Source organism: Zootoca vivipara, chromosome 8 (assembly GCF_965207765.1).
Source record: "Zootoca vivipara chromosome 8, rZooViv2.hap1.1, whole genome shotgun sequence".
In the NCBI taxonomy this organism is placed as follows: Eukaryota; Metazoa; Chordata; class Lepidosauria; order Squamata; family Lacertidae; genus Zootoca; species Zootoca vivipara.
The window spans coordinates 58,644,700-58,716,788 of NC_142591.1; positions in this window are offsets into that span (position 1 = coordinate 58,644,700).

The following is a 72,089-nucleotide window of genomic DNA, read 5'->3' on the forward strand; positions in this document are numbered from 1 at the left end:
CCCCAAACTGCGGCCCTCCCGATGTTTTGGCCTACAACTCCCATGATCCCTAGCTAAGAGGACCAGTGGTCAGGGATTATGGGAATTGTAGTCCAAAACATCTGGAGGGCCGAAGTTTGGGGATGCCTGCCCTAATATAAGGCAGCTTTATATAGTTGGCTGAGTATTGTTTTTACTGGCTCTCAGTGGCCTTATGAGGAGCGGTTGAGGGAGTTGGTTATGTTTAGCCTGCAAAAGAGGAGACTGAGAGGAGATTTGAAAGACATCATGACAAGGAAGGAAATTCCAACTAAACATCAAGAAGAACTTTCTGACAGTAAGAGCTGGTCGACAGTGAAACAGACTCCCTCATGAGGTAGTGGACTCTCCTTCCTTGGAGATTTCTAAGCAGAGGTTGGATGGCCTTCTGTCATGTATGATCTAGTTGAGATTCCTGCATTGCAGGGGGTTGGACTAGATAGCCCTCAGGTCCCTTCCAAATCTACAATTCTATGGTAGTTTTTATTTTTGGTTGCATTGTTGCCATTTATGTTGGTTTGTTAATGTTGCAAGCCACCTTGAAAGAGTATTAACCAGAAAAGCAACTAGAAATATTTAAAAATAAACAGATATCAATTACATAATATATCCATTTAAGCATTATTTATTCAAGTGGATATTACTCTTTTGGCTGACCAAACTAATGAATTTTCAGCTACAGCAGTGCAAACAATATCTTTGACTGCAGACTTGGCAAGGTTCTGTTCTGCTCCAGTGCTTTAATAAATAGTGTACTACTGTGGAATGTGGTTCAGAGTCTCTACATTGTCATCACCTCTGATGCCTGTTGACAGCTCATAAGATTCCGCTTAAAAGGCCATCTTCTTGGCCATCACCACTCCACCCACTTGCACCATATTGCTCTGCCATGCATTGAAAGCAAGAACAGAAGAACATCAGCAGCTGAGGTTTGGCTCTTGACCCATAGGATCAGGGGCAGAACTAGGCATTTCATTCTACCCTATCTCCACTCCTGGCACATGTACTATTTCAGTGGAGGCCCACAGGAACTGGGTTGGTACATTTTGTACTTTTTCCCTTGTGTAAGAAATATATATCCCTAGCAGATCCTGAATCTTTTTCAGGAAGGATAAGAAAAGAACAAGTGGATTCATTTCAGAGAACCAGGAAGCTATGATGAAGATCCATGTGGCCAACTTCTGTGTTCTAGAAGGCCATTATGTCCTCCAAATTTTATGCACAAGCCACACTATGATGCCAACAGCACCCTAGCAGTTCTTGACCTATTTCTCATTTGGCCTCTAGCAGTGGTGACCTCCAAATATTTTTGACTGCCACTCTCATCGTCCTTGGCCAGTGGTCCTAGTGGCTGAGGCATGGTGCAAGCCATAGCTCAAAATACCTGGAGGGCACTAGACAGCGGGGGGCTCTTCTAGAAGTTTTTCTGGAGTCCAGAAGTATATTTTGCTGCAAAAGCACCCCAAGACCTTTGCCGTCATCGATCACATATACCTGGTCTGGCCATTTCATACAAAATCCAGAGAGGAAATGTCAGGTTAAATTGTGAAATTATTTTATTTTACTTTGAAAAAAATATTTTTTTTCTACCTGAGTGAAACAGAAGATTTTTAATCACACTGTTGCTTTGTGGGTCACGCCTGTCTGTTTCTTCCAGAGCTGCCAAAAACCACAGTACCACCTAGCTTTGTGGGTATGCAGCTATCCATCGCTGAAATCCTCTCACAACAGATTACACTCTTTAAGTGTACAGGACATATAAAGTGGATGCCATCCTGCTTGCACAAATCAATGACAAAATTAACATTAGCGGCAGTCAGATCAAGTTCAGTAAAAGCAGATAAAGTGAATTAAAATATACAGGTTAATGAGTTGATTCTAAAATTAACTTGCGTGTCTCACTAAAGATGGAAATGTCAAGCTTAGAACTAAATAGAGGTCGGTGTTTAAAGACCACACTAATCACAGGAATTAGTGCATCCTGACATTGATTTATTTACAATGAATCTTTCTGGAAAGAAGAAAAAGGCTGCCTCTGCAGTACTAAACTCACAAAATCTCTAGAACAAGATAGCCAGCACGAGGTGCTCCAGATTCATGTACCCTTCATACGAAATGGTGTGCCCGCCAACTCATGTTCACACCAATTCACATGGCTGAAAATTTGCCTCCTATTGAGCATGTGGTATATTTAAAGTGTCATATACAGTTAGACCAGTAGTCTGAGGATGTGGTACAATCTGCCAGTGCAATGCTGCTTCCTCCACAAAACCTCACATTTACTCATTGTAATTTTTTTGTGTATGTACAGCAGTTTCTGTTAGTTGGGGGAGATCAGAGGTCGGCCAATGCATTTGAGGGAGATCACAAGGCCATGAAAGTTAGCCCCACCCCTAGCTAGCAAAATGTGCAGCAACACATCACTAGCATGTGCATTTTGCTGGCATGGGAATACACTCTAGGCAGACATTGACATAATCATCATTATCATTATTTTATTTACACCCCGCCCATCTGGCTGGGTTGCCCCAGTCACTCTGGGTGGTTTCCAGCACATAGAAAAACAAAATAAAATATCAAACATTAAAGAATTCTGGAGAAGAATGGCAGATGAAGTTGATGGAATATGCTGAAATGGCTAAATTGACCAGAAGAATTAGAAATCAGGAAGACCAAAGTTTTAAGAAGGATTGGAGAAAATTTATAACTTATCTTAAAGACCATTGTAAACAGTTTAAATTGTTAGTAGGATTGGAATATCACTTGTAGTTTAAGGGTGAATCTGGAAACAATGGAGATGTAAAAGATTTGGATCATCATTAAAGATGCAGGAGGAAATGATTAATAATAGGACCCACAAAGGGAAGGATGGAAGTCCAGGAGATTCCTTGGAATCTTGGTTTTTTTATGTTTGATATATCTCTGTAAAATTTTAATTTGAAAAACCAAATAAATAAATTTAAAACAAACATAAAAAAAATTCCCAATACATCCCTTCAGATGTCTTCTAAAAGTTGTGTAGTTCTTTATCTTCTTGACATCTGATAGGAGGGCGTTGCACAGGGCAGGTGCCACTGCTGAGAAGGCCCTCTTCCTGGTTCCCTGTAACTTCACTTCTCGCAGTGTGGGAACTGCCAGAAAGCCCTCCGAACTGGATCTCAGTTATTCTGCTTAGATATGTACAGTGGTACCTATGGTTACAAACTTAATCCGTTCCGGAGATCCGTTCTTAACCTGAAACCGTTCTTAACCTGATGTACGACTTTAGCTAATGGGGCTTCCTGCTGCCACCACACCGCCGCTGCACGATTTCTGTTCTCATCCTGAGGTAAAGTTATTAACCTGAGGTACTACTTCTGGGTTAGCGGAGTCTGTAACCCAAAGTGTTTGTAACCCGAGGTGTTTGTAACCCGAGGTATCACTGCATCTGCTTAGATACAGTTGGAGGTCATAATGCTTCTAAATACCAGTTGGTGGAAACCATAAGAGGGGACAATTCTCTTGTAATCTGGTCCTGCTTGATCATTTCTCACAGGCTTCTAGTTCAGATATGTCTTCCAAGCAGGCCAGCCTCTGGCACTCATCTCATTTTAGAAATTAAGCACAGCCTGCACTTGACCCCATAAGATTGACCTTAAAATTAATCAACATGGTGCCCACAGGTGCCAGAATGCCTGCCAATACCTCCTGTGTCATCCTCAAAAGGTCTCAATACATGCATCCTCAGAAATCTTCAGTACATGAGAAATTGTTCTCCCTGTGATTACTGTTCGCACTGGTTCTGATTGAATACAACTCCTGAAACAAACAGACATTTCGTTGGATGCCAGGATTTGATGCCCACTTTTCCATCTCTTCTGAACAGAGGAGAGATGCAAAGATCTTCTCTGTGAGTGAGCATGGCAGTGGCTGACGTAGGTGTCTCCCCACCCCCACCCCCACTTTGATGAGGTGGCTGATGGAGCCCATGCCCACCCCATTTTGTGCTCCTGTCTTTTTTCCTGTTCTTTTAGAAGTGGCAGCCATTATACGACACCCCATGGCAGCCATTTTGTAACTGATATCCACAGCACTTTCCTAAAATTCCAAATACAGTATGCCCACTGACCCTAAAAGGTTGGTGACCATAGCTAAGTCACGCAACCCTTTTGCTTTCTAGACCAGGCATCCCCAAACTTCGGCCCTCCAGATGTTTTGGACTAAATTTCCCATCTTCCCCAACCAATGGTCCTGTTAGCTAGGGATCGTGGGAGTTGTAGGCCAAAACATCCGGAGGGCCGCAGTTTGGGGATGCCTGTTCTAGACTCATCACGTCAGCACTCAAATTGTCCTAAATCCCCAACAGTTGCATTTGTCTGCAGTGCAACCAACAGTTACACGTTTAGGAACACATTTGCCCATAACCACAAGCCGAGATATTGATTATCAGATAGCATTTGACATCATTTTGAGAGAAGCGTTTAGGCCAAAGTTGCTGGTTATCACATCTGTATCGCTATACACTGCTTTGTCGCTAACAGTTGCTTGGAGAAATAGGAGAAAGAAAGAACAAGAAGGCAAGATTTTAATGCAGGCAACAGCTTTGCTTTTTCTCTTTTTTTTAGACTTTTACATAAAGACATAAAACCCATCAAAACATCCTTCATGGAAAATTACTGAGTCCAAAATAATAAATGTCTGCTGGAATGAGTATTATAGGTCGCTTCACTGCATATTCTGAGGCGCTGTTAATGATACCTTTGTTAAAGAATTTTTAACCTGTCAGCAGTATATGTCTTTTATTCTTCAGTCCTTTAGGTTAATAAAATCAAGGCCAGAGATAGTGAAGCTATTAGATATCAGTAAAATTTAATGTACCACAGGGAGTGTGTTAAGGGGTGGGGGAAACTCACTTAATTGAGGGTTCAGGGCCAGAGCCCCCTATCCACTCACCCTCCCTTTGTAAGTGATTCTGGCTATTGAGATGTTATTATGGCCAAGGTCCTACCACAATGGTGTTATAAATGCATTCTTCCTGAAAGAGTTTTCTGAATATGCGAATGAAAAGAGGGCTGCGTGCTGAAAAGCAGCGTAGTGGGTCTTTGTATTTTTGTCATCTTCCAGGTCATTAGAAATCAGATTATCATTAACAGGGATGCATGGGTAACAGAAGCAAATGTACGAGTCACATTAGTGGGATTTTTCAAAATTAGAGGTGTTCTCCATTTTCTGGCATGGATTCGCCCTGTGCATTGATAGCTGTGGCTCTGCCTAGGAATTTAGGTTTGTATTTTCATTTATGCACTCATATCTTGGCAGGGAGGAAATTAATCCCCCAATCTTGTTTGCTCTCCTTTCAATTTGCTCCAACCCACTCTGAACATCTATATTTTTATAGTGCTTAAGGTGGATGAAGTGAGTGAAACAGCCAGTGATGTAACTCCAGGTAATCTCAAGATAATTGAAGCAGTCATATCAGTTGAGTTGATTTTTCTAGAGGCCTCTCTTTGGCCACTGCAGTTAGGCACAAGAGTTGAAAGCTATGATGCTCTCACTGCTCTCACCTCTGGACATTCTCAACCTAATCTTCCTCAAAGGTTTTTTTTTACAGAGTTAAAATGAACAAAGGATATACTGTGATATGAGCTGAGCCCTTAGGAATGAGTCGGGAAGAAATCTAAATCAACTGATCAATAAGAAAAGATAAAACCCATGGCAAGATGTATGTTATGGGAGATGATTATTTTGGATAGCTAAGGATGTGGTTGAAGAAGAAAGAGGATCAGGGGTTCCATGGATGGGGAGCAGTGACAGAAATATTATTGCAGATATTAATATGTATACAGCATGAATAAACTGGACGCATACAAAACTGACTCCTTTTGGAATAAAACTTTGTCCAGATCTATTAGATATTTTTCAAAACTTTACTTGCAGAACTTGCTTCAAAACAGAACAAAAATATCAAAGATATGTCCAAATAATTCCAAACAATATCTTGTGCATGTCCAACACAGGCTCATTTTCTTATAAGAAATAAAAGATAATTCCAAACAGACCAAATATCAAAGGTGCCTCTCTCTGTCTGTCTCTTTGCAGCCTCCATTTTGCTTGGAGCTGTATTTACTCACAAAGAGGCTCCTTTGCACACCCTTACTCACACTAAGCCTGGGAACAATAAGGCAACTCCCTTTCAAAATGGAGATTTGCAACCAAATACAGTACCTTCATCACATGTTCAAAGGAAGCATTCAGTATTAGAGCAGAGAACATGCACAGTTAATTTACAACTAGTTAAAGCTCAGTATGGTACCATGGAAAAACTCCAATGTTTGCAATACACATTTAGACATTCTCCATTTCAGTGTCAATTAAACAATTATACTTAATAGATAGATCTGCTGTTGCTGTTTTTTTAAGCCACCCTTCATAAAAAACCGATCACATGATGGGACACAATACAAGCCCCCAAACCCATCAATCATATTAAAACTATCACAAACCAGGAGTCTATGAACCACAACAGCAGGTAAAAAGAACTGTGATTTTTTTTTATTAAAAAAAAATGTCCTGATAAGCCACAGGTTCTTTAAATTGCACAGTGGACTACATGATACTTTCAGCAATAAACTACCGGCAGAAGAATGCCTTAGTATTGTACTCACTTTGAGCCAAAATGGAAGAAGGGTTGACACGCAATAAATGAGGAAGAAATTTGATTCTGTTCACATTTAAAGGCAAGTCTACTTAATTCACGTTTCCCAAAAAGGTATTAGAATGAAAACACAGTCTTATTCCAAAATTCACACTTATCTGAATATTGCAGTGCAGTTCTGTAGCCAAATAATATGTACAAGAACATATATAATGGGGTAAAATGTGCGTATGTTAGAGGAAATTTCACACTAAAATATATTACATTAGGGGGCGTTGATTTGCAAAATGTGCATGTTAGGCAAAACTGCATTTCTCTTAATATACACATTTTTATATACACACTAAAATCCTGATGAATTTCCAAGAGGACTTAAATTAGGCAAACAGCCTGCGTACATGCTAATGTTAAGTGCAGAATTCAATGTGCTCTTTGGCTAAGGTGCTGCAATGCAGCTCGTAAAACTGATTTTGCCATGCCATGGGTGTCCTGGCGTAAATTAGTCAACTTGCAAATTCTAAGGCTGCAATCCTAGCCAGGTTTCTTTAGAAGTAAGCTCCAGTGAAATCAGTGAGACTTAGTTCTGAGTAGACATGCATAGGATGCACTGTTTGAACCCCAACCACAAAATCAGGACGTTGTTGGTGCATATATCTCTCATACTGATTTTGAGAGAAAGTTCATTAAGTGATGTGAAGAACTGAGAGATTGTGGCAATAGGCACAATAGTTTGTGGGGTGGGAGCCTATAAATAAGAGCCAGGAGAGAAGTGGTATTAGAATTCAAAATAAGGTATGTCAGAATGGGTAGGGGTCAGCGCTGAAATAAATTTTGCTGGAGGCATTTCAATTCCAGGATAAGAGATGGTAAGGTGGTTAAGGGAAACTGATTAGATTAGTCATTTATATTCATTGGTAGAGAATGTTCAAGTGGTTAAGGGGCATCTGCAAGGGGGATGCAGTTAACTCACATGTAACTATTAATAAAAGAAGTGTCCATCATCACTGGGAAGTGAAAACACAGGACTACATTATGTTCTCCCTCACTTTGGAGCTCATGCAATGCTCTTCCATACTTTGCACACACCCCATTTCAAACACAACCTCTCCAAATCATGCTGAGACCACTGAGTCTCCCAATCCCTCTCTTCCTAAGCAAATTTTAATGAAACATCTTTCCAATATTATGCTTCTGTTAGGGCTTGCCCAAAATGCAAGGGTAGAAAATAAAATTAAAATTAACAACAACAACAACAACAACAACAACAACAACAACAACAACAACAACAGAAAACTTATTTTGCTTAGGATGAAATTGCAACATTTACTGGTTCCTGAAGTCACACATTTTCCCCTGAAGCACTAACTGACCATTTTTTTCAAATGGTAGGACACTCACTTGGGACTACGTTGTACACAAACCTTTTTTCTATGTGGTTTATGGAGGATATTTCTGCCCAGCTTTTTTAAAAGTCATTAGCTTTGCTACTAAAATAAAAACAGAATAATTGGTACAGCCCTGCATCAACTGTTGAAGTTGAGACTGAAGGACACAAAAAAGGACTTGCCCTCTTAATGTGGCAAGTACCAGGTCTCTCTTTCTTGTGCTAAATTTTATAAGATAACATGCAGTGCAATCAACTTTGAACTAAGCGCCATTTTCTTCAATAGGGACTTTTACTTTCAGGTTAGTAAGTATAGCTTCATACATATAGTGCACAGGTATGGTGCATTTTTCAGGATGAAATCCATAAGGCTTTCTTTTTGCTAAAGACAACTAAAGTTGGTACTGCTCACCTGTTTTGCTACTACATTAAGAAATATTCTGTTTTACAAGATGCCAAAACTGCTGAAAAAGGAAATATCAAACATGTTTTTTCTTTAAACAAAAGTTTTGCAAATTTTAACGATGGGCAACAAGGCTTACAAAGGTTATCTTAGATGGAAGACTTGTAGCTTTTCAGCTTCCAGAGAACATTTCCTGGTACTTCCTCCAAGTCCAATAGTTTCCTCTTGTTGTTTTAGTTTAGTCTGAAAAATGTGCATCTGAAGAAGTGTGCATGCACATGAAAGCTCATACCTATGACAAACTTAGTTGGTCTCTAAGGTGCTCCTGGAAGGAATTGTGTGTGTGTGTGTGTGTGTGTGTGTGTGTGTGTGTGTGTGTGTTCTGAAAAATGTGATTTGCCAAAAAATTCTCCCATATTTTTTCTATCATTCCCATCAATTAATGAGAAAAGAAATTGCATCCAAAAAGTATCAGAGCAGATACGAAATTTAGGTGCAAGGCTCTTGGCATGTTTACCTTGATTTTGAAGTGCCCAATGTGAGTGTCCTTTCATCCTACAAATCACCTCACTTGGCAGCCTTCACAGGTGCTGGCATTTCAATTAAAGCCTACAGCAGGGGCATAATGAGATAACTCCTCCCACTGGGCTTTTTCAGAACAGGAACTATGGGCAAATAGGAAGCCTGCAGAATGCGGGATAAATTGATAGAAAAACTCAAACACTGCACCCGACTACCTTGCAATGATGAGATCAATCCCCACACCCACTGGAATTCTAAAGAATTTGTAAATGAATTCTCAAATGCCCTAAGAAGGAGGCAGAAAAATTAGGCCAGCTTCACAGAAGAAACAAACCTTTGAGAAATGGGAGGGCAGTTTTCGGCACAGCGTTGGTGACAGGAGCAAGACAGCAATAAATCGCATGGAGCAGGTGAAGCTAACTCTTAATTAGAAGAAACAGGATCTGCTCAGGAGTGCCAGGCCTAATGAGCACAGCAACTCTTCTTTGGTATGTCTTGCCCCTTTGAGGCATTGAGGAGAATAATGGTCCCCACCCTCCCACGGCTATACAAGTCTCCTCCTTTCTTGGGTTTTTCCTAAGCAATCTGAGACTATGCCAGTATGCCTGCCTTTTATCCACCCTTTACATGCCTCTTCTGGTTCTGGGAGACCCAGGGGGAGGGGAGCTTGTTGCAGCAGGAGGGGGAGACCGCTGTGCTTCTTCACCAGCCTGACCCATCTCTGACTCTTGGCCTTCCTTATCCCACTCTTCTGCTTCTGCTCTTCCATCTCCCTTCTCACCAAGTCCTCTTACCTCTTCAGCTTTTGACACCTCCCTCTGACCACTCATGGTCATCCCACCACCAATCCCATGGGATGTGCATCAGATCTCTGTGTGCCAAATAATGAGATGATTCCCCCTCTCCTGAGTCAAAGAGTGATGCCAGTAACCCTCTTTCCAAGTCAAATCAGGGCCCCATAAAGCCTCATGTCACTTGGTTATTTCTACTTTTTATGACCTAAAAGCTCTATTTTTTTCCTATATCTTAATGTGACTCCAGGTCCATGGAGTTACCAATAAGTGAGGCTGTCCAAAATGTTGCCCGACGTATTCTGGATTGATTGATTTGTAATCAAATTACAGTAGCAACAAATTTTGCTTAAGTCAAAAGCTTCTTTAGCTTCTTTTTTTTAAAAAAAAACCCCATACATCAGGCATCCCCAAACTTCGGCCCTCCAGATGTTTTGGACTACAATTCCCTTCACCCCTGAAGTTAGCTAGGGATCATGGGAGTTGTAGGCCAAAACATCTGGAGGGCCGCAGTTTGGGGATGCCTGCCATACATTGTACTACTTTAACAATTTAAATTTAAATTTAAAACAATTTTAAAAATATCTCACACCTCAAAACAGTCTTTCATTTTAAGATCTCTCAGAGGAGACGAGCACCAGAAAGGAAAAGTCAGAGTGAAGCTGCAGTTTAAAAAAATGTACTAGCAAAAATTCACACCACTCAGCCTCCTCTTAATCGTTTTAAGGTAAGGGAAACCAAGAGACAAAACCTTCATAATGGATTATGGAGCCATTTTTAGATTTCCCATTACAGTGAGTCACAAACACAGAGCTTGGTTTTATACAGAGCTCAGTGGAGAGAACACAGAACAACTCAAAACACATTTGAATATATATATATATATATATATATATATATATATATATATATATATAAGCGCAGTTACAAGAGAAATCTCGGGGACTTATGCAGACCCAGGGCTGTTGTGGGGGTGGGCATAATCAAAACTGCTAGGAAGCATTTTGTAAAAATGTAAAAGCATCGTATTAAAAGGCATCATAATGCCAACAGTTATTGATGCAGTGGGGGGATTTAGCATCCATCACCAGAGCAAGGGAATGATGTGTCCCTTTTGTGCCAGTAGTGATACTCTTAATATGTATTCCAGGCATTGCTGCCTCTGAATGTGTCAGCATATCATTGGTATAATCTAGGAATTTAAAAATATATGAACTTTCCCATGTACTTCTTAGAGCCATTCTTTTGTCTGACTTGGTTACCCACACACCTGTATGGCTGCAGCGGTCTGCCTTTAAAACTCTGAAAAGTATACTGTACATAGCTTTCATCTAATGGTTAGTGTTTTACCATTTTTAAAATATTTTGAGCCTGCTCAGTAAAGAAGGATTTTAGCCCATTGATATGACAGTCGAGAATTCTCCCCCCCTCCCTTCAGTGTAAGCAAAGAGGTTATGATCACTCCATTTTCTGATTGGTACAGGCACGCTACATTTAAAGTACAGAGGTGTTACAAGGGAATAGGCAGTAGAAATCTTTTTGAACAATGACTTTGTATGCATAATATACACAGCAGTCCCTACACAGCCCCACAGCCCCTTGAATGTTAATGAGAAAACTGTGGCCACATCCAGCGAACAATGTGGGGCAAAAATGAGACTGAAATAAGCTTGTGTAAGGATGTCTGCGAGGAAAAGTCACACAGGTTAAATTTCCTCCGCTGCCTAACAAGTAATATGCATGTGTCTGCATTAGGAATCGAAAGTTCCCTAGGCTAATTTCCCACCCATCCATTTGTTTATTGTCTCCGCTAAAACAAAAATTGAAATAGTGAACATTATCGTCGTTATTAGTACTAATATTAATACAACTAATTTCAGCCAAGCGGAATTCTGGATAAAGATAGGGAGATAGATCGTCTCTTTTGATAATGGCGACATAATTAGTCATGTCTATCTTTTGTCCGCTCCGCACAAATACTCCCCCCTCCTTTTATTCATACACTTAAGGAGAAAGAAAGATTTGGCACTGAACATATTTGCTGCTATCCACACTAATAGCAATTACATGCTTAGCAGTGATGTCCCCCCCCCCCCGCCCCAATACATTGTTAGTGATGGATTTTCTTTTAAAGGTCAGGAAGAATAGTGTTTTAGCCAAAGATGAGCAAACCACAGGGTTTGTTACTTGGAGTAAGCAAGAGGCTAGGTTTATATAGGCTCACAAATTCTCCTATTTGGTTAATGTTAGTGTTGTGTATGTGGGATGTGGCTGCACTTTCAGCAGTCTAAAGCTGGCCATTGGATGCTTCTCAGCGGGAACCCATTCTGTATAGTGGGAGGGGCTCCCCCAATTTCTTGCTTCTCCTTATGACGCCATTCATGCCATTGTTTTAGCACACACCATTCTTGCAGTGGTCTAAATGCCTGTTTAGATCAGTGGTTCCCAACATCCCACCACTGCCACAATGGACCACTTGAAAATTGCTGACAGGCTTGGTGGACCACGTGGCAATTTTTCTGCCAGTTGTAGCAACTGAAATGTGTCATGCTGGAAACCGCTTTTATGTCTTATGTTGCATTTTGTTGTTATTGCCATTTGCATTCCATAAATTATAAACTGAAATACAGTCATACCTCGAGTTGCGTTTGCTTCACGTTGTGTTTTTTCTGGTTACGAACGCACCAATTCGCGCATGTGCAGGAGTGCTCTATCATGCCATGTGCACATGCAGAAGCGGCGCTCTGCTTACAGACTTTTTGGGGTGCGAATGGCACCCCGGAACGGATCGCGTCCATAAGTAGAGATACCACTGTACAGAATAAGAAATAAAATAAACAATATGAATACAATTTTAAATAAATATGGAAATTTTATGTGTTCATGACACAGACCACTTGAATTAAGCTCTCTGGCTCAAATAACAGTTTTCGATTGGGGGGGAACTATATTAACCACATATTGATTAAAAGTGCAGAAGGTCCCACTTTGATTTTTCACAAAAGCTCCCTGAATTAGATCAGCCCTGGCACAATTCCTTCTTTGCAGCCATAGGTATCAAATATCCCTATGCATCCCCATTTGTGGAATGTTCTCTCCAGGGGGGGGGGTTGGCTAGTGCCTTCATTATACACCTTTAGGTGCCAGGCAAAAATGTTTCTTTTCAACCAGGCCTTTTGCTGATTATCATGCTTTTCAATGTGTTTGTGTGTGTGGGAAAAGAGGGTTATTGTTTTGTTCTGCTCTTGTTTTTATTATGTATTTTGTGTTTTTTTGATCTTGTACTTTTGTGTTGTGAACTGCCCTGGGATCTGCAGATGGGGGGTGGTATATAAACAAATAAACATTCCCTCTTGCGTCCAGTAATGCTGTATTATAACACAGCATGGCTCTTCCTCTCAGCTTCTGGTTAATGTGCCAATATTCTTCAGACATTCAGATCATAGTCATTCAGAACCGATTAAGTTCTTATAAAAAAATACACAATGACTCCTGAGTTGGTTAGCTGCATCCACTACTGAGTGCTGCTCTTGGGGCTGTGGGGCAGTGTTGGGGGATAGCACTGGGGGCATGGAGGTTGCAAAATATCATAGGGATTTCCCAGACATATCCTGGCACCAGACATTTCCCAGACATATCCTGGCACCAGCGTCCAGGCGAAAACTGGTAAAATATCTGGTGAAATCCGGACTTTCTGTTCGGATTTTCACTGTTTTAAATATGGCAACCCTATAATATCAGGTGTCAGTCACACATTTTTGGTGTAGCTAACCTTTCAGCAACCCTGCGTTGAGTTAATAATCCCCATGCTTCTTCCGTCACCACAGTCTAAGAGTGTCACGTTCTCTTTCCCAGTAGCAGATGGCATTGTGGGGCACCCCCATTCACCTGACCTCCATTCAGTCACATTGCTACTGCTTACTATGAGGAGAAGGGGAAGGGTGACATGGGTGAGGAGGTCAGCATGGTGCAAACGCAGCCACAGAGCCAATCCTGGGCTCCTGCTGGTGCATTTGCACTACGCCAACCTCTCCACAGCCTTGCCCTTTGCAGCAGTGAAGCAAGCGAATTGAGATCAGGTGAGAGGCAGCGCTCTACCATCCACCACTGCTCTTTCCTCATATGGCAACAGACACTTGCAGTTTTTGGTAAAAGCAACTTATGAATCCCCTCTGTAAGTACACATACTGTATGTTGCGGACATTTTATTTACAAGGCACATGCGTAAGAGAGGAAGGGTTGAGAATGGCACCCATGAAAAGTGCTGGGTAGTGTTCCACAGTCTGTACTAATCTCCAAACTCTGCATTCACAATTCTAATTGCCGGATAGAATTAGTACAACTGATGTTCTGTGTTGGGACTTCGTTTCTTGTGTCATTCAGATATAGAGATCCCTAACTGAGATTTCAGTGTACCTTATTTAGAGAGGGAATCTGTGACTTGCTCACAGCTTTAGTGGAGAAAGTGCTTGAATTTTGTCAGTGATTTATAGTTCCCTTAAAACTGAATCAAAAGATTTAAGCAACTGAGTGTTAAAACAAAAATGGGACTACACATTTTTATATCTCTGACTGTTTCTTAGATTACATCTTTGTTGGTAATATCAAGCTTTCTGTTATGGGTTGATTATATGCAATATGTGTTCTCATAATCAGTACAGTTGGTGTATTTTTTAATCTGTGAACCCTTTGGGGGAAAGGGGTCCATGTATGCTACAACAGCAGTCAGAAATTAATTAACAGGCAAAGAATTTGTTACTGAAAGATTCAAAACCTGAGGCTGATAGTTCCCAAATGTAAGTCTTACAGCAGGCCAACTAAGCTAACCAATTGCAGACTCAAGTCTTTTGAGATGACCTTATTCTCCCCGACAGCTTTGGTATGGAGAGAGCCCCTGGCTCTGCTCCTCATTATAACTGTCTCAGCTTACCAAAGAGTAGGAAAGATGAGGAAGGTGTTAATCCATAGAGCAAAATATAGAAAGATTTACACCAAAGACGAGCAGGAGAGGGGGAATGGATTGTTCTTCTTAAAACACGCAAATCCACAAAATACCTGTAAGTCATTTGCTTAATAAAACACAGTTCATATGAGGAGGAGATGTATGTTCGAAAACCGACTGGATATATACAGAATGAGGCCTCTTTCAGGAGAGCTTCCATGATGTCAAATAGGTTACATCAGCATGTTGCCCAAATTGAAACCACATTATTTTGAAAGGTGTTTTTCTTTTTTGGCTGGACAGTGGGAATGGAAAAGAAAAACACGTAAAGAGAAAAGCAATTAAGTTTTTCAAACACACAAGCAACAAAAAGTCTTTGTGTATGTTCCATATGTATTGGACATGTAGGGGGACTATTGTGCTTAATGATGATTCACATCCAGGATAGCTCAGTTGGTTAGAGTGTGGTGCTGATAATGCCAAGGTTGCAGGTTTGATCCCCATGAGGGACAGCTGCATAGACTAGATGGTCCTCAGGGTCCCTTCAGATTCTATGATTCTTTGATCTCAAATGTGAAAACAGCATTTTATACTAAGAATGCCCATTTGGTTCCGTGGTTTGGGTTTGCGGGTGGGAGGCCTCACTCTGAAGGGTGCCGAGTGATCGCTGTGGCAGTGGGCAAATCATTGTTTCTCACCTTGGGGCATCTCACTGTGTTGCTGTGATAAATGAAGTAAGAATTGTAAAACACTTTGCACATCACTGTGGTCAACAATAGCGTCTATTGTGCGGGCCGCAGAAAGAACGGCGCCAAATCAGGAAAGGGAGGCAAATTCTGCCTTTAACTTTAGAAAGCCCATAAGAGCTTTGGAAAGGCCTCTCAGAACAAACATATCAAGCTGAGGCTTTGTGAAGGGGAAGTGCATGGTCTTAGTGGCACATAAACACACACTCTATATGACAAGGTAGGTATCTTCAGGGTACCTCCACAGAGCACAAAAATGGCTAACCTGGCTTTGAGGAGGAAGCAAATGACAGACTCACTCTCTCTCCTTCTCTCACTCTGGCTTGTATACTTCTGTTGTTAGTGAAAACTGCAAAACAGTATTTACAAGATTCTGCACAGCGTGAAACTATTCTTATGCAGGAGGCCAAAAAAACAAAGGCCTGTTCTCTATACAACAGCACAACCTAGTGGCCACAGAACTGAAACCTTTTCCGGTAAACTCGGGGACTTTTGCTACTTTCCCAGACATTACATTTGAAAACAAGCACCTGTACATTTGCTCCCCTCCCCCTCTTCGTCTTTTTTTTCTTTTAAGTCAATTATCTCATTGAAATTTGTAGAGTGTCGTGTGTGTGTTTTTGCATGAACTCTGAACGGCTCAGCAAAGCTTACGGAATGATAAACATGGCTTGAGGGAGTGTTAGTGTAGGTGGGTGCTGGTTTGAATGATTCCCCTACAGCCTCTTCTCAGGGGGCCAGTTCTTATTTACTTGAGTGGGCTTGGTGAAATCAATAGGACTAATATGAGCAAGAATTACTCTCTTGGACAGGGGTTATAGCACCAGGCCCCCAAAGTCCTCAACAAGCATTTCTCTATCCCTTGGTTTTATTTGCAGCTACCGGCGAGTCTCGCAAATGTCGCAGCAATCATGCAGAAATTTGGTTTTCCAGGCTGGAAATACAGTGTAAAGACTGCAGACAACAAAAGGGATGTGTCAGTTTGGTAGTTGTGTAGCTCGTAATGTCTTGTCCATAATAGGCTGTCAATACAACCTTCCTCTTCAAAATCTTGGTTTACTTCCAGTGGGGGCTGTAGCATCTCTCTCTCTCTCTCTCCCCCACCCACTCCACACCTCTGACCATTAACTATCCCCCTCTTAGATAAGTACGTGGGTGAGGTGTCTTCTACAAACTGATTGTCCATTAGGATGGAGATGAGAACAAAAAGCTCACTTAGTGCTGACACAATGTTTTCCAACTCAAACTAATAGAAAGGAGCAAGCAAGCTGTTTAGCCAGATCATTTGAGTCATTTGGAAAGCATTTAGAATTCTCTTTAAGGGCAATTAGGCCCCGGCTAAAAGCATCAGTGGTTCCTGTGGATGCCATCATCCTTTATTATCATTATTGCTATTAATTATTATTAATATGAAAATGGTATCATGGAGAAGCAGGCTGTGTATGCATATTTGGGGGGAGGGTGTGCGCGGGAAGCATCCATTTCTGCTAAAAGCTGACTGGTGTATTTATTTGAGTGATCTGAAGGATGCGGAGATGGTGAGTGACGTGACAGATCTATGTGCTCCTCGCAGTGGTTCCTTCCTTCCTCTTTCCCTGCACAGGGACGCTCAGGGGAAGAAATCCTTCACTATACTTGTTTATACGTGACGCCATAGTAAGAATTAAATGTAATTTACTGGGACAATAAAATCCTCTCAAGTACTGATATTCAGCACGGCGCTGCTGTGTTTGGGGTGGATTTGGAGATGATTAAATGAGTAAATCACACAGATCTGCTACATTTCCTGCCCACACCCACCCACCTCCTCCTCCTCCGGAGATGGCATCTTGATCGTGCATGCACTGTGGACACCAGCAGCCTATAGGTCAGCGCTGAAATTATAGCTAAACCTTAGCTCCTGAGGTGCATGGGCTGTTTATATCGATGAAAATTTATGATCTCTATACCCTAAATCCCTGGCCTCTCTTTTACATTGACTCCTTTACTATTTGCTGCTTTATTTTATGATGATCCCTTGCCCTCTATAAATATATCACAGTTATTTAACCCTGGATCCAAGCCCTGGTTTCGCCTTATTTCAGAGAGGACCATTCATTGCATATTCAGCTACTTGGGATTTCATAAGGCTCTGCTTCACATGCTATTATTGTGCCAGAGTTAAAAACTTTTCCACTGTTTTCATCTCATCATTTGCTATTTGGTTATGCAGCCAAGGACAAAAAATAAAATAAAATAAAACCCCACTGTTGTTGTTGTTTTTTAATGAAGGTTACAGTGGAGTGGGATTCTTCTTTAATCTCCTGCAGTGATAGAGTTGTTTTCTATTAAATATTTATCTCTGGAAAAAATGAATATATTTCACTTTAATAAATAATAGTTCGGCAGACTTAATTGACAGTTGTTGTTGATGATCTTAAAAGGTCCAGCCTTTTATATATATAAAAATCCTGACCTAATCCAAAAACACACACACACCATTTAGTAATTAAAGTTTTTGGTGGAGATAGACTGCAATAATGATCTTGTTTTGACTGAACTTATTATTTCAGTCTGAAAAATAAAATTGGGAAGAGGAGAAAGGGATATAGATTTGGAGAACCTATTGTCTGAAGTTATAATTATTAAGGGAAATATGAGTCAGGATTATGCAAATTCTGACCTAATCTAAGCAACATACTGGTAGGTAATTGCATTTTTCTTTAAAAGGGGACAGGCCCTACAATAATTATGCCTTGTTAGTGTCCACATTGCTATATCCTTGATTTATGTATTTTAGTGGGAGCTGACAGATAAGCAAGAAAAATTGACATATTATAAACTAATAAAAATAAATAATATTGGAATCTGCCTAGCAGCAGTGCACATTGGGAAACTAAATCAATGCATTAATCACACAGTTTTTTGAGTAAAGTATAGTTTTTGCTAAATGAAAAAAATGACCTATACTAAACAAGAGCTAAATATTAAGAAAAAAAATTACAAAGTGTGCTTCTATATAGGTATTTTTATAGCACCTCAGGCAAAATAATATATAAATTTGACCTATAATATTTCCCTGAATTTGCTGTTCAACATTGCAAGGTTGTCTTCCACAAATCTAATTGTAATAATGCCTTGTCTTTAATCCTGATCCTATTTCTCAGCAGGAAACCAAGATTTAAAATCTTTTCCAATGAAAAATGTTTTCAGGGTTTCATTTTTCATTTTCATTCTTAGCACAGCATTTATTTCGGAGCTCTTGTTTTCTAAAAATGTTCTTCCTTTCGTGTGTAATGGCATTGCCAGTTAAGCGAAGAATAAAAATATATATATGCAATTTTCAGTATATAGTAACATCTAGCGCAGGGAGTTCTGCTCTAGTGCCCCAGTGTTGTGGACAAATTGACAATATAAATATTACAGAAATGAGCTTAGGGTTTGGTGGAATCTAGCAATTGATACTGTCTAACACAAATGGCAGAAACTGATGAACTGTGAATGCCGTACCTTACTTCAAGCTGCTGCACATATAATCTCATTTTGGTGACATGCATGTAGTAGTGCTGAGCCGAAGCACTGATGTCACTGCTCAGAAGTGCAGTTGCTTAGGCAGGGTGCAAACATGCCTGGCCTGGTTTCCTCTGCAGACCCAAACTCCTGGAAACAAATTCTTTTCAGAGTTTTATGCCTTCCACTCCTGCAAGAACTGGATGGTGCACATTGGAATGGTAGGGAGGCAATGACAGGCAGAGACAACTCGTTCTCATTTTGTCCCAGTCTTCCTGCATGCTGAGTTCTCCACGGGCAATACTGAGACTAAGGAAGAGGAAGCTGGCAGGCAATGCAACCCCGTGGATTGGTTCTAAGTAAAAAAGTTGGCTGGGGGCAGGCTGAGGTTGGTGGAGCGGCACCAGTGCCCATTTGCTCTAACGGACCAGCCTGCACTGCTGCCGTACATCACACAAGTTCACGTACCTGCAGAAATCCTTGCTTTTAAGGGTGTTGGGGCTTGTGAGAGTTAAAACTGGGGGTGGGTGGGAAATCTGAGATGGAGTCTGGCAACAGACAGAGGTGGTGGGGCATTTGTCAGGGACAGGCAGTGGTGGGGCAGCAATCTAGCATGAATTGGGACTGAACAGAGATCAGGATCTGGAACCAAGAGTGGAGAACAAGCAGAGAGTCGGGGCCAAAGAGCAGGTAATTTATTTATTTATTGCCAGCATTCAGTTTTTGTTGCTCAGCTAAGCACAACTGTGACAAAGGGCGTCTTAAAGTCCTTCCTGCCGGTGTCCAGGCTGGAGCCAGGATAGATCCAGAAGGTTTTGAAGAGGCTGAAGTGCTTTCCCTAAGGATTCCCTACATGGGTCAGTAGTTCCTAACAGATATGGTGTAGCGGAATGGTGGGAAGGAAGAGCAGCTCATTGAATTATGGCCATTGAATCATAGGGCTAGAAGGACATGATAGCCACCCTCTTCAGGTCCTGCCATAGGCTAAGACTTACCACTCACCAGTCTCCTCCCCCCCACCATCATTTATCCTATATACTAATAATAAACAAATACTTCAAGTGTGAATCTTATTAGGTATGTAGGCAAAATGTAGACAAGCCCATGTATAAGTAGGGGGTATCAGCAGGCTGGGGTGCACCCCAAAGGGAAACACTATCATTTTTAGGGTTCTTGCATTAATTTACAAGGGCCTTAACAACTTGGGTTCAATTTACTAGCATGATGGAACTCCCTTCCATCGGAGATCAAACAGGTCCCTTCCTTATAAAACTACTTTTAGTGAATATTTTCTTGGTTTACACACCTCATCCCATTTTTTTAGGTTGTACAGTCTTTCTTACAAATCAGTTACATTTGTTGTGAGACATTAGTGTTGAGTGCCGTATAAGATTGGGGAAGAAGGGGGTGGAGAGGGTAGTGATGCTTATATTCTTTTGTATAGTGTATGTGTGGGGTTTTGTGTCAGTGTCAATTGGGTAGGTTCTCTTTCTATTTGATTATTACATTTCCTTGGTAGTGAGAGGTATTGGGTGGCAGGGTGTGGTTGGTTGTCTGTGGTTGGCTGCAGTGGGGTTTGTTTGCATTTGTGAGGGGGCGGGGGGACTTGTTTGGTCTGGTAAGACAGATTTATTCATCAATAGATTCTGGTTGTGGTCTTGTTGGGCTGTGTATGTGATAAAGGGGAGCCATACTGGGGTGAAGGAGTCTTCTTCTATTTGTCCCCCTGTCAGTTTCAGTTTATTGGTTAGCTTTTCTAATAAGCCGTTTCCCATACAATTAGATACCATTGGTCCATGTTTTCTCCTTATCTCTCCAGTGTCTGGCCATGAGGCTTCTGGCTGCTGAGAATAAGTGGGTTATAAACTCTGTATAATGTGAGTGGTCAGTTCCCTTCCTTGTTGAACATCTGGCACCCAGTTGAAGGCATTTTTTTATTTCAGCATGAATTTATCTCTGTTGTTTTCGTTGAGCTCGTTGTGCACAGTTTATAGACAAATGCAATTAAGTGGTATAAACGTTGTTGGAATAACATAAAGAATAAAGAATAAAACATAACATAAAAAATAAAACCAGGGATTTTTTTCAGCCGGAACTCACCGGAACCAAGTTCTGGCACTTCTTTGTTGCCTTCCAGCACCTAGGGTTGTCCATCCCCCAAAAGTGGGAGTTCCTGCACCTCTTTTTCTAGGGGGGGAAACCTGAATGAAACTGGCAGATTTGAAGAAGTGCAAAAACATTTAGAGGATAACCCTATGAGGAGGTGGAGAACCTAAGAAAACATGGGCGTAACCCAGGATCAAAACTAGGGGGGGCAGGCAAGCCACACACCCACACCCAGCCACCCAATTGGCTGGCTGGGGATGATGTAGCTGGGATCCTCCCAGGAGGCGTGGTCAATGCCCACGCCCCCCCGGAGGGGAGGGGGCGGTCACACGGTTCTCCAAAACTCCTCCCCACCGGTCTCTGCTCTTTTTACCCTGGAAAAAAACAGTGTGCACCGATGGTAGGCTGGTGTGCGCCCGCTCTCTCTTTCCCTCACGCCCTCTTCCTCCTCCTGCTCGCTTCTGCAGCATTACAAGCCTTGCCACAGACGCAGCTTTCCAGCCTTTTCCAGGCAGCCGGGGGCAACTCCCGCCGCTGCCTTCCACTGGGGTCTGTCTGCTGGGGTCTGTCTGCCTTCCGCTGGGGTCTTACGCTGTGCCCGCTGCAGCAAGCTCATGTGCCCGACCGAGAAGGACAAAAGCGTGCGCCGCGAGCTGTCTTTTTTTTCCTTTTTAGCTTCTGGGGGGGGGGCAGCTGCCCCTCCCTGGGTATGCCCATGAAAGCAAACCAGTGAGAACTGAGCATGCTCACTCGGCACAGAATGCTGAGTGCGTGGTTGGGGAAAAATACAGAAATTCGGGAGGGGGCATGGGGGAGTGAATGAAATGGTGTATCATGGGAAAGGGCATGGCTGGCTTGATCCCTGTACAGGAGCACCCTACACTGCAACATTTTGTTACAGCCCCCCCCCTTGTTCCACAAAGTAATCACCCTTCCTATGTGGAGCAATGTACTCCCAGGACTGACTAAGACTCAGCCATCCAGGAGTCAGTGTAACTGGCACACTATGCCAGTACTTATTGTTGCAGGCATGTGGTTGCAGTTCAAAAATGTCCTGACAACAGCTATGAGAAGCTTGGCCTAAGCTTTTTAATAAATCATCTTCCAGTTTTATGAGCAACACAACGAACTAATTATACTTTTTCACATTATTGTCCTGGACGAAGCTTGAGCCAGCAACTCGGGGGAGGGAGAGAATGGGAATGGAAGAAAGCCCCTGTATCATTTTTCCAACCCCTTAATCCTCCCAGTCCCCTGATGTATCATTTTAATTACAATTTTCTGTGAGGTTGTGAGGTGGGAGCAAGTAAATTGCTTGGAATGATCTTTTCACTTTTAATAATCTAGCAACGGATGAAACAAATGACTTTGGAATATTATCAACATAGTGCAGCCACATTTTATTTCCAAGCATGATAGGGTCATATAAAACACCTGCAAAACATTGCTGAGAGTGCAAATTAGGAGGCAAAGGAGTATCGAAATCACTCACATATCCCATTTAGAAATCTGCTCTCTGATTTTAATGTCCATTTCACGAATCAAGGGTCAAAATCAGTACAAATAGGGAGGATGCCCTTCAAGACAGGAATATGGGGAAAAAATGAAAGCTTTGAACTGCACAGAAAGGGTTAAAACTCTAAAAGAAAGAGGGCTTTGGTGGTATAATAATCATGAGCTGCAAGCATGTCCGGGGGGGGGGGGTAGCCATACCTGTTGTCCTTCAGTAGCAGCCAGTGAGGTGGGGCAGAGCCATAGTGCCTTCCTACCACAAGATGGCCATGACAGCTTACCTGGCTGGCAGTGGGGTGGGACAAAACAGTGGTGGGCTCAGGACTGCAGGGTCAGCTCCAGCCTTGCTCATGGCCTGGTGCTGTCCAAATATGCTGTAGTGACACCAGTGTTGGGAGGTCAGCTCTGCAACTCTGCCCCACCACAGCGGCTGCTACTACCATTTACTTGTTCTATTATACATAGAATTACTGTCAAAGGTCTGCAAGGCAGTGTTTGTTTGTGTTGAGAAGGGAATGTCTGCAGTGGGGAGCCTCTTCTACTGGTCTTGTATTTTTATTGGTTTATTTAGACATTTCCTTACTGAACTTATTTGTCACTCCCCTTCCTTTTTCCCCTTCCCCCCATTTCCCCCCCCCCAAAAGCAACTCAAAGCAACTTCCAAAAAATAGCACACACATCAAAACCAATATAAAACAAAGAGTAAGAGCTGAAAACACATTCAAAATTATAAAAAGGCAGGACTAATACATCTCCCCCCACTGAAGGAGGACACATTCCACCGCCTTGGCACAGAAGACTTTTGAGCATGGAGCCAGAGTATGCAGCTTTGAGAAGATGAAGCTTAAAAGACCACAAAGATCAGGAACACTGGCATAACCATGGAGTGACATGTTTTGGGTTCCTTAAGCATTACTTAGCATTAACGCAAGCGGACTTTGTGGTAGGCGGAGGTGCTGGTTCGTTTTCATTTTCTGCCCGGAGAAACGAAATGAAATCTCACATTGACTAGAATGTATATTAGATTTTTTTTAAAAAAAAAATCTTCATTTTCTATTTTGTACAGTAGTAGTAATGATCACAAGCAGGGGATTTTGGTTTTTTCCAGTTTCTAAATTGTTTTAAGTTTGGTTTGCCATATTAGTATATCAGTTTGTGATTCTTTTTTGTCATAAAAGTTTGTTGGTATTTTCATGCACATTATTTTAAGAGACATATTTTTGCAAGCATATATGCACTTTTTCAGATTTCCCCTGGTTGTATACATTTTATTTTTGAAAGAGAACTACATTGCAAAATTCAGAGAAATGTGAATTTTGAAGGTTCATGTGTTTTGGTTCATGCATGTGAATCAAACTGAATTTCTCTCCCGTCCCCATGAATCATTCCAGACTGGAGGGTATTATCTCTCTGACACACACACACACACACACACACATTTTCTCTCTTTTGGTGATAACTTTCTTATATTGCAAAACTAAATAAATATCCTTACTTGGATTTCAGTTCCATTGAAATCAATGAGATTTCCGTGTAAATATGTTTAGCACTGGGCCTCTGGGCTGCCAATCTGAATTTCCTGGATTTCTTTCTAAATTTTACCAAGATCCTTCCTGCTCTCATTGCTGTTGTTTTCAAGTCTCCCTCAATAATAAGCTCTTAAATTACCTGGAAACCATCTGATATATGTACTTCATTCATGTTCTTGTCCTTTCCCCAGGGGAACCATATGCTCAGAGCAGTGTTTTGTTCAGCAGGGATTTATAAATCTGGGGTTTAATCTAATTGCGATAACCCTTGAATGAATTAGAATGGTTAGATGTTCTCGTTCTTAATTTCATTCTTCTGCTGTTTTTAATTTGAGGTATTAAACACATCTATTCTTCTGTATACGTATCTATTATTTGTGCATGTAAATTCCATAAGAATTGATACCAATGCAGACTCTGTCCCTTGTATACTAGCGGCTACCTAGCCAACTAGGTAAGGAGAGAGAGATTTCCTTACTGGTTGTACATGAAAATTGGCATAATATTATTTCATTCTACAAAATTAGATCTATAAATCCATATTTATTCTCTAAATCTCAGGTGCAATTATTGCCTTCTAAGTACTATTTATATAATGTGAATAAGGATTTTTAAGGAGCTGGCAGAGGGGTTTCCCCCCTCCTGATCAGTGCTCTGTCTCTTCTTTAGAGACGAATGTCTGAAGAGCAGGCAGAGTTCTTGATTGCTCAATCAGCTTGCTTTGTTTGTTTGTTTGTTTGCTTGCTTGCTTGCTTGCTTGCTTGCTTGCTTGCTTGCTTGCTTAGTTATTCAACTATATTCCACCCTTCCTTCCAAAGAAGCAGATTAGGAGATGATGCTGCAGAGACATCCTTCCCATGGCAGCCTGCAGACCACGGTTTAGGTCCTTGAAGGGATGCTGCAGGGCTTTGATGGAACCATGAATTAGAGTTGGTCATCTGTTCAGAGTCCTATTCAAGTGTTCAGACTCGCATACTGTGCTTAATGGCCCCATCCTGCTGCCTCCCTCAGGTCACCCATGAATGGGGGAAAGCTTTCAAGCGGGAAGTTAAAGCTGACTGCCCAGAGTTCAAGGTCATGCAGGGAGCCTACACATTTGGAGGAGGCTGCCCACTTCAGACTTCATGGCCCATGAATACATGGATGAAACGGGGAGGTTCAGCAGGGGATGTAGGTAGTCCCAGTGATGGTAATCATGTGAGTAGGAATAGGGCTGAAGTCAGTGGGCAACATAGTGGGTATTTGTCTAAAGTCAAAAGAGAAGTCTAGGCAATGGGTGTTCTGTTGGGGACAGGCTCCATTTTCTGTCAACAATTGTTTCTCATTGTGTGGTTTTGTTATTGTTATTGTTGAGAGACTCTCTTTCTTCTTTTGCATTCACATTCTAAATTACTTCACCAAAAAACAAAAACAAAAAAATTGATAGGAATTAGAGAGATACTCAGGAGTCAACTGGATTTCATGATATCCTTCTAGAGCCATTTAGGTTCTTTTATCTTCCACAAGCTTTTGTAAAAGCCTTCAGACACAAATTATGTCCTTCCATGAGGTCTACAGAATCATCCCATAACAAAATAGCTGGTGGGCTGAATTTGGCAATCTCTGAAACAAAAATGCATGGAACAGCACTTGGTTATCCTCACCAACATATTCTCATCATCTGTGTAACCTTTCATTTCCTTGGGTTTTCTTTCTTTCATAGTTTTTTTTCCAGAATTATGGGCAAAAATGGAGCCCACTTCATCTATTCAGGAAAATGGGTTGTTCAAAAGCCATTACACCCCCCAAAAAACAGCTATATCGTGAATGCTCCCAGTGGTTTACTGTAGATTACATTATACAGAGCTGTGCATTCAATATGATGTGTTTGTGGACTAATAGTGTATTTTTAAAAAAACAACCCTTCCCAGACGCTTGAGTTCTCTAAAATGGAAACAATAATTTAGATCAGATAATTGCTATCAAACTGCTGTTAGCTCAAGGTCAGTACTAAAAATATATGTTCTCACATACAATGTATGTTCGCGTATATTAGGCTGTATTACATCAGCGTAAAACATGACCCCCATATAAATATGATGATAACACAGAATAATGGCTGCATTTCAAAGAGTAATACACATTATCGAAGATCAGATACCAGGCATCGGGTTGGACAGAAAGTATGTTTTGTGAGCCAGCTATTCATAAAAGAACTAAGAGGGGTTATCCAGTAAATTAATATTATGGAATTATCTTTGATCAGAGACTGTCTTTTTTTCCTGCCTTCAAGACTGGCATCATTTTTCTCAGAACACATTTTAATTCCAAACATGATGCATTTTCACAGTAACAGAGCCTTGTTTTCTCAATCCATGGAACAGGGAAAAGAAAAAGGGTATGTATGAAGGAGTTGCCAGCTGGGACAGAACAATTATCCACTTACAGAGTATTTGTTTCCAGATGTCCAACAAGCGTCTGTTCTAACTTCTGCCCACTTCTTCTCTGAGCAGTGGGACATTCAGGGCAACATCATTGGCGTGATGGAGGCTTTGTTTAGAGGTGAATAAAAGAAGGTCAGGAAACAACAGTAAGGGCTGTGATAATGTCACAGCAGCTGGCAAGTGAATGTTCAGGGGATATGGTATCACTATTGGGTGGGAAATAGGCAAAGTTTTTGAGCCAACAGACCCTGCAGATCTTGTGGGGGAGAGTCTAGAAAACTGTTCTCTTTACCTGCAGGCTTGTAGCAGCCAAGGGGGGTTCTCTCACTGTTCCCCAAGCTGAGTCTGACAGAGACATTGAGGTAAAAGATAGAACATGATGCTCCTCACAACAAATGAAGTCAAGGATGCACAACTCCCAGATGGCATGTGGCAGTGATGAGAGAGAGGGGAGTGGGTGAGCAACAAGAGATGGGATGTTAACCTTCTCAACAAGTCCCTGCTAAAATAGTATGAGGCCACACAAATCAAGACTGAATCCAGTCAAATTCCAGAATTTAGCATGCTCAGCACACTAGCTGCTTTTGCTAACGCTCAGTGTTCAATACCAAACCCCCCTTTGATCAGAACCTCCTGGTTTCTATCAAATACCTCAACAATGCATTTGACTGGGCTCTATCTGCCTCGCTGAGTTCCTCCCCACTGTTCAGTGAACCCTGGCCTGGCAAAGTAGAACTATTCACACCGTACACGAGGCTAGTTAACATCACTTATTTGTTAAGGATATTTTTGTCAGTCGATCCGAGGACGGATTACCCCGTCAACTTACAAAACACCTTGAAACAACGTTCGAAACAACAATCCAAACAAACTAAAGCCAGGCCGCTGCATAACTTGAATAAAGAATAAAATTTCCGCATGCCAATTGCATCAGCAAATTTTAAGAACCCATCAATGCCCCTGCAAACAGTTTAAATATGGCAATGATATTGTGTGGCCACTTAAAATATTTGGTAAAATCTTGGGAGGGAGAAGCTCAATGCAAAATATCATCATTGGCTGCTTTGATCAACTGTGACCTTTCATATTTTAAAGAAATTAGTGGGAGAGGCCCTTGCTAAAGTTTCTCACCTTACACGAAGGAAGACCTGTAGCTTGATGCAGCAGGAACGTCTTGGTCAAGGCGTTGGTAAAGCTTATCTCAAGTCTGTCATTTTTTTTAGTAGTAATGGGATAACCAACCTTGACTCTATTTGAAATTTGCTTAGTATCTATGAACTTGCTCAGCAACCATTCAGAAAAAGCCTAAGTGGAGGGGGGGAATTTTAATATGAGTAGGAAAATGAGAGTACTCCTAAACATTTTTTTTAGAAAAACAACAACACTGTTTACAGCTATCCATGGGTGCAATTATTATCCCAGCTATAAGCTTGAGGTTACAAAAATAGTAGATTAGAGGCTGCATTTTATATGGTCTCTATGGTTTGACATCATCATTAAAGTCATACCTTGGTTGTCGAATGCCTTGGTACGTTTAGGCTTCCGAATGCTGCAAACCTGGATGTGAGTGTTCCAGTTTGCGGACGTTTTTTGGAAGCTCCTGCAGCCGGAAGCTGCGCCTTGGCTTTCAAATGTTTTCAGAAGTTGAATGGACTTCCAGAACGGATTCCATTCAAGAACCAAGGTACGACTGTATTAGCCATACAAAGTGCACTGTGATTGTTAAGGCTCATCATAAATACCATAACATTTTATGCTCTCGGGAAGACATTCAATTGTGAGTATTTGTGTGTTATGTGTATGAAATGCATTAAAATGTAAAACTTGACACAGTATTATACCCAGCAGCAGCAGGCTCACTGTGGATGTTCAACTGTGCTGGGAGAAAATCTTCCATAGACCTAGTATGCTGTTTCCTGAATTAAAGAGAGATCATCAAGATGTACACAGAGAGAGACAGACTTATCATAGGAGCCAACTCCTAGGGGCCGTGGGGGCTTCAACTCTCACAATAAAATATCTGAGGGGGCTAGGCCCCCCAAAATTGATGTGCATTGCCATTCAAATGGTGTACATACACCGTGTCATGTGATCTATTATGTGGGGCGGGGCTTAACATCTGCGATACAACTCTCTCAAGCTCAATAGAGTAACAGCAAAGGAAACATTCGGATGTAGGAAGGATTTAGCTTTCCTTCCCTAAATAAACTTTGAAAGCCAACCACAAAGTTGCTTGTGAGACCCTTAAACCTATATATCACATTGCTAACATAGCAATGTGACAAAAACATAACACATGTTTGCAAGCATGTGGTGACATCTTCTTTCTTGGAGGTCCTTCCATCAGTTCATAGGTGAGGAAGCTTTGTCAGCCCAAGGGCCACGTTCCCTCATGTCTGAGGGCAACATGTTTTTCAGTTGGAGTTTGACTTCTTAAAAACCACTTAAGCCTTTCGAGAGACTTCTCCTCAGAAAAGAAGCCTAGAAATATTTCAAATAAATAACATACTGTGGGAAGCAGAACCAAGAACCTGGGCCACCCTCCATTGCCTCACTGAATGTCATTCCCTCTGCTGAGGGTGTTGAAAATAGAATATATTTACCTTCTTTAAAAAGATGAAAAATCCACACTTCTGAGTAGCTCTTTAGTGCCTTACTATTTGCTTATGTCCATGTCAACACAGCTTCAAAGAATAATGGGGTTAGGAAATCGGTTTTGTAACACTATATCCTCAGATATTTCTGCTTCTGGTAAATTCTATATCCTTCCTAGATAAATCTCACAGGAAATAACCACAATATCCAGGACCAGTACTCATCGTGAAATGGGGGTGGTGGATATGATCAACTGCCTGGCTCAGCTGCTTAGCCTCATTATAATTGCTGTATAGATATATCCTGCCTTACATTATCTGTTGGGTTAGATTGATCATAAGTAGCTGCAAAACCACAGAAATTAGACATGGTAATGACATTCTGTCAGCTGTTATCTGTGTCATAGTGTTTTCTTAAAGAATAACAACCAGAATCTAGAAACATCCATTCTATATTGAATGAACTGAGAGGCATATTGTTAGCAAATTACAGGATTGTGGTTAATCCCATTGTTGTAAATTTAGCCATCTTGATCACAGTGAAATAGTTGTGGATCGCAACTTGGATTAAAAAAAAAAGCTGTTCATGGACTTTGATGAGTGGGAAATGGTTTTCCCTTCTGATGGCCTACTCTCCTTACCTTCAACCCATCTTTTCCTGTCTTTTGTTATCAAAAGCCATTCAAATAAAAACACCTTAACCTGCTTCCAGGAGACACTCAGAATTCACACAAATGACCAATGGCCCAGTTTGAACGCTCTCAGTTAAAGAGAGCTTGGTCACCAGCCAAATTTAAAGGAGATTTCTGCACACATCTGGTGCATTTGTGTTTTATGAACACCTGTGTGCACCCTCAGACACAGACTTTGGGAAATCTCCAGGGAAAGGGTGTTTGCCACTCCGGGGCAGCCACTGACAATGCCTAAGGCTACAATCATAATTCTATCCATGAAATCAAATGTACTCATTCCTGAGTAAATACAGTTAGTATAACAGCAATACATTATAGAAAAGCAGCCACAAAAAACCCCACATATACTGAGCAAAATAGAAACATCGCCACCCGACCCCACCCCCACCTACCTCCCCCTCATCTACCTCTTTTTCCCTTTTCTTCCCAATGTCTCAACAAATGAAACTGATTTGTAAAAACGTTACGAGAGACATTGCATATATTTTTGTAAATCGAGAAAATCTTTAATAAAAAAAGTAAAGGAAAAAAGTAAGGTTTTAGAAGTTTATTTCTGCTTGCCGCCTGTTCGGAATAATTTGGTTTCCCCTCTCATTTATTAATCTCATTTATTGGGGTGCTGTTTCCCTGCCCCCACTTCCTTCCCTTTGTAATGAGGAATCAGAGCTAAGCACTTTTCAGTAATTCTAGCAGCAGCAGCAGCTTTTCTTCATCTTGGCTAGCTTACAACACCTTTTATAATAAGGATCTTGTGGGCAGCAAAACACCGGATATTCAAACTCTCCCAAAGGATCTATTCTGCTATTGCTGTGCGTGCATAATGGAGGATGAAGGATATGTTCCCTTGATCTTTAGCACAGTAAAAAGAAGAAATCAATTATTATGTCTGACTTTCTACCAATGTGCTGCTATTAATTACACTTAACAGTTACAGGACTCACACGCACACGTCCCATGGAAGATATCCTCCCCACACACACCTCCTTTCTTCATATATATATATATATATATATAGCAGAGACTCTGGGAGCCAACATAAGCCTAAATGTTACAGCTGAACGCCGACAAGAAATCCTTTCCTAAAATAGAAGTTTGCGCTAATGAGGGTATGAAAAATATGCTTAATTGACAACAAAGCTTTATTACAGCCCAACCCTCCCTCTTGAGACTCAGAAAGGAAGTGGGTTTCTTCTGTTAGGATTTTACAGTTTGTTTTCTCATTTCGCTAAGTAGTCGTAGACTAATATTAGACAGGGTCTTCTAAATAGCTTACAATGATGAAGTGTTCACTTCCCCCATTGTTTGCTGGGAAGTCATTACGGTATCATATTGTAAGCCATTGGCATTGGCATTAGTACCTAATAATTAAGCACATTCCCAGAATTATTTTAAGAAACATCTCAGCTTAAATTGTTATAAATGTATATACCCAGTTGCTCAGCTGTATGAATGACTAATTATGTCTAAGTCGGGGGGGTTCTCGAATCCTGTCGGAGTGAGCCTGTCCAAATGGAGCCTTCCGAGGTGTTACAGAGATGAAAAGCCAGGCAAGGCTCCTTCTTGTCCCAAGGTGGCAAGAAGCAGGTCCAAAGGGAAGGGGGAGGAAGCAAAACTGCATCATCGGACAAAAGCAAGACAGTAAGGTACAGAAAAGGGCAATCAAAGTGAGCAAGAGGTTGGGAGCCTTCTCCCTGCAAGGGAAAGCTAAAAACATTTGGGCCTATTTATCTTACAGAGGGAGAGACAGCTAAGGGGAACATGTAGGCTTTTGCAAAATTATGCATGGTGTGACATTCTTCTACTTTCCCTCATTGTACTAGAAGTTGTGGTTGGCCATTGAAATGGAGTGGAAGTAGAGTGGAAATCTGAAAGTGAATGGGAACATCTCAGCCATTTTTAACAGGGGGCAGACGAATTCTTCAAACATTTTTGGGAATTGGGGGGGGGGGTGGCTTGCCAGAAAGCATCAGTGGCATTACATGTGTTGCTCCAAAAAAATCTCTCAGCCATGCCACCTTCATAGGACATGAGAGAGGGCCTTCTCAGTGGCTGCTCCCTCTCCACGGGAGGCTAGACTGACCCCTTCTCTGCTTTCCTTTCGCCAGCAGACAAATACTTTTGTTTTGACTGGCGTTTGGCCACTAACTGGGTGTTGTGGCAGGGTCTTCTGACAGTGAATGTTATAGTTTGATCTGTGGTGTGCATGCACATGCTTTTATAGGGTTACTTATTTAATTGATTTTTTAAAATATTTCTATTGCTTGTGTGTTTTTATTTGTGACTCCTGCAATGTATGTCAGGAGGAAGGTGAAATATAAATTTAAAAAATAAAAATCTTCTTTAGCAATTGCCTCAAGCAGTGACAATGGTACAACAGTTATTAGCCAGCTGGGTTGGTCAGTGGAAGCCACCATTTTACACACACACACACACACACACACACACACAATTCCTCTGGAATGATGTTTTGCCCTGACACAGGTATCTTTTCAATATGGCAGGCTACAGGCTGATGATGGTTGTAGTTTTGTGTGACGATACCCCGAACCCTCCCCGGAATAAAGACACAGGACACATTGCATAAGGTTAATGGGCGTAGAAGGCAACAGCTTTATTGATTACGGATGTAGAGAGGTATTGGCTTAGGCATTGGATCTAACCGTCTATATCTGACTCCAGCCCACTCTGCTGGCAGTCTGTGAAGGGTTAACCACCATTGGGTGAGTCCTGCGATGCATATCAACTAGGAACTCACCCCGGGGCCACCACTAGGGGCGTGCCTTAGGCCCTCACCTACCACGGCTTCGGACATGGCCATGCCCCCCCCAACCTGCAACCTTTCAGAGATAATCCAATGCCTACCGCCCAAACCAAAGTTGTGACAAGTTGCTATGAGGTAGGCAAAAACCACCAGGCCAGAGCCAATTTGCCAAGTGGGAAAATTCCTACCAGGCCCCTCAATGGCGACCAACCGAGGTCCATAGCAATGTCGGAAGGAGAGACCTGCCTAAAGGGAGGGTGGGCGGGAAGAAAACAGCAGCTGGGGCTCCTGAAAAAGAGAGGCCGATTCCCTGCCGTGCACTCACTTAAATTAGTGAGCCGCGCCCCCTTGGAGCGTCCTGATTGGATGTGCCAAGGGAGCGCCGCGGCCGGGAACCGACCAATGGGCTGGGGGGGAATGGCAACCATTCCCCCATCACGTGTAGGCTTCATGGTGCCTACAATCTCCCCTCCTCCTACGGCGGAAGAGACTTTGTGGCAGTGGCACAACTAAGCCTGAGGATGAAAACATTTGTTGAGCCTACTGCTTTTAAGATGTTTCTCCCCTCCCTGAGAATTTTGAGAATTTCTTCCCACTTGCCCACCCAAGCCCCTGCTTCTTCTCAGACATAGATAGATAGCATGTCTAGACAACCGGTTTATTGAGCTTTCTCTCTGATTTGCTTGCAGGGAGATTATACAATGTTGGCTAGGTTGAATGACCATTAAATCCTGATTTGTTTGTGGGTGGATGACGTTGCATCAAGCCAGTGTTATCCCACACTTTCCACTGCATTTTCCCATCACCTTCCTTATCGTGAAAAGTCCAATCTTTTGGAGAAGCGAGTTTTTTGCACAAGAGTCTCAATCGACTATAAATGGGAAACCTGAATTTGCTGTTACATGATTATCCCAACCGAAAATAGTGACAGTCTTTAAGTGCTCATATTGATCGATCAATAATCATTCACTATTGAGTCAACATTATAATGATCTGATTCAATTTCCCTAGTTTTTATTAATTTCTTTTTACATAAAACAAGGGCAATGTGAACACCAACCTATATTGTTTTGCAATGCTCTTATTTTTACTTTGCTTTGCATTGCTGTTGCAAAACAGAGCCTAAATTACCCCTTATAACAGTGCTCAGCTCGCAGATGCAAAGTTGGTATTTCACCATTCCACATCGCAAATGTCATTTTTTTATATTTTAAACAAAAGGATGTTCATTTAGATAACCCCATGGAAAAATCAAAACTCTGCATGTAAATTTTCTGTCCTTAACTAAATATCTGGGGATGTTCAGGGAAGAATTAATTGGTAGCAACCAAAAAGAAAAAAGAAGTACTTTCAGTGCCCCTGTGAATAATTTATAGCTGCTTCCTTTTCAACAAAAGAAAATGTTGAATGTTTTTGACAATAGCAGGTACATAATTGTTTTATGCTGGAGGCATTTACAGTAACTCATTCATTATGTCATCTTGCTAGTTTTCATGGCATTTATTCATTCTCTTAGTGGGTGTATTTGAATGACAAGTAAGAGAAATAAGCTCTCGTAAATGGAAGCTGAGAGACAGCCTGCAAAAGTGGACACTCAAGAATATATATATATATATATATATATATATATATATATATATATATGATTCTCATAATCTTCTTTTTCTGAGTGTACACACTTACATACTGTCTCTTGGCTTCCTTTTATAGGAGCTTTTCATTACTTGTCATTTAAGGACACTCACGATGGACGTCTCTACACCTTGGGTTAGGTTATAATCCTCCTCTGTGCAGAAACGATGCCCTTTCGCAGGAGGAAGGGGAGCTGTTCATAGGGCTCCACAATGCCCTGTTTCTCCTCTCATGCACAGGGAAATGCATGCAAGCAACATGTCCAGGCAGCAATGAGTGGTCTGTACATGCCCTCCAGAGCTCAACTCAGGACACTTGGCTGACCAGAAGAAGCTTAGGCTGGAAGAGTTGTGTCTGGCCCCCTCCTCACGCATCTGACCTCTGTAATGGCCCACTGCAGCTCAGGTGTTGCATGAAAAGGTCCCATTTTTCAACCCCAGCCATCTCTAGGTAGGACTGGGAGAGATTCCTGCCTACCAGTCAGTGTAGGCAATACTGAGCGAGAAGGACCAATGGCACGAGGCAGAAGAAACTTATTGGGATCTGCAAGGATCCTTTTGCACGTGACCACTATATCCACATGGGATGGGATTGTACCGGATACTTGTTTGAGGGTAGGGGTGTATGCCTATGGCGTGTATGTGTGTAAAATATACAGTAATGTGTGAATGTGAGAAACAAATGTTTGAAAGTACATTTTTGGAACAGGCGTACATTTGACAAAGAGCTATAATGACCAGGCACCCACTATCAATGGTAAACTTCAGTTTGTTGCTGTGCCATGTAAGGGAATACTTCTTCCTAAAAATGTTACATAGAAATTGCTAACGCATATATCTTTGTGAGGAAGTCAGACGTTGGTTGAGGCTTCCAAAGTTGCTGTGTATTTTTAATGTGTGTGCCTTGCAGGTAATACATCTTCATCAGTGAGATCTGGGGTAGCTCCATTTTCTATTAATATGCGCTCCCGGTGCTTTTAGAAAGCTCAGAGTAGCTTATATTGGGCTCCTGGTGGTCTCCCATTCAGGCACTACTACGGCATCAGGGTTTCCCCCGTTCCTCATTAGAACAGAAAATCATGTTAACTTGGGTTATTACAGGTCTCTTAGGGTTCTAGGGTAATGGCTTTTTGTTCCACATTTGCTGGACCAAAGACTTACACTCTGTGAAGAGTAGACAGCCAGTCTCCATAACACACTGCCTCAGCCTTCATTGTTTTATTTCACGGAGTTCCTTCCCTTTAGTAGTTTTCTTTCTTGCCCTTTTATAAATGGAGAAACATCTTATCTTAACAGCTTAACTCATTAGTTCTGAAGAGTTTGCTGAATGCTGATATTTGACATTAAATTTCCTGTTTCGTTAATAGCTATCAGGCTTTCCACATTTGGACATACATCAGGACAGATTCCAATTATCTCCTATTTCTTTGAATCATAATGTCCTTGTGCCTTGGCCCTTATGCAGGTTGTATTAATCTGATGCTTCTTCAAAGGTACAATCAGTCAAACAGAGTATCTGTTGTGTGCTGTTTTCTCTGATAATGAGTAATTCTGAATAGCATAGTATAAATAAAACAGAAGAATTATCCTAATGTCAACCCAGATATACAACATTCCATTTATCCCACATGCCACTTCCCTTTCTTCTCCCACTCCTAAATTGCATGTTTAGGGTGCATCTGCCCTACATAGCTTTAGAATATTGATCGGCTCATTCCCCCCTGGGCACTGTACTTGGGATAAGACCACTCTTCAGACTGAGCAGGTAGACAGGCTGTTGATCCAAGATACTAGGCGCCACTCTGTACCTTTCTAGTTTCACTGTCTCATTCTTGCACTTCCTGATATATTTTCCAACAGTCCAAACTGGACTCAAGGCAAGTGTGTGGATGCACTTGAAAGATTCAATAGAGTTCCACATGGTGCCAGGCCAGGTGACCAATCTATCAGTGGTGATTATAAGATCTCTGGGTCGGGACTGTATAACTTTTGCATGCTATCTTCTTCTTCTTTTTTATTTGTCAATCACTCATAGCCGAATAAAGGTTGTCTTCCATGAACACGGTCTTAACGGTGAATCCATAAGTGACTGTGGAGGCCAATTCTGGATCCACACGTCCTTCCACAGTGGGGACATAGGTTTCCAGGCGGGAGTTGATCATGGTGAGGGTTTGCCAAATGTGCCTTTCTTTTAGCACGTTTCTCCCTTTCATCATGAGTTTGAGCATCTTCAGAGTCCATGGCACCTTTGGTAAAGGTGTCATTTGGTAACATGCTATACAGCACATAACACATTATTGGTGCTTTGCAAATGCGTGCAAATTTCTGGGCTCAAGACCAAAAAATTACAAATAAAAACCTGCAATCAATACTAATACTAACAGGGGTAGTCAACCTGGTCCCTACTAGTGGGCGTTTCAGGATTCCAGGTGGGTGGTAGGGGGTTCTATGGCACAAACTGAATCCTCCTTCCATTGAGCCCTGGTGGACGGTAAGGAAATTTTACCATCAAGAAAGATGCATTAGTGGGCGGTAGGTATAAAAAGGTTGATTACCCCTGAATACTAAGAAGCATAGGTGCCAACTCCCGGATTGAAAAATCCAGGATCGGAAGTCGCGCTGCGGCCGGAAGTTGCGCTGCGGCCATTTTGGAACTGGGCAGAGCAGCACCGGAAGTCGCTTCTACGCATGCTCTGCCATTTCCAAAATGGCCACACTGCCAGAAATCGCTTCTGCGCATGTCCAGAGACTCCAGACTTGCACAGAAGGAGCCTCCCCGGGCCGGTAAGAATCCGGGTAAGAATCCGGGGAATTTACGGGTTTTTTTAAATCCAGGATGCCAGCGGGAAACGGCTGGGGAAACGGGGGTTTCCCGGGGAATACGGGAGACTTGGCAGCTATGCTAAGAAGTGGCTGGTGGGGTTGCATTGCTTTCCTGTCTTTTCCACATGTTGCTGCTGCTTACCTAGAGGGGTGGGGCAAGGCAGCGGAGCCAATCTGATGCTCCACACCATGCCTGTGTCACATGGAGCTCCGGCTGCCTGTCCTTTCTCCCTCTTGCTATATGGCAGTGTCATTGGGAAGACAGGAGAGCAATGCAGCCTCACCTGCACAGCCATGCCAGCTGCTATTGCTAATATTGCTCCTACTCTTAATAATAATAATAATAATAATAATAATAATAATAATAATAATAAATAAGCTCCATGTTCTCCTCCGTCCCCAGACATTCTTATGTTAGCAGAGCAGCATAGGGCTTGCTGATCAGAAGGTCGGCGGTTCGAATCCCTGCGACGGGGTGAGCTCCCGTTGCTCGGTCCCAGCTCCTGCCAACCTAGCAGTTTGAAAGCATGTCAAAGTGCAAGTAGATAAATAGTTACGGCTACAGCGGGAAGGTAAACGGTGTTTCCGTGTGCTGCTCTAGTTCGCCAGAAGCGGCTTTGTCATGCTGGCCACATGACCTGGAAGCTGTACGCAGGCTCCCTCGGCCAATAACGCAAGAACCCCAGAGTCGGTCACGACTGGACCTAATGGTCAGGGGTCCCTTTACCTTTATCTTTACAGACAAGACACAAGAATTGGCTACAGTTGGTTGTTTTTTGAGGGATGGTAAAAGTGCCGTTTTACTTAATGCACCATTTCTATATCATTTCCTAGCCCTGTAGCCTACCAACAACACTGTGAACTTAAGGCTGCTATCTTTTGCTTTGACTTAGGACTCTGCTTAGGTGTTTTTGGATTTCCATGCTGCTCATTATTTTCCTATTCTCATTCGCTATTTCATAATTATGAACATCCAGTCCTCCCAGCCAACAAAACAACAGACACTCGGGCACATATTAAATGTAATTCGGAAACTAATGTAGTCTGCCCACCTCTGATTATGACAATGTTGTAAGTGCATTCGCTGAAATCCAGGTTTTACCCAGAAATGTTAGTCAGTGGTTCATGGATTCAAAACTAAATATACAATGGGCTAGACAGGGATTGTCAGCCTGTCATTATACTGCTGGCTGTTAACATCCACAATTAAGGAAGAGTACATATCAATTATTATTTGTCTGGAACATGAACTTCCCGGAGCATGAAAGGAAAGGATACAGCCTGTGTTTCTGTCTCCTATCTTCAGCTAATTAGTGCTGTTTTTAATGGCTTCATCTACCCAGGATCAATTGTCTAATGGGGAATGGTTCTCTGCCAGTTAATAAGGTGGGGAACTGTATAATGTGATTATGTCTGGCTCCAAAATAGTGCTTCAAATAACACTAAAACAATCATGTGATGAAATAAATAGACGGTTGCAGCAATGTTGGCTAATTCTGGACAGAAAGGGGGCAGAGAAATGCTAGCACTTCAGTTCTGCTTCTACAGAAGTTTTTTTGTTGTTGTTTTGTTTGTTTTTTTAAAGCTTCTTTATCAGAATTATGAAGCAAGGGAGCAGATGAGGGTTTATATCAGGGATGAGGAACCCTTTTCGGAACCAAGGGTTCATTCATTCCGGTCGGTAAATGCCGGTGCTAGATGGGGCCAGAGGCCAAAATGAATGAAACCATAGGTGCGTCTATTAGCTTTGTATAGTAGATTACATTCCAACTACACATAAATCAGAGATTTCTACAAATATGAACCTCCATCCAGGCAAAGGATAAGCAAGACCACAGTTCAAGGGCACATTCCAGGGTGCAACCCGGTAAGGGGGTATGGTCTAGGCATGGTCTCACAGTTCACTTCAAAAAAGCTGATTGTTCCAGCTCCCATTTGCTCCCTAAGCAAAGGAATGGTATGTATCAGAATGTGCCTCTTCTCTGCCAGCCACGCCTGAACTTCCTTCTTCCTTCTTCAGTTCATTTTTCTTTAAAGTGCTTTCTTCCCTAGCTTTAAACAAAACTTCAATTCGAAAAGCAGGAATGGTGACCCACCCAGGCCCCAAATTTGGTGCGGAGTTGTACACTGAAATGGTACTTAGAATAATGATTAATCCATATCCTCCAACATTTCTCCAATGAAAATAGGGACATTCCAGGATCAAATCAGAAACTGGGATGGCTTCTCTAAATCAGGGATGTCCCTGGAAAATAGGGACACTTGGAGGGTCCGTTAATCCAGCCATGGGTGTTTAACGAACCTTAGCAGGAAGAATGTGCATTGGAAGGGCTGTTCCCCACACCCTTAAAAAATCTTTCTGCAAAAATAAACCAGTTTGTGGTTTCACTGCTCAAGAGCCTGAACATTTCAATTTTCTTTTACAAAATTGCATTTGGTACCAATGTAGAGCTGTGTCTATACAAAACAATGGCATGTATAGTGTGTTTATCTTTTTTTATTGCAAACAAGTATTTTTGCCCATTGTATTCCAATGGCAAAAGAAGAGATAAGCAACCTTTACTTTTTAGCGCGGGAAAGAATGAGTGTAAGATGGGATACAGAACTCTCGTGTGGGATTTCTGGGATACTGAAATATCTGTGGTTTTATTATTGACATTATGAATGGTCCATCAGTTGGCCCACCTGAAGAGGTTGCTGGATAATATTCTATTACAAGGAAATAATGCGGTAATTAAAACCAGGAAGCACAGTATGGGCAACTTCCTTTCAGTGTTTTTAGCCAATGGGTGAGGTAACAGCAATGATTGATTGGCATTACAGAGAAAGATTAGAGCTACACACACAGTAGGGAAGACCTAAATGAACCAGGATGTCTAGACCAGTGGTTCCCAACAGGTGGTCCGGGGACCCCCAGGGGTCCGCGAGCTATGCCAGAGGGGTCCGCAAGATGCTATTAGAATAAAAAATATATTAAATTTATTTCGTATGATAACAGATTTTTTGTTTTGGCCACTTCCTGCATGAGCAGAGTCTAGCGCAAAACTAGAATTAGATAGAGGCAGTAGTTCTGCTGTATGCCGTTAGGTGGCGCTTTACAAACACTACTGTTTTGCAAAGAGGCAGCGTGCGCATTCTAAACGCTCACCTCCCCAAGATGCTTTGCGCGCGTCGGCTTCATTTGTGCGCTACTGCACAGGTACCCTGTCTTCTCCATTCCTCTCCCTCCTCCCTGGCGCGCACTGCCTCTTTGCAAAACAGTAGTGTTTGTAAACAAAGCGTTGTTTTTCGCGGAAGCTACAGTTCGCGTAGTTAAAAATGGACCGTTGGTTAAAAAGTGGTTCATTAATACGACAAAGGCCTACAGATGAAGAGGAAGATAATGCATTTGATGTTCAAGCAAGTAAGTCAATTAATGGGGGTCCTTGTCACAATAGCGGCTCGATGAGGGGTCCTCGAGAAAATTTTGTTGGGAACCCGTGGTCTAGACCATGGGATTGCTGATACCTATGTAGATACACATATCCCGAGCAAGTGTGAGAACAGTGTAGTCAGACTGACGTGAAGTGGGAGAGGACTCTATTGAGTTCAGTAGGATTCTTTGCATGTGGACGCTGTGCTCATGCTCCACTGGATCAAACCTTATTGTGTATCTGCATTGCATCTTATCAGTTATATGTGAGAGGTATCAGACTCAAATATTGTTGGATTCCAACTCTTATCATCCTCAGCCCACATAGCCAATGGTGCAGAATGGATGGAGGTTGTAGTCAAATAAAATCCGGAGGGCACCCTATTGATTACCCCTGTAATATTTTTTTATTAAAAAAAACAAACAGCTATTATATGTCAACTGACAGATATCAATATCATTGCATGCCAACCGTCAAATAATGTGGTATATGGTATACCACTTTATGAAAAGCTATCTTCTGAAAATCCATTTGAATGCTTATGAAGGGCTCCTGAATAGAGAGAAAATAGCTGATAGGCAGCTTGCCCACCACCTTTCTAGAAGTTCCCTCATTTTTCTCTGCCTCAGAAGTGAACCGCTAAAAAAACCCAAATAAATATGAAAGATTGTGGTATATGCTAATTTCTAACATCATCTCATGGTTGATTTGGTTGCTTGTATTAGTCTGTCATCTTCTGTGCTTCCACCATTCTGGTTGATTAATTGCACTTGCTACTTAATCACAATATCTCTCTGTGGAACTTCAGCAAAGCAATGTGTAAACATATGTTAATCACAGCCTTGCATAAATCTCTCCTTCAGCTTAATGCCAGTCAGTGTTGTCCTTTCTAGCCCCAAACTACACTAGATTGTAACCTACAGGAGTCTCTGCTGACAAGAGGAGAAAGACTGTGAGCCACTTACTTTGGATCATTTATTTACAGCGGTTTCATATCCTAACTCAGTAAAATAATGTTTGATTTAGCTGGAAACCAATAGTAATGATGCTGAGATTGAGGTGGCTGCTGAAGCCAACCTACCCAAATTCATCTGGCAGACAGGGCTGTGTGTACTTTGCCACTCCCAGTGATAACACTGGTTGTAGCCTTGGAAGGGCTGTGACCCAGTGGTTGAGGATTTGCTTTGCATCTTTGCATACAGAAGGTCCCAGCTTGAGCCCCCAGCATCTCCAGGTGGGCCTCTGAGAGGCCCCCGCCTCAAATCCCTGTGGTGCCATGCCAGTCAGTGAGGGCCACTCTGTACTAGATAGACCAACAGTCTGACTTGGTGTTCACTATTATTACTACTTATTAAATTTGTATACCATTCCTCCTCCAAGATCACAGGGTGGTTCACAACATAAAAATACTAGATGAGAACAAAAATAGTGTATAACACAGCTTGTTCATTTGTCCGAGAGGAGTAGGAGGACAAACAAGTCTCTACTCTGCACACTATTCCCATTTCCACCCCACCCACCTCAAAAAGAAACAGTCGCTGGCATGATTACTCTTTGTTTGACAGGGTTGCACAGTTCATATGGTTGGATTGGGTCCATTGCATTTTTCTAGCATGAACTATTTGCAGTTGTCAACTACTACAAGCAGCAATCAGAGAGATTTCTATTACAACCAAGGCCCACTAATTGTTCATATGGCATATCTGATATGTCTTGAAATGAAACTTTGAATTGAAGAGCAATTTGAGACTGGAGCTATCAAGAAAGTCTAAAAAAAACCAATAACAAGTATACCCTTTGTTCATTCTTCAGTATTTCCAGGGCTCCCTAGAAGATCCACTTATTTTATGTAATAATCTGTTGTCCCCAAATCAAGCCTATAATCAGGGTTGCTTTTTTCCAGATTTCTAGATCTCAGTTCTGGAACCTCTCAGGTGGGCGCCCTTGCCATTATAAGAGAACAAGGGAAGCGTCAATGGCAAGTTCTGGCATCTCTTTTTCTAGAAAAATATCACTGCTTATAATGGAAGATATTACTAGGCAACTTGACCTACCAGCAATTTATGACTTCAATATGTCACTTTGGTATCCTTTCTGGAAGGCAGAATATCAACTTGAAACAATAACGTGCATTTCTAAATTGTGTCAGCTTGGGAAGATTTGTCATGCTTCCACATTTCCAGACCTTTCAAGAATGACAATATGAGGGCTCTGAAAAGCCACTGCTACTGTGTCCCTACATATCTAGGTTATAATCTGCATTCTTGCATATATTCAGCATGTCACTGACCAGGAATTGGTCCAAATGCCTCCATGTGCATCAGTTGGAGTGCCATTCTGAGACTACTGCCTGACTTTGTGAGCGAACTCTGCCTCTACCAAGCGCCACCTGACCAAATGTCGCAAGTCAATAAATGCATCCCAACATACCATGAAAGTGTCGGGGCCCTGAGGGGTAAAATCTTCAGAAATGTTGAAGCATTTGGGAAATTGCTTTCATTTTTTCCCTAGTGGAAAATAAATCATAAGAAAAAAATTAAATATATGCAGTATTGATCATCTTGTCAAATCTAAACTTACCATACTACTTTAAAAATATGTACCATGCATAACAAAACACATAAATTATAAATGGGTATATTTATTAAACGTAAGGATAAAACTATTTCATTCAAACAAAACTTTAAAATATATCCATTTATTTATAGATATAGATTTTATAGTACTTTAGTATCTTGTCGCCGCCGCCGTGCTGTCCCCCCCCCCCCCAGTTTACACCTATGTTTTTCTATTTGGAGCAAATAGTGGCTTCTGAAGTTAATTTTCAATGGGAAAACAATAAGAGGAGAAAATAGTTAACCCCACTCATCCGTACCATAGCCTTGCTGGTCTGCAACACACTGAGAGAGCAGTTTCTATCTACAAATGTTTAATCATGACGGAGATGCATTCATTCATTTATGTTGTTGCATCTAGTTTAGTAATTGTGTTTTGTAATCCAAACAAATGAGGCAGCAATGCTATCATGACTAATGTTACAATATTTTAATCGAATTACATACAAGAAGAGATCAGTTCTGTTATTATGCTCAGTTGCAGCACTCTTTTTTTTGGTGGGGGACTGTAGCTCGGTTCTAGAGCATCTGCTTTGCATGCCGAAGGTCCCAAATTTAATGTCTGGCATCTCCAGTTGCATTCAAACCCTGGAGAGCTATTGTCAGACAGTATGGATGACAGTGAGATAGATGGGCCAATGGTCTGACTCAGCATAAGGCAGGTCCCTTATACATAGAGAGGGCAGCTCTATGTCTCTAACAACACCTGCATGTTCAGGACGGTGGCCAATCTGGAACATGAATGACTGTGGAGTAGGAAATTTAGTTCAAATGTTTCACTAAGCAATTGTTTCCTTCTTCAACACTTGGTGGTTTTTTCTGGGGGGGGGCAGGGTGGTAAAGTTAGCCTAGCATGTTTTGAACAAAAACACTAGGGAGCTGAGTATGAAAAAAAAAGATTGTTTAATTCAGGACAGCAGAGTCCATATAACATATTCAAGGGTGGCAATGAAGGCAGCATCATAACTAGGAAGACATAACCAGAGATAACATTCTGATGTTTTAAAACAGAGAGGGGGGGGAAAGTGTTTTTACCCTGACCTTTGCAGACTGGGAAAGGAGTTGTTGTTCATTAATGAATTGCCTTCTGCACACATCTCAAGGCGGTCTACAAAATACAGGGGAGGGGGGGGGACAATTTAAAAGAATGCAGAAAATAACAGCCGATCAATTTAACAATGGTAGACACCTATGACAGAGACGCATCCACCACATGGAGTGATGATGCAAGGATTGTTCTGCAGGCAGCCAGATGTTCATGAGCTGTGGAAGGAGAGGTGTAGGAAGCAGAAAACAAGGCTCCAATGAGGTATGTGGGAAAGGGAACCGTTCTGAGGGCAGACAAGAATCTTGAGGTGAGGAAGGAATGCTGGAGAATCCAGAGGAAAAGAAGTGCATTGTAATCCTGGCATATGGAAGCAATTAGAGGCTGGGGTGTGTGCAGCTTCCCTTGCATTGGGTGGTCCTCACAAAGGTGATTACCTGGTGAATATATAAGAACTGATCGGTTAACAAAGAGGGACCCACTGATTTACAGTGTGTGGCATCAGGTACTTCTGGGAATCCCAGGTTTCTCATGGCTGATTAACAGGTGGTACCATGAGGCATGAGGAGGAACGGGGTAGAAATGCTCGTTATTTCACCTACCTAATTCACACTTCCCAAAAGAATATGTGAACTGAAATCCAGCCACCCTTCGAAATTTGCACTTCTTCAGATTTTGCAGCACAGTTTTCCAGCCAGTTAATGTGTACAAAGATACATATATCAGGGTAAAATGAAATCCAGGGCAGCTGCTAACAGTCAGGGTAGCCAGCATTGAGCTCAATTGACCCATGATCTGATTCAGTTTAAAGCAACTTCATACAGACACAAGTTCTTCCTATGTTTGTCCCCAGTTAAAGAGACAGTCAGCTTTGAACAATATTATATTTATAAGAAATTGAATAGTCCTACCTTTATCAAGCACTGAACACACCCTGATCTAAATTTATATGTGGATAGCAAGGCCATATAAGTGCAGAGATATTTTGGAATGAGGAAATATTTATTATCCATGTTCAGATATTGTCAGAGCATTTTCTTCCTTGATGAAGCTTTGTACGCTAAACTTTAAACACAAGAAGTCAACTCTTATTTTAAAAAGCCAACCTTATTTAAGAAAAAACGATTTCACATGAAATTGCAGACAGCCCTTGCCTACCTTCACTTCAATGGCACAAACTGTTAACTAGCATGGTCATAAGAACTCATCATTTTTCTCTCTCTTCAGCTTTCTCTCTAAGCCTTGAAAAAGCTAAGCCTTTCCCTCTGAATAACGGAAAAGATTTTTCTGTGTTTTTGTTTTTGTTTTAAAAAAAAAAAAAAAAACCTTAAAAGTGCAACAGAATTTTATTCTGGTTTCCTAATGTTTTTAACATCCCATAGGTTCTCTTTGGTAGATAAAAATCTTTGAAGAAGAAGTTTTGACTTTCCTGTTGATGGTACAGATCATGTTTTCCCCTTCAAGTAACATCAAAAGTCAGTATGGATGCTACCTGAGTATGCAGAATCTATTTAGTGTTGCAACTTCCGGTGTCACACAGCTGCCGGTCCCGGATTCTGCAGTCCGGGACTTGGAAGGTAAGCCAATGACCCCCACCCAGGGGGCACAAAGGACCCTGCCAAATTTGGCACCAGCCCTGCCCTTGGCAGTGCCCTTTCCTTCTTCTGTTCCGAGTCATTCAGTGATGGGAAATGAAGTGATGTATGTGAATATACCAACCAGTCCCTTTTCTTCTAATGCAAATCTTGCCTTTCTGTCAGCTCTCGTTTTTATCACGTCTTCTTTTTGTGAGAACTGTCATATTGACTCTTGTGTCTTTTGTGATATATCTCGTTGTGCTGTTTACTTTATGTAAACATGAGGCTGCATAGCAGAGCGACGGCGGATCAGTTTGGAAATGGTGCGCCCTGAACAGAAGACTCTGACATGCATGTAAATTCCGTGAAGGAGGCAATTTACATAGGAAAAATGTATAAAAGCCCTCAAGCATGATATTCAAATCAGAGCAAAATGAAACACTTAGCGAGGCTGGAATTCCGAACACAGAGATGAACTATAGCAAGCTAGTAAGACTCTAGAATTTATCTTTCCTAAAGAACTTGATCTTGATATGGCAGGTGATTCTCTCCTGAGGCAATAATTAATTCTGCTGCTGGGTTGGCTTGAATCTCTCCAGAGCAGAAACTTCAATTATGGCAACTATGTCCTAAATTTATGATACATCTATGACATAACAAAGCTTTATCCTGCCAAAATACCTTTACACCTCAGGCACTTACAGATAGGGAAAGCAGAGAGATTGGAGAGTAAGTGCACCACATATTGGTATGGCCAGTGGCGCTTGTGAAACATACCGGCCCACGTGAATCCTTCACATTGAAAATCTCTTGACAACGAAAAGCTCTGTTCTGCCTTGAAATACTCAATGGGCCCCTGAAGTTGGAAGGAACATATGTATATAAGTAGCTTCACTGTGAAGTCTTCTCGGGTGACGATCAGTACTGTACTTCTAAGCAGACACAAGAAATAGGCTAAGTCTCTGTATGTACAAGCTTTGTGGGGGCCGAATGAGCTTTGCAAATAAGCAACCGTCCAATTGGTCAGTTCAAATGAGCAAGATTGAGGTACATTTACAACAGATCTGGTGCTAAATGAGCTTGGGGGTCTTTTGGGGTGCAATGGTTTGCTTTAGGACTTTGTTTATCCTGCCTTTCCAAGTTCCTCAGGGTGGTGTGATTGGGTTCTCCCTACCTATTCTATGCCCAAAACAGTCTTGTGAGCCTATGTGTTGGACTATGAAGGGTTTTCTCTTCCAGGGCCATCTAGTGAGCTTTATGGCCAAATAGGGATTTCAACCTGAGTCTATCCAACATACGTCAAATGCTCTAACCATTAAACTAAGACTGGCTCTACTGAAAATTCGCTATACAATCACTGTGTACATCTTCATATTAGGGGGTTTGGGATGACCCTCCTGCAAGTGTTGAAAAAAAACACATGGTGGGGTGGGGAGGGGGGAACAGGACCATATAGGCTAGAACTCCCTCAACCCTGACACATCCACAGAATCACAGAATTGTAGAGTTGGAGAACCCCCATGCTATCTACACATTTGGACTACATAGGAGGAGGAGGAGGAGGAGGAGGAGGAGGAGGAGGAGGAGGAGGAGGAAGAAGAAGAAGAAGAAGAAGAAGAAGAAGAAGAAGAAGAAGAAGAAGAAGAAGAAGAAGAAGAGTAGTTTGGATTTGATATCCCGCTTTATCACTACCTGAAGGAGTCTCAAAGCGGCTAACATTCTCCTTTCCCTTCCTCCCCCACAACAAACACTCCGTGAGGTGAGTGGGGCTGAGAGACTTCAGAGAAGTGTGACTAGCCCAAGGTCACCCATCAGCTGCATGTGGAGGAGCGGAGACGCGAACCCGGTTCACCAGTTTAAGAGTCTACCGCTCTTAACCACTACACCACACTGGCTCTCGAAGAGTGTCTACACATTAAGAGGAGCTTTGGCCAAATCAGAGTTCCATGGACGGTAGACCTCCTTCCAACCTGCTTTGGATTGGTCACTGCTGGTAGTTAAGAGGGGGAGGTTGGCGCAGTACAAGGGCAGCAGTGGAGCTAATCCTATGCTCCCATTGCTGTGCCCGGTTCTGCACAACCACCTCCATGCTTCACCCCTCCCTCTCCTTCTTGGTTACTGGCTGTGAGCTCCGCATTGAAAAGCCAGCTGACCAATGTCACATCACCAGGTACAGTGGTACTGTGAGGAGTAACAAGTAACCAAGGGGTTAACTGTGTACTGTGTACCACCTGACCATGGGGCGTGTTTAATCCCACAACATACGGGAAACTTTCTTTGTGTAACAGTTGGTTTCGATTCTGCCTGGGAGACAGAAGCAAGATGTCTGCGATCTCCCCAGGTCGTTTGTTGTTTTCTCTGTAAATAAACTTCAGTAGTTAGAAGAACTTGGACTTTGTGTGTTCTTAAAAGGCTTTTTATCCGAAGGCTATACAAGCTACCGCTGTGCGTGAAAAGAGGAGAAAGAACTCTGCATTCTCACTGCCGAGCCCGGGTCGAAGCAGCAGTGATCGCAACGCAAGTCGTAAATCGCTCAATAGGGCAATATAACTGTCAGAGGTACCTCAGGTTACAAACACCTCAGGTTACAAACACTTCGGGTTACAGACTCCGCTAACCCGGAAGTAGTACCTCGGGTTAAGAAATTTGCCCCCGGATGAGAACAGAAATCGTGCTGCGGTGGTGTGGCGGCAGTGGGAGGCCCCATTAGCTAAAGAGGTACCTCAGGTTAAGAACGGTTTCAGGTTAAGAACGGACCTCCGGAATGAATTAAGTTCGTAACCAGAGGTACCACTGTATTACTGCACCTAGTTCCCATGCCCTACTACCGGTATATCAAAACCTAAGTAACTGTAATGGATTAATCACACATGACTGCCCTGTTTACTGCCTCCACTCACTTCTACTTGCTCTGTTGCCATGCCATGCAAAATCTTAGATTGTAAGCTCTTTGGAGCAGTGACCCCGTGCTTGGCACATGGATAGCGTTACACATAAGGTTTGCTTAAGGAAGGAAGGACTTCATTTCACTGGCTGGGGCCTTATATTGCTGTCCGATATCCTCACATTTAGAGAACAATAAAAATCACATGGGAAATTCTGTTTGTAAAGAATTCAGAAATAAAAGTGTTGCAGAGAGTCATATGCCTTGGCACTTTATAGCCTAAGGAAGGTCCATTCCTTTCTAATTAGCCTTGGGGAAAGCAGGCCATGCTTGCTTTCTCCTTTGCAGTATGTGTGATGATGGTTTGTTGGTGTGAACTATTTGCTGCTATTGACAAAAAAAAAGGTTTGTTTTCATTTCTAATGACTAGGGCCTTCATTAGCCATCGTTTTGGGAGAAGGGCTCCACAGAAGGTAAGTCATGGAGTCTGGCTTGAGCATGGATTAGCATAATAGAGAGAAATAAAAATATTTCATAAGCAAAGAAGACAGGAGGTGGCAACAAATTCCTATGCTAAACCATCTCATATGAAAAACGCTATTCTTTTTAAAAAGAAAGTACAGCTTCAAAAACAAAAGGAGTAATGTTTTTCCCAGATGTGGGATGAAATTGTAGACTTGGGTGTGCCAGGTGGTTCAACAAATATATTCTTAACGTTTCAGTACATTATCCTGTATACTTTAGGTCAGGCATAGGCAAACTCCGGCCCTCCAGATGTTTTGAGACTACAATTCCCATCATCCCTGACCACTGGCCCTGTTAGCTAGGAATGATGGGAACTGTAGTTCCAAAACATCTGGAGGCCCAGAGTTTCCCTATGCCTGCTTTAGGTCAGCCGTCCTCAATCTGGTGCCTTTTAGATGTTTTGGACTACAACTCCCATCATCTCTGACTGGGTAGACCTGAGGAAAATGGAAGTCCAACCACATCTGGAAGCGCCAATTTCATTAAGGCTCCTTTGGGGAATTTTTACATGCTCCAAGATTAAGCTAAGCAATCTAGGTAGGTAGAATTTATTTAGTAGGATGTGCCCAGTACTCCCTGGGAGTTTACAGAAACAAAAAATTATAATGTGATTTTTAAATGGATACTGCGTTTGGACCTGTCACACCAAAAATAGAGCAAAGTCACTCCAAAGTAATGTTTCAGTCCACTATCCTGATGCAAAATAGCAGCTGGCATCAGACATTGATAGATAACCACTGCTCCCACCTCAGGAACCCTTGTCCTGATTTTGGCAACGATATCGTGAGAGGCATCTAAACCCACGGAGAACAGATGGAGAAAACATTTCCCAAAATATATAGTACATTTGTTTATTTATGTATTGCCTTTATATCCCAACTTTCTTCCAAGGAGCTCAAGCTGGGATACATATTTCTCTTCCTTCCAATTTTATCATCCTAACAAACCCAATGAGGTCGGTTCAGTTGAGAGACTGTGACTGGCCCACGGTGACCAGGTGACTTTCCTGGCTGAGCAGTTATTTGAACCCTGGTCTGCCAGATCCTAGTCCAACATTCTATCCACTACACTGCAATGGCAGCTAACATTAACAGCAGATAACGCTGAGCAGTGGTGACCCAATGGAGTCCCCAACACCTCGTGTTCATTAGGAACTAAACAAATACAATCATACCTCGGTTTAAGTACACTTCGGTTTGAGTACTATCAGTTTAAGTACTCCACGGACCCGTCTGGAACCGAATAATCCACTTTCCATTACTTTCAATGGGAAAGTTCGCTTCAGGTTAAGTACGCTTCAGGTTAAGTACGGACTTCTGGAACCAATTACACTCATACCTCGGGTGAAGTACACTTCAGGTCGAGTACTCCGCGGACCCATCTGAAACAGATTAATCCACTTTCAATGGGAAAGTTCGCTTCAGGTTAAGTACGCTTCAGTTTAAGTACTCCACAGACCGTCTGGAACGGATTAATCCACTTTCCATTACTTTCAATGGGAAAGTTCGCTTCAGGTTAAGTACAGACTTCCAGAACCAATTGTGCATTTAAACCGAGGTACCACTGTATGCAGGTTTGCACATTTCAGAGTCTTCCTTGCCTTCTTTTAATCAGAAAATATCTAGTTGCCATAATTTAAACACAAAAGAATTCGCTGCATGGCTCTGCATTACATCATGTTAGCGTCAAAAAATATGCCATTTTATCTTGAGAGATGAACAAATTTTGTAACTGCAAAATAGTATGGAAAAAATGCACAGCTTTGTCAGAGGGGTGGTAGGAGAGGTTGTTTGCAGCTGAACTTATTTCTGCTGCAGTGGAGACACATTTTGGCTTTTCTTTGCAAAGGATCACAAGGCTCCCTTGCCCCGTTTTCCCTTTGTTCTTCAGCTTTATGAGTTTTGCCCGGATGCAGATAGCCTTGCTTCGCTTTTTGTCTTTAAAATATATATTAAAAATATTACAAACGAATAAAACACCCCATTTAACCATTACTGTTGGAATTTCTTTATTCCCCTTTGTAAGTGGTTTTTCTGGCTCTGTAATACTGTTTTGGCTGCTTGTAATCTCATGAGTTATGAGTGTTATTTCCTTACAATTGCACATATTTTCCATATTTCACACAACCCAATTATTTATCACACACATATACATGTGTTTTGAATTATTTTTAAATTAGCTGCTTCTTACTCTATACATTTTTTAAAATTACACTCAGTGTTCTTCAGCCTCAAAATAAATGATACAGTCAGCACTTTATAATGGGTTTCCTATTTTCATAAGCTCATTGCCTCTTTGTTTTCAACCAATGCATGTACTGTACTCTGTACTTCAGGGAGCACTCTTGAACCTTTGTCCCACATCTAGTGCATCCCTGATCCCCTTTTCCTGTGGTGCCAACCTTCTCCACACTAACTCTTTTCTCAGTCCTATATATGTGCTTATAATTCAGTTCTGGAAATGTAAAATCTGGGGAGTGGCCCTCCAGATATTGTTGGACTATTGGGATTTGGCTATCGGAATCTGATGGAACCTGAAGCCTAGTAACAACTAGAGGACCCACAAGACCCCCAGCGCTGTTCTAAGGAATCCTGCAGTGCAGTTTCTTAATTTATAAGTAAAGGTCATCAGACACACAAAGAAATACAGTGGAACCTCGGTTTTCGAACGTAATCCGTTCCAGAAGACCATTCGACTTCCAAAACATTCAAAAACTGAAAGCGGAAGCCTCAATTCAAAATGGAAGCTCGAAATGGAAGCCGCGTCGGACATTCAGGTTCCAAAAAACGTTCAAAAACCAGAGCATTTACTTCCGGGTTTTCAGTATTCAGGAGCCAAAATGTTCAAAACTGGAGCCATTTGAGAACCGATGTTTGACTGTACTCCATAGATACAATATCGAAGCAAACACTCCCACATGGAGAAGCATGTGGCTTGTCTCTGCTCTCTCCATCATACTACATGAGGGTTTCACACAACACGTTCCAATTGTTTCCCATAGTTCCTTGGCAAGCATCCATTCTCTTTGATGGAACAACACCTTTTCATCACAAAGCAACATTCACTACATATATTCCTTGTGTATTTTCTTACACGATCCTGTTCAGTTTTACCCATGAGCAGCCTATTGTGAATTTTCATGTGTGGTCTACTTTTTAAAATAAAAAATAAAAAAGCAAAACAACCAACTATACTCAGTTGCCTGCTTATTCTGCTTACATTGTGCTGTGAGCCGAGTCTTAATTTAAGCTTTCTCTTGGGAATCAGAACCCTTTTCCACAGTGTTGCACTTTTAATATTTCTTTTTATTACAGGGTTATAGAAGGTAAATCCTGATCGCCTTATGCAGCTCCTGCTGGCGGCACTCAAAGGGAGGACTTCAGCATCTGGCTCTGTGTATCTTGATTGCTAAATTCTAATGCTGCATTCCTGAAATTCAATACTTTTCTGCTGCCATGCTTAGTAAAACCTCTTAAAACAAGACTGAGCTGGAATTCAAAAATCCCATTATCAAATAATGTCAGATCTTCCTAGTATTTTTAAATTCGCAACCATTTCCTGTATATTAGGAATGTAAATTCTCTGTGGCCTCTCTTTACCTTAATTTTGTGGATTTATAAATTTGCCTTCTGTGTAACTGGAGGACCTCGTGGAGGGGGAACGGCTGCTGGTTCAAGAACACTATTCATTCTTTTAACCCTTCTTTCTGTCTGTCTTTTAAAATAATATAATCTACAATAAACTAATAGACACAGATTTTGTGAGGAGAAATGACATGGAGATTGTTTATTATCTGTTTGATTTGTATCCCACCCTTTCTTCCAAAGCAGCCCAGGGCAGGAAATACACCATGATAAAACAACTCTTCAAAAAGCATACTAAAAACAATTTTTAAAATATTATGAAAACAGTCAAAACATTCAACCGGTGATCTCAGGGCTAATTTTGCATATGCATCATTGTACTAATATGTAGGAAAGATTTACTATTTAAAATTTACTGTTTGCTTAAGCATACCTAGAGGGTACAAACAGAAAAAGAAAAGAAAAACTTCCAAACCTATTTAAAATAGCTGAACTGTGGGTTTTTTTTTAAAAAAAAAGGTAAAGACATAAGCTTTAAGTTCAGTTAGGTAAGAAAAGATAGCTAGGCCCAAAGACTGTGCTATTATGAATCTTAACAATGGGGACCTTACCTAGTCCTCCACTCAATCCATCAAGCCACCTTGCAGACTTAACTGTGAAAAAGAAAGAACATTTGTGAAAAGCCAGCTCTCCAATATACAATGGGCTCCCTCTCCAGGGTAAAGTATGAGTATCATGATCCAATCATGCTTTTTGGGAGGACATGAACTACTCTCTCTGAGATCAGCTCAGTTGAAGTTCTTTAATTGTCACTGAAAGGCAGCCTGACATTGAGAAGGTGTGGGGGTTATCAGTGTCACATCGCTAAGATGAGGGTGGGGGCAGAAGAGTCTCAAGAACGGCCCTTGTTATCGCGGCATTCTGGGAGACTGTTCAAAGTGTAATAATATGCCAGCAAAGCGAAACCTTGTCTATTTGGGAATATGTGGTGTATATGCAACGGGAGCTTGTAAAAATCTAACATCCAGCCTGTGGTAAGGAGTAAGTTTGGAAAATGTTTAACGGACATAGCTGCCAAGTTATCCCTTTTTTAAAGGGATTTTCCCTTATGCTGCATAGGCTTCCTCGCGAGAAAAGGGAAAACTTGGCAGCTATGTTTAACGGAACACGTTTATTTTAGCAGTGTTGAATGGTTTACAATGCAGCAATAGGTGTGCTTTGGATTTAGGAAGACAGCAAAGTCCTAAATCTACAAGGCATGCAACCAGCCACAAACCTCTGACATGGAGCTAGTATTACAATGACTAGCATTTAGTACAATAAGATAATAATAATAATAATAATAATAATAATAATAATAATAATAATAATAATAATAATTATACCCCGCCCATCTGGCTGCATTTCCCCAGCCACTCTGGGTGGCTTCCAACAGAAATATTAAAATGCATTAATTTCTTAAAGATTAAAAGCTTCCCTAAACAGGGCTGACTTCAGAAGTCCTCTAAAAGTCTGGTAGTTATTTTTCTTGTTGACATCTGGTGGGAGGGCATTCCACAGGGCGGGTGCCACTACCGAGAAGGCCCTCTGCCTGGTAACTTGGCTTCTCGCAGCGAGGGAACTGCCAGAAGGCCCTCGGCACTGGACTTCAGTGTCCGGGCAGAGCGATGGAGGTGGAGATGCTCCTTCAGGTACTGTATACTGGACCGAGGCCATTTAGGGCTTTAAAGGTCAGCACCAACACTTTGAATTGTGCTCAGAAACGTATATACAGATATATACAGAATATATACAGAATGGGTGGTATTCAACCCATTATTGTTGTTATAATTTATTTATTTATTTATTTATTTATTTATTTATTGTTTATTTGTTTATTTATACCCCACCTTTTCCCCTGATGGGATTCAAGGCAGCTTACAGATTAAAAACAAGAATCGCTAAAGCCATAGGAAAAACAATCATTAAAAAACAACCAACCATTCATAGAATTAAAATCATATACATATACAATATTGGATTAAAAAATATACATTGTTGGCATCCGTCTGTCTCAAAAGACAATGCAGTGCATCTACATTGGGGTGAAGACAAATCTCTGGAGAATCACAGCGCCTGCTGTGGCTGCAGAGACTGGTAACTCATAGAATCATAGAGTTGGAAGAGGCCACAAGGGCCATCCAGTCCAACCCCCTGCCAAGCAGGAAACACCACCAAAGCATTCTTGACATATGGCTGTCAAGCCTCTGCTTAAAGACCTCCAAAGAAGGAGACTCCACCACACTCCTTGGTAGCAAATTCCACTGCCGAACAGCTCTTACTGTCAGGAAGTTCTTCCTAATGTTTAGGTGGAATCTTCTTTCTTGAAGTTTGAATCCATTGCTCCGTGTCCTCTTCTCTGGAGCAGCAGAAAACAATCTTTCTCCCTCCTCCATATGACATCCTTTTATATATTTGAACATGGCTATCATATCACCCCTTAACCTTCTCTTCTCCAGGCTAAACATGCCCAACTCCCTAAGCCGTTCCTCATAAGGCATCGTTTCCAGGCCTTTGACCATTTTGGTTGCCCTCTTCTGGACACGTTCCAGCTTGTCAGTATCCTTCTTGAACTGTGGTGCCCAGAACTGGACACAGTACTCCAGGTGAGGTCTGACCAGAGCAGAATACAGTGGTACTATTACTTCCCTAGATCTAGATGCTATACTCCTATTGATGCAGCCCAGAATTGCATTGGCTTTTTTAGCTGCTGCATCACACTGCTGACTCATGTCAAGTTTGTGGTCTACCAAGACTCCTAGATCCTTTTCACATGTACTGCTCTCAAGCCAGGTGTAACTGCTGCTTCCTGCATTGTTTTTGCTGTGCTAGCAGCACTGAAGTGATGTCTCTGTAAGCCTGGGCAGTGTGTATGGACATCCTGGGCTGCCCAGACGACAAGACTTCCCTCACAGCCACGCTGATATGGTCCAAAGGAAAGCAGAGCAATACACTCGGCACCAGCTTGGCTGCAGGAGTTGCTGGAAAGAAGTATATAAGACGCCATCCAACCATCTTAGGGACTCCACTCTGGATTTGCTTAGGGTTTACTTCTGGGCATCTTCTTCTCCTGAAGAAGTGCCACAAGACAGCGGGTACGGATTTCCCATCAGGGTTTATGCCTGAAGCCTTTCTCACGAATGAGTATAACCGCAAGGCAGCAGAGGTTTAAGATCAGGTACTTAGATGGGCTACGTTCCCAGGTGGACAGTCGCCATCTGCCCCTCCTTTCCCTCAACAGCATGTGCAGTAGACACCTTCTTGACCATTGGACCCACAATCGTTCAGTCTGCCAGAGATCATCTTCACATGCAGGGGAAGTCCCTAACTGACTGAGGGTTTGAGACCCATGTGCTACCTTAGCTGGCCATTCAAAGCCGTTTCCTGCTGACAGCTTCTAGGAGCCACAGGTAATAATAATAATAATAATAATTTATTATTTATACCCCACCCATCTGGCCGGGTTCCCCCAGCCACTCTGGGCGGCTTCCAACAAAATATTAAAATACAGAAATCCATCAAACATTAAAAGCTTCCCTAAAAAGGGCTGCCTTAAGATGCCTTCTAAAGGTCTGGTAATTGTTATTCTCTTTGACCTCTGGTGGGAGGGCATTCCACAGGGTGGGTGCCACTACCGAGAAGGCCCTCTGCCTGGTTCCCTGTAACTTGGCTTCTCGTAGCGACGTAACCGCCAGAAGGCCCTCGGCGCTAGATCTCAGTGTCTGGGCAGAACGATGGGGGAGGAGACGCTCCTTCAGGTATACTGGACCGAGGCCGTTTAGGGCTTTAAATATCAATATCATCATGACCACAAATGATCATGAATATGCAATACAAATTGCACTCACTGCATTCATTGTGCACAATTTAAGAGAGAAGGGGGTGGGGATGGAAGGAGAGAAAGAAGAACAAAATCAAGCTTCTTCCTATAAAACAGATCAAATAGAAGGTGCAAGGAAACCTGGGCAGAAGAAAGCATATCTCTGGAAATTTGTACCAGGCAAGATAAATGCCTGCATTGGGCAACACTGGTCTTTGTACTTTCCAGACAAAATGGCATCACTGACCTTAGTCAAATGTATAATTATATTGCAAACACAGCCATATACATTCACAGTTAATAGGATGGGGACACATCTGGTAATTTCGTATACTTCACAGGTGGATCAATAGCATAGTAATGAATGGCAAATGATCAGAAAATCAGCAATCAGCAATCACTCCTGCCCTGGAAAATCTGAATTATCAATAGAAATCACAGCTATTATTACCATTCACGAAGGAGCGTTATTACTGCGATAGTTGCAAAGGACGAGAGGCGCGCAGTAGATAATGATAAGATGCCTTTTATTTGAAGTTGCATCTGTTGGGTACGGTGTGCAAGCTTTCAAGCTTCGCAGTACTTTAAAAGCTCCATCATATGCACAGCTTTGCTTACTGATATGCAATAACTCGGCTGCTCCAGCAGCTCCTGCAGCTGAGCCAACACACTGCTTACCCTCAGAGCTAGGGTGATTTTTAAAACACACAATAACAGGAGTAGACTAACCAGTTTTATAAAGATATTATAACCGCGGAGCATAGAAATCAAGTGGTCTGAGGCTTATGGGGGCTTAGACCAGAGCATCTCGCAACATAGTAAGGTAAAGGTAAAGGGACCCCTGACCATTAGGTCCAGTCGTGACCGACTCTGGGGTTGCGCGCTCATCTCGCATTATTGGCTGAGGGAGCCGGCGTATAGCTTCCAGGTCATGTGGCCAGCATGACAAAGCCGCTTCTGGCGAACCAGAGCAGCACATGGAAACGCCGTTTACCTTCCCGCTATAGCGGTTCCTATTTATCTACTTGCATTTTGATGTGCTTTCGAACTGCTAGGTTGGCAGGAGCTGGGACCAAGCAACGGAAGCTCACCCCGTCACAGGGATTCGAACCGCCGACCTTCTGATAAGCAAGCCCTAGGCTCAGTGGTTTAACCACAGCGCCACTTTTTCATTTTTTAAAAAAGCCCAACTGGATAGCAACACTAGACTACACTACAGGGTAGTCGCACACCACTTTTCTCAGCACGTACACACGCACATCCCACAGCAATGTTGATACAGAATCAGTGGGGTGTTTTGTTCCCTCAGCCACAGTACTCTTTCCACAACACGTATTTACATACTCATATAAAAAAAAACCCATTTCCCCATAAAATTAAACCTGAGTTAGAAAGTGCATGGTCTTTGCTGCTCCCTTTTGTTTTAAATTGCACATACTACATACCTAGACAGCATCTTAAAAAGCAGAGACATCACCTTGCCGACAAAGGTCCGTATAGTTAAAGCTATGGTCCGTATAGTTAAAGCTATGGTTTTCCCAGTAGTGATGTATGGAAGTGAGAGCTGGACCATAAAGAAGGCTGATCGCCGAAGAATTGATGCTTTTGAATTATGGTGCTGGAGGAGACTCTTGAGAGTCCCGTGGACTGCAAGAAGATCAAACCTATCCATTCTTAAGGAAATCAGCCCTGAGTGCTCCCTGGAAGGACAGGTTGTGAAGCTGAGGCTCCAATACTTTGGCCACCTCATGAGAAGAGAAGAATCCTTGGAAAAGACCCTGATGTTGGGAAAGATTGAGGGCACTAGGAGAAGGGGACGACAGAGGACAAGATGGTTGGATAGTGTTCTCGAAGCTACGAACATGAGTTTGACCAAACTGCGGGAGGCAGTGCAAGACAGGAGTGCCTGGCGTGCTCTGGTCCATGGGGTCACGAAGAGTCGGACACGACTAAACGACTAAACAACAACACATACCCACAAACATTCCTCAGATGAAAATAGGAACATTTTTCACTCCCCACCACAACTGACCCTCCTCGACCTCCCTAATTTTGGGGTGTCCCCTCTCCCATAGAGCATTCCTATCAGGAGAAGGACGAGTGCCACCACCATTACACCAACGGGACACAGCACACACAGCCTCCACCGTCCTGAGAAAACCCCGCAATCCTTATTTTATTTTATCATATTCTTTGGTAGTTAAAATTAAACCACCACACACAAATAAATAAATAAATTTTAGGAAAGGGCAAAATTAAACACAGACACACAAAGCACAAACAAACAATCAAGATTCCTTGCTCTCTGCCCCACCATTGTCCTCAGAAGCAACAACAACCTAGCTTAGGGAGCACAGGGCTGTGTCACAGCTCAGACTGCTCTGCACCCCTCAGCCTCTGCCACCTGAGCCAGCTGCCACATTCTGCCTAATGTTAGGGCTGGCCCTGATTCTTATTCCTTGCTACTCATTCTCCGGCCATATAGAGAGTCATGGCTCCCTGACAGTTAAGTCCAGCCGCAGACAACTCTGGAGTTGCGGCGCTCATCTCGCTTTACAGGCCAAGGGAGCTGGCATTTGTCCACAGACAGTTTTTCCGGGTCATGTGGCCAGCATGACTAAGCCGCTTCTGGCACAACAGAACATTGAAACCAGAGCAGCGCACGGAAACAACGTTTGCCTTCCCGCCGAAGCAATATCTATTTATCTACTTGCACTTTTTGGCATGCTTTTGAACTGCTAGGTTGGCAGGAGCTGGGACCAAGCAACGGGAGCTCACCCCGTCGCGGGGATTCGAACCGCCGACCTTCTGATCGGCAAGCCCAAGAGGCTCAGTGGTTTAGACCACAGCGCCACCCGCATCCCTTGGCTGCACAGCTATTTAAAAAAACAAGTCTGTACCGTTCACATGACATGCAGAGGATAGCTTTGAGTCATTTTCAATGCTAAGACATGGCCCTGTGAGGCATAGCTCAGCTGTGGACGCCGTGCAATATTTCGCCTTGTTTATAAATGGATTGAGATCATTTCTTCTCCACATAATTCGACCACTTGCAGTTTTTGAAATGTTGTTCATAACATGCACCACTGGAGGGCAGTGAAGCTTAATTAAACTTTAATAACAGAGAAGCTAAAAAGGGACCAGGGATAATAGCATGGCAATAAAAGAAGTTGGAATAATTTTAGTAATGATGTTTTGACTAATTAGGTTGGAAGTTATGTGTACAAGCCCTGAGGTTTCACGATACGTTTGGCGTCCGGCTTCTACGCTCGGGACGAGAGAGTTAGTAGAGCTGTTGCAAGCCATGCCGTTGCTTACAAATTAGGTCCTGCAGAATCCAATCACTGGTAAAATAAAATGCAGTAATGGTAGTTTTTCATGATTCAGTGGACATGGAGCCCATTATCAGCCACAGAATTTATTCCTTCCTCCCCGCTCTATGCTAAGTTGTAAAAAGCAGTACAAGCAGGGAAATAAGGAAACATCATATGAAAAATATTTTCCTCAAACCAAAACCACAAGTCTTGATGCTATTGAACAGAGCTGTGGTTTCACTTTGTGCCCAAAAGAAAAAGAAAAAATGCAAAACAAACACATTTAATAAATATGTTTAATAAATACATGACCTGCTCTGCATAAAATAAAAGGAACTTCTTTTCTCTCTCTCCCTCTTCTGGATATAAATGATTCCCTTTGCTGTCTCCGTTTTATAGGCTGGGCTCTAACATCACCCGCATTATAATTGCGCACCCACAGTATTATTCTGGCAGGATGTACTATATAAATAAAAGATTACCAGTCAAGAGAGAACAAAAGGGCAGCTGGTTTTTATAATCCTGTTAAAATAATATTGTTTAAAATAATATTGCTATAATTCTCTGCAAAAATACCACTCAAGAAAGGAGATGCAGAAAATGGAGGAGCCTGTTTCTTGGAGGGGAATGATGAACTAGAGCAGAGGGAAAATTCCTCAGAAGACATTTTTTTCTGATAACATTTCTGAGATGTTTCTTTACACGCCACACATACAGGAAAAGAAGGAGACTTTGCAGAGTTTTCTCTTAATATCTCCACCATTTTTGTGGGGTGGCTGCCGTTTGCACACACACACACACAACGCAAGGCACAGAAAAAAAGCTAAATTCAGAGAAATGTAAAATGGTTGCCAGACTGCCAAGACAGTTGCTGCTGTTGCATATCTCTCTCTCTCTCTCTCTCTCTCTCTCTCTCTCTCTCTCTCTCTCTCTCTCTCTCTCTCTCTCGTGTGTGTGTGTTGGGTGGGGGTTCATTTGTAATGTGAATGGTTAAATGACCACCTAGGTACCCAGTGGTGCTCCTCTAAATCCACCTCTGTTCCAACAAAACACCAGGAAGAACTTTCTGACAGTAAGAGCTGCTCAACAATACAACAGACTCCCACCAAAAGGTGGTGGACTCTCCTTCATTGGAGATTTTTAAGGAGAAGCTGGATGGGCATCTGTCATGCACAATCCAGTTGAGATTCATGCATTGCAGGGGGTTGGTCTAGAGATGATCCTCAGGTCCCTTCCAACTCTACTGTTGGACGATTCTTTGATCCATGTCATGAGCCTCCTGGGGTCCTGTACTGGGGAGAAAGGGAGGATATAAACAAAATAAACCGTGCAAAAACATCTTTGCGAGGGTTGACATGCTGGTTTCCTGCTTGAATTAATGGTAGACATGACCGCTTGCTATATCAGGTGGCAAAGAAGACCATAATATTTGTGATGTCTGTTCAGACACTGGGCCACTGTAAGGAAGTGAGTACCTTTTCAACCAGGCACTAATTTTTCCAAGACCAAATGCCTAAGTGAAGTCCTTACAATGGATTTTGCCTGTGATGAGGTGCAGCTTTTTTCCAATATGTGCTAGGACACAGATGGGAAAAAGCAGTAGATACAAGCCCCTAAGTGCTATTGCAAACCTGGGCATTTACTAATTTTATACCCCAGTGATACAATCACAACCTACCTTGCTAAAGTAGCCTTAGAGATGAGAGTGAAAAAGGTTAAAAGAAAAACTCAGCAACAACATCTGGGAAACCATCATTATTATCTACCACTGCAGGAAAAATTCATTCCACAGAATAATGTTTGGATTCTTTCTTGCAATGAAACAAGTGATTACCCTAAATTGTTTCCTGATATCATAGTCTTTGTGTAAATGAAATTCAGTGTTAGAATGTCACCTATCTGGGGGTGGAAATGACTGTATGTTAGAGAAGCACTAAGGCTGAATCATATTTCTTGTCAGACACTCAAAAGCATTTTTATGTTCTTATGGAATTATATTATATCCAAAAGAAAATAAATAGGCAATTGTGCGCTGGAGAAAGATCTTGAACAACAAAGGGCGGGAGGAGACTGATGAGCTGTGTTCTTCCTATGTGTTTCCTAGATCCATCCCGCTGTCATGGGCTCCATACTAATAGGGAACTTTTCTGCTGGGGAGAAAAAGAGGAGATAAGCACAGTGGGCAAGTAACAAGTGTGAGAGATGCAGTGGGGCACAGTGGTCAGAATGTCAAACAGGAGTGATGAAACCAGGTTGGAATCCCCCCTTGAAGCTCCAGTCAACACCCTCCAGTCAACACCCCTAACAACCACTAGTAGGGGTGGTTATCTAGGTGGTTGTCACTCAAGGTCCCTTCCAACTGTATGGTTTTAAATGGTAAGAACCCTAGAGGAGAGAGTGACAGCAATTTCTCCCCTCACCAAAAACTTAGAAGGGGAGTAACAGGAGGAGAGGAACAAGAATGGTGGGTGTTATGTACTGAGCTGAATCCTAGAACAATAGGATTCAGAATCAGCAGTCTGATTGGTTCGCAGGAGCTACCCAATCCAACTCCAGGTGGAAGTGAATCCGCAACCTGATTGGCCTGCAGGAGCAGCCAATCAGGCGGCTGGCAGAAGTGAATCTGCAACCTGATTGGCCTGTAGGAGCAGCCAATCAGGCTGCAGGCAGAAGTCAATCCACAACCTGATTGGCCCACATGTGTAGCCCTGAAGTAGCCAATCACGCAAAGCCCATTGTGTAAATAATGTACATAAGCAGATGGTTTTGGGAAAAGAGCCATTCTTCTCTTCTTCTCCTTGATGACTATGAGCTGAATAAAGAGCATGAAATTCACTCTCGACTCCGAGTATATTTCAGTGGGGATCGCTGCAATGTTCCCCCATAAGTACCTCTCAAAAAGGTTGGGATACCGGGTCTGCTTTTGAGGTGAGGAGCAAACCTACAGGGTTCCCTAATCTGAGGTCACACACACAAACAAACACACTGATAGTAGCTTGAGAAGAATTACCTCAGGTGACTAGAGAGGTATGAGTTGCTATTTCTGTCATCTGAGGTATTTAAGGGCAAGCTGACCAAAGATTATGGATGGCCAAGCCTAAAAGAAAGTTCAATATGGTTGGCCTTTATTCTCATTAAGATTCCTTTTGGTCCTAGACAGCGCTGCCTGTAATGGTCTCAGAAGAGGGTCTATTTGTTTTGTATGCTTGCTACGTTTAAGCCACATATCGCTGTAAGCCCAGTCATATGAGGTAACAGTGGAAATATCATCCCAGACTGGTGCACCTAGATTTCCTGAGGCACAGCTAAGCACTGTAAGCTCAAGAGCAAAACTTTCTGCGAGAGAATCAGAGCAGAAGCATCTCATGCAGAAACTTCCCCTTTCCAAGATGGGATTTAAAATGCAATTTCTGTTTTGCTTCAATCAGCAAGCAATAAAATAGAATTACTGAACCCGCCAAAACAGATCAATGGCCTAACCTTATTTAATAAACTATGTGAGCCTTTAAAGTCCCAAACATCTACTGCTGTATACATGCACAACTTGCATTCCTAAATGTTAACAGTCCAGCAGACCAATTGTACAGATGATTTAGTCATTATGAATAAACATGGCTTTCTGATCCATTTTGAGGCAGTGAGATTAGGGTATGTTCAGACTCCTGCAGATCACTAAGAACCCCAGGGAAATAGCATTCATATTTTTAAGCCTTGTATGTTCAACGACGACAACAAAATCCATAATTAACTCCCCTCCCCACCCCCCAAAAATGAAGAAAGGCCAAGCGGAGCTCTTTTATTTGTATCTGACTGTAAGACTAAGTAGGAACGAGTGGCTGCAGTTATTCTTCTGTATCTAGATGCATATTTCTTGCGACTAAACTCTGCAAAGAGGCTCTTAGGCTAAATTTCAATGGTAGAGTAGGTACTCTGCATGTATAGAGATACAGACTCAGTTCACCCCATCTCAGCTTGCAAATCGGTTCTTTCTTTCTTTTTCTTTTAAAAAAGCATCTTTACTGGAAAACTTGGAAAGTGACCAACAGTTGAGATACAAACAATACGGAACTAGATCAGCCCCTACATCATGTTATTGCTGCCACAAAACTGCCCTTGTCCTGTGATTGCTTTGGGTTTCAAAGATGTTTCAGATTATGTGAATATCTAAAATTGCCTGGATATTTTCCACACCAGTGTGTCAGTGGTTCTGGTGGAAAGGGAAAGCTTCTGTGGAAAGTACCCACGTGATCAAAGTAATCACACTTTTTTGGTGTCATGAAAACCATCCACAGAATCTTGGCTTGGGCCTCAGTAAAGTATCTATTTGTCCTCTCTTGGACTCTATCCACCTTTGCGCAGGAGACAACTGTGTGGTGGTTCTGCCAAGCAACCAGCTGTTTGTTCACAGGAGTGTTCTCTCCAATGATGAGTCCACATTGGCCCCATCAGAACGATCCATATATTGCTAAAGACAAACAACATGTAAAGTTAGAGGCACTGGGAACATAGAAACATACAGGTGAAACTCGGAAAATTAGAATATTGTCGAAAAGTGCATTTATTTCAGTAATGCAACTTATTATTTTTTTATTTTCCTTTTAATTTTGACAAATGCTTTATTTTGGAAATTCCACAGGAATAAAACAAATAGTTACAATCATACAAAAATAAACAAAAATAAACATTGCTATTACATTTCATGAATTACATTCCATTTATAATTGACCCGCCTAACGACAAATAATTACAATTACAACAAATAAAGGCTTGACATATCTTGCTTTGCATGTCATGCATCTATCTCATATATTGGATTCATCTTTCAAGTTGCGTTACTAAAATAAATTCACTTTTCGACGATATTCTAATTTTCCAAGTTTCACCTGTATACTAAATCAGAGCATTGGCCCATCGACCTCAGTATTGTCCACACTGATTGACAGTGGCCTGGACCTGGGACCTTCTCCATGCAAAGCACATGTTCTACCAGCAGAAACACATACTGGTTGCATTAACTTAACATGGAAGAAATATTATACTGATAAATGGAGTTGAAAAACTGCTTTGTACCTAGATTCTAAATATTTAAATAGGTACATCCGCCTGCAACTCTGCTATGACACCATTTTATGATGGCTTAATTGTTGACATTTGTTTGCTAAGCCCTCATGTGTTGGAATAGCACATCTTAGGATCAGACAACTAGAAACATATTTTCCTCCAGCACATCCAGCATATAAGTACCCAAGAGAGAAAGTGGTTGGGTCTGCCGCAGATCACATTGCAGCTGACTTCCTCAGTATGGAAATGTGTGCCTAACTTTGCATTTTGTTTTCTCTTCTCCACATTGTCTTCCTGTTCTCTACCTATTCATTTCCAGCTATCAAATTCTTAAAACGGAGAGATACCATTTCCCTACAGAAATAAGGCTGTAGCTGCCATGAAGAGAATTATTCATAGCAGAGGGCTAGATTTCATCTGCAGTTGTGTATGTATAAGCCACTATGGATAACTGCAAAGGAAACTGGCTCATAAAACTATTGAATACTTTACTTCCTTACTTAATGAAGCAGTTCTTTGTAGCAACTTAGCATTTTTGCCTTTAAAATACTGACATCGTCTCCACCATCTTTCATATATATAAGTATAGCTATCTCATAATGTTCAGTTGATATAAATGTGGTGCCATTTGGCCATGAAGTTTCCCCCCTGCTTGGAATGGTCCTTTCTGTGCAGAACATGCCACCAGCACCAGTTCTTTAATGTTAAATGGCTAGAAGATGAGCTGGACAAGCATATTGGCAGTGGCTCAACTCGCCAAAGGGGTATGGGAGAATGCGATGCTTATGACCTACACCTAGATGAAAGTCTACCAAGCTTGGACGCTGAGCATACCGCTTTATGGAAGTGAGTTGTGGACAACTTACACCCACCAAGAACGACACCTCAATGCCTTCTATATGCACTGCATCAGGAGGATTTTGGACATCCGATGGCAGGACAGAGTCTCAAAGATGTACAGTGCCAAGACCACATTCCCAGTACAGTATGTTTGCACTTCTGTCTCAGTGACCAGTGACATAGCAAGGGGGGCGATGGGGGTGGGTCGTCCCGGGTGCCACCTTGGAAGGGGGGTGACACTTGGCGCCCCCCCACTGGGGAACTTTTTTCTGTTGCATGAGATTTTTCAACTGTTCTTATATGTTCTTTCAATGCTGATTTCATATCTGAAGTCAGTTTTGTTCTGTAAGCTCTAGGTTTTTTTTGCAATTCATGTTTTTCACTTTTCGTCAGAGCCAGAGCCGCGTGAGGGGGTGACAAAAAAAAGTTCCACACCGGGTACCACCCGGGCTTGCTATGCCTCTGCCAGTGACATCTACTCTGGCTTGGTTATGTACACAGAATGGAAGATGGTAGGATCCCCAAGGATTTGCTCCGTGGGGAGCTGGCTTCTGGCACCAGGCCTGAACAGACCAACTCTGAGTTACAAAGATGTCTGCAAACACGACATGAAGGCTGGCAACATTAACCCCGCCATATGGGAATCCCTCAGAGATCATCACAGTACCTAGAGGTCAGGTTGTCTGCCCACAGCAGTGACCAGAGGAGGAATGATCACTGAGAGGAGTGCAGAGGGAAGGAAATGCCATGGGGCACCAGTAACGGCAAAATTGTATGCCTTCATCTGCCCCAGCTGCAAAAAATATGTCTCTCCTGTATCAGTCTGTACTGCCACAGCTGGCACTAGCACTTTCTGATAGTTTGACTTTACCTCCAAAGGCACTCTCTACCAAGACAGACAGATGCAAACAACAACAGCAACAGAAGGTGATAACTTTTGAGAAATGAAGGACAGTGTCTTATACCGAGCCAGCCTGTTGATCACTCTACCATGGTCTACACCAGGCATCCCCAAACTTCGGCCCTCCAGATGTTTTAGACTACAATTCCCATCTTCCCCGACCACTGGTCCTGTTAGCTAGGGATAATGAGAGTTGTAGGCCAAAACATCTGGAGGGCCGCAGTTTGGGGGTGCCTGGTCTACATCATGGGTAGGGAACCTGTGGCTACCCAGACGATGCTAAGCTACAACTCCTATCACCCCTCACCATTGCCCATACTGGCTGGGGCTGATGGGAGTTAGAATCCAACAACATCTAGAGGAGTACAGGTTCCCCATTCTGACTATAAGAGCTGTTTGACCAAGTAATGGTCTCTCTCAGGAGGTTGTGGGCTCTTCTTCATTGGAGGTTTTAAGCAGAGGTTGGATGGCCATCAGTCATGGATGCTTTAGCTAAAATTCCTGCATTGCAAGATGACCCTCGGGGTCCCTTCCAACTCTACAATTCTATGATTCTGACTGTTCTGAAAAGAAGGTTTCATTTGTGACTATGCTAATTATGTGAGCTAGTCCACTTGATCTGCACGTGTATGGTTTACACATATACTTTACCCCCCAAGTTTAGTATTACCGTCACTCTTGCCCTAGCAATTTTAAAAACCTTTGGCATTGTGACCCCATTTAACTTCCTGAGCACTCCTTGGGAGCTTTGAAATTTGCTTCGAAAAGGCTGTTACTAAGTTGGCTAGGCTGCCATTTTTTGGATCTTGCACAATACTCCCAATTTATCCAGGCTTTGGTCCTGCCCAGCAACAGTGTATGCCGCCCCTCACTACTTTCCCCCAAGTTTCAGGAATGTAAGATTCCTCACCCCTGATTTAGGCTGTTCCTTTATTTGATTATCTGTTAAAAGAAGCCTTTTCAAACAGCTTTTTATCCAGATGATAAATGGATATGGGTAGAATTTTGCTATACAGGTGATGTTTTTTTTTGTGAACAAAGAGGAGTTGCCTCCATCCGCTGTGAGAGAGAGAAATATCAGCACAGCTTTCTCAAAAAGATGACCTTCTTGATCAGGTAGCAGTGCTTTCAGAGGCCTGCTGTCATTAATTCCAAGGAACACCTTGATTGGTTCCTCTGCCCTCTTTTTCCAGCCACTGCTTAGATTGCAAGCATCTGCCTACGGCAAAGGAAGTGAATCTAAGACAATAAAATGCATACATTTTCCACTGAACTGCAGGGTTAAAAACATTAGCGTAAATGGTGGCTGAAAATCTGAGATTAAAGCATGAATCTCATTCCAGTTCACTTGTGACTCTGAGTGGGGGTGGAAATGAATTGAAGTCTCTAGACCACAGTGCCTTAATGCAATCATCCATACAGCAAATTACCTGGAATGATTAGATTGCTGAAGTGTACCCATGGGTCCTTACCCATTATGTATTGGGGTGCTGGAATCTCTGCTCTTTCAAAAGAGAAGCTAAAATTAGATGAGATATTACCATTCTGAAACAACCACTAGAAACCGTGATATATCTCCTCCACTGATTCTCCTGCTCTTTCCCTTTCTTCCTTTTCCTTATCCAGCCCCCCGAATAAAGCTCCGTGCCTGAAACCATTTTACTCATTCCTTGCACAGGAAAGAAAGTAAACACAGTTGTAAGGTTTTAATGGCTTGAAGATAAGTGTACATATTTTTCTTGTTTTTGGTATCACACGCTGTTGACTGAATTTCAAAGTGAGCAATAATAGCAGAACTGTGAGCAATTGTTCCGATGCAGGGCGCATATTAATACCCAGACAGAACCTACCAATGGTGAAGCATTGCTATTGCCATCTTTCTAGGCAATGCAATCGCCACAAATTGCTAAATTGTTGAAGTACTGTACATTTCTGTTGAGAGAGAGATGGCAATTTCTGAGGTAACTGACCCACAACACAATTATATGACTGCAGCAGGCCTGAAGCTTATTTGGACTTTGTAAGACAATGCAGCCAGCGCTTGAAATATAAAAATAAAGGGGACTTCCGATGAACCTGGGGGGAACCTAAACAGGGTGTTTGCTATGCATACACATTATCTTTCACTGTATTTTTTTAGTTCAACTCAGACCCATTGCCAGAAGAATTTGTACATGCCAGTAAGAAGTTAGTATGTTTCCCAGCTGAAAGGTTTTAACCTTAACTGGTTAATGCACCTTTTTACAAATAGTAAAGTTAATAACTTAATAAGTTAAGGTCAGAATCCTTAACGTTTCTCCGTGAAAACACATGTGTAGAGTTTGCATGTACGTGACTTGGTTCCTCAACATTTTATTGCTCAGTGTTGATATGACTCACTGATACTTGAAGGGGAAATTATATGAATGTTGTGTCCATGGTGCTCAATCTGTAATGGTTTACTTGCATCTCAAAATCATTTCCTGAAGATGGGGTCATGAGTGGATGTGTATGGCTTCAGGTCTGAGAAAGGCCTTAGCTCAGTGCCTCAGCTGTGGGATTACTTGGCGACAACAGCAACATTCAGTTTTGAGACTTCATTTTAAACTTCTCTTGGTGCTTTGCAATCCCATTGGAACAGATTTAAACAATGTGTCAAGGAAGTAGGGTTGTGCCAATGGAGATGGCTTGATGAAGGCCATAGTGTAATTAACCCACAGTGCATGAATGAATGGTTCTGATTCTGCAAAATTTGTCTCTACCCTTTTCTGTGTTGTGTTAGCAATTACCATAGACTGATGTTGTTTTTCTGGTTCTGCTTGTTTACGTTCGTGACTGGGGAACGTTAAGCAGCCGAAGAGTTTCCTAATGTGGAGATAACTACTGGGGGGGGGGGGGAAATTCCATCGGCTTAATTTCTAGTTAGCAACTCTAATTATTACACAGATGTTAAATATTAAGACAGGCACAGGCAAAACCCTGATTCACCATGGGGTTCACTAGACAGCATAGCAGACTGCAGCTGTACGCACACTGCAGAAATTCCTCATTAGTCTTTCATTTACTGTATGTCTTTAGACACATCTCCATCTCTTGGCCTCTGTTCAAGAGGAGGGCTGTGGCTGATGGTGGAACGCACTCCTTACATGCAGCAGGGCTAAGAAAGACCTCTGGCTAATTCACAGGTTGCCAAATAGAGCCCAGTCACATCTTGAAGGCACCTAACTCCCATCAGCCCCAGTCAACATGGCCAAAACTAAAGGTCGATGGAAGTTGTCCAAGAACATCTGAAGGGCACCATGACTGTTCCCTCTGCCCTAGCTAGAGAGCTACTGCCAAAGTAGGCCATGCTGGACTGGATGGAAGAATGGTCTGATTCAGTATAGTTGCCCACTGTTTGCAAAACACTGTACAAAATGTGTCACAGCGCTGAGAATAAGAAAGGCCACTACTGTGACAAAGATGAGGCTGGAACCAGGATTCTTAGACATAATACCTGCTCTGAGTTGACATCGAACCACTTTGGCTCCCAGTAAATTACTTCACGGTTCTACTGTACAATAGTAAATTAAGAGATGGTGAAGTACTAACTCTGTGTACTTTAAAAAGGTGCAGAAATGAAAACAATGCTACATTGTGTGCGATGGCAGAGCCTGAACAACCAGCCTGAACAATATGGATATAGCAGCCCTGTGTTTTCCTAGAATATTTACGTTCCAAAGATTAATTTAAATATTGTAGCTCTTTAGAATGTCCCACCTATTGCCAGACAAGGGTACGGCTTGCCTACTGAGGTTCCTTCTGCTTCATCTTCATAAGCCAACTTCCTTTCTGTAACATAATTTTGGAGGCTTTAGGAGCTAATCTAGTCTCTGGTGTCCAAGTTTAAAACTGACATGCATCTGGTTGGTGATTGTTGCAGATGAGGGAAGGAGAGAGGGAGAAAGTTGCGCTTGTTTATACAGCAGGACAGGGCTTGATATATTGGGGGTTGGTGCCACCTGCTGGAGAGCTGAGAATGTTGTGAACTGCTGACACTTCCGTGATCTACCCTTTCTGGGCCGGATCAGGCAATTGCAAACATTACCAATTACTTTGTGGAGATTGCAATATGCTAGGATAGCAGGACAGATCGTGAAGCTGAGGCTCCAATACTTTGGCCACCTCATGAGAAGAGAAGACTCCCTGGAAAAGACCCTGATGTTGGGAAAGATGGAGGGCACAAGGAGAAGGGGACGACAGAGGACGAGATGGTTGGACAGTGTTCTTGAAGCTACGAACATGAGTTTGACCAAACTGCGGGAGGCAGTGCAAGACAGGAGTGCCTGGCGTGCTATGGTCCATGGGGTCACGAAGAGTCGGACACGACTAAACGACTAAACAACAACAGGATAGCAGCGCTACAAAATCGCTGTTTGCGCATGCAGCAAATTAGGTTTGCAACATATTATGATTTGCATACTTGCAACATTCCTATTTAATATACAAATTGGGATGTTGTATGCACTGCTATTAATTGCTGGGCTCCAAAGGAAGAGCAGACTTTATCCATGGACCCCCCAGCCAGCACATAATGGATAAAAGACCTTCATGTCATTTCATCACCAAAGATGTGCACCTGTCCAGCTAGATTTTAAAGGGAGTGCCAGGTTGCTGAGAGTAAATCTCAGATTATTACCAAGCTCAAGTGCCTGCACATTCATCATTAGTGCCTTCATTGTTGCAACAGCAGCCCAGATCCTAGGGGCTGGTACAGGTAGTTTCTACTGCATCACTAGGAGTGCTTAGGCAATGGAACCCATCCACTCTGTCTCTCCACACATGCCCTGTGCTTCAGAGGGGGAGGGGAAACCCAGAATAGGTTTTGACATGCCTGGCATAGCTGCCAAGTCTCCTGCTGAAAAATGCGGGATCAGCAGCGGCGTGGCACTGGAAGTCGCATCTACGCATGTCTGGACTTTTTGCAATCTGGGCTGCCAGAGGGAAACGGTTTAAAATACGGAGGTTTCCTGCGAAAAGCGGGAGACTTGGCAGCTATGATGCCTGGGGGCAGGGGGCAATTCCATCGCACAATTGGGAACCTGTGGTATGCACAACGGCTGTCAATCTGCTACTGGACAAGGTTTGTTAACATATAAGGCCCTATACATTATCTCTTACATATCCAGTAGGTCACTGCCTTCTGTGGGGGCATCTGTCCTTGGTCCCTACAGTCTCAGGTAGATGCTCCACAGCAACTTGAAGCAGGGCTTTCTGTGTGGCTGATCATGCTGAGATACAACAGGTTGCCCGCTATTTGTTGATCCCAGAAACAAGACATTTTTTGTTTCGCCAAGCTTTTCTAGAAGGATTGGATCTCTGACTTGGGTGTTTGTAATAGTAGTAATAATAACAGACTCAAGCATCTTGTTTCCTAATTCCTGAAGCATTGTTTTAGCAGAGGGGTGAGTTGTTGTTGTTGTCGTCATTCAACAAAACTTAGGTGCTGCGGC